At 42.2% G+C, this 72,089-nt stretch overlaps 1 long non-coding RNA gene across 1 annotated transcript; it reads left to right on the top strand.

Annotated features, from left to right (window-relative positions):
- The first annotated feature begins 29,112 nt into the window (after positions 1–29,112).
- On the top strand, positions 29,113–54,790 carry LOC129067869 (uncharacterized). The gene is made up of 3 exons (XR_008528788.1): positions 29,113–29,330; positions 39,463–39,712; positions 54,581–54,790. It is a non-coding gene; the product is annotated as an uncharacterized LOC129067869 (long non-coding RNA).
- The last annotated feature ends 17,299 nt before the right edge of the window (positions 54,791–72,089 follow it).

Below are 72,089 nucleotides of genomic sequence, written 5' to 3'. Positions count from 1 at the left end.
TGCAAGCTCTATACAGATACCCTTGTTACAGCTGGCCTGCCAGCTTGACTGTGTACCAGTTAACCCAAGTTTTACTCTAAGTGCTATGTATTGTGGTGATGCTGATATATTGCAGCACATACCTTGTTGTTTTGGTTATAGAAAATAAGATGCATGAAAAATAAATTAACATGTGTAATAATATAACTAAATCACATTTATGAGATGTTCTTTGTTTTGCAAATTAAAAAGCACAAACAGCTCACTTCTTTTGTCTTTATTAAACAGTTTGCTGGATTGTCTCAACTTGGAGCATGTACATAAATATTCAAATTGAGTTTTTCACTCTGAGGCAGTTTTGACATTCCCATATTGTGTTCCTCAGTGTTTTATCTAAGAAAAATTAACCACATGTGACCAAAATATGATCACTTATATTTGTATTACATTTCTTGCAGTTATATACCTGACAACTGGATGATTTTCCCAAGTTGACCCAAATGAAAGTATTGCAAAGGGTTTCATGTTAACCACTTAAAGAATTAATAATAAAATGTTCATAGGGAGATAAAACTACCATTAGCTCAAATCGTCCCATTGATAGCTCTGTGGCTGGGTGTCGGCTTCCTATTGCTCTGAGATGTTCTCGGGGAGAAGCACTTTTGTTTGAAAGGAGACCGTGCCAGCCCGCTGCTCAGCCTGGTCTCACTCGGGCATGTGAGCAGCGTCAAGAGAGGAGCGGAGCTTCGGGCGTCTGTGGAAGCAGGAGCAGGTCCAGCCTCGTCCGGCCTCCCCTGCAATCCAGAGGAGTTCCTCGGGGACAGCACCTTTCCGTTTCACTAGCAGCTCCGGGCCTTTGCGACTTTGCAGGTGGAAGGAGTCACATGTCCTTGACAAAGTCATATGTCCATGTCCAGGACTCTCCTGTGGACAAGAGAATAGGACCCAAATCCCACATGCAGCAGAGGATCCTGCTTGAGAGGGAAACAGCAGGGGATCCAGTCCTGAGAGTGTGGGTTTCTGAGGGGGCGCCCCCACCTCCTAACTAGCTAGGGAGGACCCAACACCTCCCCTCTAGGGAGAGTGAAACCTAGCACTGTCACAAGGATGTGGCTGCTCAGCGGGCGAGACAGTATCCCCAGCTGTTGAACCTTAGTGCATAATCTTTTTTTTTTTTTTTTTTTAAGATTTTTATGTATTTATTTTTTGAGAGAGGGGAGGGAGGGAGAAAGAGAGGGAGAATAACACCAATGTGTGGTTGCCCCTCATGCGCCCCCATTCAGGGACCTGGCCTGCCCCCAGGCATGTGCCCAGACTGGGAATCAAACCAGCAGCCCTTTGGTTCACAGGCCAGTGCTCAGTCCTCTGCGCTGCACCATCCAGGGCATGGGATACATAGTCTCATTATAATGCTTCACTCCCCACCAGCTTCCCACTTTTCTGGGAAACATCACCCAGATTTATTTCTACCTGGGGTGGGGGGAAGTGGTTGGAGGATCTTGAAGGTATCAGCGCCTACAGAGCCCAACTCAGCCCCTGCCAGGCGGTGGAGGTGGGTTTATTAGTGTAGAAAAACCTCTTTGTCCAGGGAAAACCCCATAAGCTGGGCACTACCAACTTGTTACAACACAAACTGGAGGAAATTCTGCTTTCAGGGATTCTCTCTAAAATGCTAGGTCAAGTTCTTTGCTGACAGCAATTTCCAGGGCAAGACCAAGGGCAGCTTTTAACCACAGGTTATTAACTTGTTGTTATTGAAAGTTTCACTGTACAATGTTAGATGATGGTATCATGAGTTATGGTTATTTAATACATATGTTGTCTCTCCGTGTCCCTTCCTATATATGTATATATCCATGTAGATGTTATGTATGTATGTACACATATATACATATACACAGATACGTATGTTTAAATATACATGCATTAAAAAAGTACATTTTATTATACCAACAATGAGTAAATTTTAAGGCTCCATAGGTTTCTATTTTCTTGGTCTTTGCCTGAATGAGTTATCCCCAGCGTTTGCTTGATTCTGTTCATTAAGATTTCATGAAGTCAGCTCTTGATGAATTCACAAGCCAGAACTGCAACTTTTCACTGCTTTTGCCGCATTCAAAAGCGCAGCACCCGCTCTTCATACTGGTGGATGGTAGAGATAAATTCTCCAATGCCAGCTCATCACCCCAGGATGACACAGCCCCTGCTGAATTTACACAAGTCCTTTATTATGTGAAGTGATTTGAGTGAAACAAATGGGTTATTTACTGTGTAGCAGACTAAGAAGTGACTCCTTTAAAATGGTAAACATCATAGTACATCATATCTGGAAAGGTGTATTTTTTTTCTTCCTGTGTGTCTATCTGAGATTTCCGCAGCTGACGTGAAAGACAAATCCAATCTGAAGCACAAGTGTCTTTGGCGGGAAGCGTAGCGGGGTCGGGCGGGGGGAAACCATCCCTAGGGAATTTTGGAGGACGTGCCCAGCACTGGTCTTATTCCGGCTGAAAAGTTATTTTCAAGCATTTCCTCACTAAGGGTTTTGAAACTACAGAAATCCTACTTGGGGGATCATGGAGGTATTGCTTTGTCTTCAGTATTTAGCTTTTTGAGCTAAGGGAAAGCACATGATTTGAGTGCAGGATGCAGGATATTGTCAAGTAGACTTCTGTGAAGTAATGGATTGGGGGATGGGAAACACCTTACTTAAGTGAGATTAGAAAGCTGGAGTCATGGAGACTCCCCACTCTGACCTGTGAGGACTGGTCTTCAGCATTTGGCATGAAATTTTCAGTGGTGAGAGCTACTCCCCCAGAGCGAGGAAGGAGGGAGAGGGTCCAAGGATTTGGGTGTTCCTCTTTTTCTTTGTCCCTTTCTTTTGTGATATGCTCAAGTGCTATGTCTTCTGGGAGGCATTTGTGTACGCCCAATAAAGTTAATAACAAAGATACCACTTTACTGAGAAAATACAAAGGATCAGACACTATATGCATTTTAAAGTTGTAAACATGTAGCCCCTTGCAAAGCAGATTTTACTATCATGGTTTTACTTTGAGGAAAGAAGACTCAGGAGCACATGGCTGGGGAGTGGTTGCTGTGGGCTCTGAACTTGGCCTTTTGTGACTCCAGACTCTCACCTTTCCACTGCACAATCACACCTTTATAGGGTTTAGAATCCTGGCCAGGTAGCTGTAACAAAGAGATGGGAGAAGGAAGTTCATTCCTCTCTTTTGAAACAGACCAGGGTGAGCCAGAGGATTTTTCTCCACAAGTCATCCGGGGGCCCAGGCTGGCCCGTTGGCTATGCTCTGCTCTAGCCAGAGGGAAGAAGCAAGTCCCCAAGAAGCATGCCCCAGAAGATGACAGAGGATTTGCTTGCATCCCTTCCACTGGAATCCCACTAGATAGCGATCTCTAGCATCAGTGAAGGAAGGCTCGGCAGTCATTGGTAGGTGGCCAGGTGTTGAGGTGAAACCCAGCAGCTTCTCCAATAAAAGGGCAATGAGTATTGGTAGACACTGTCTAAACCTCAACCAAGAAATGTCCGTGGGGCCCCCGCCCTCCACATTCATGGGAAAACGAGGGCAGGGATAACTGGAGCATCACAAGAAAGGTGGTGAAGAAAGCTGAGAGCAGGTCCTAAAAGCCTAGATCTTAAGGTCCTATTTATTATGTTTGTCAGGATCTGAACATGATCTGCCCCAATTCCCTTTCAGCTGAGGCAACTTTCCGTTTCTCACTGCTCACCTGCTGTTCCTAACAATCCAAAACTGGATCCGTTTAAGAGTAATTATTCTTCCAGAGGTAGCAGCAATATTGGGGAGTTTTTTTATAAATTTTTTTTATTGGTTGCTAGTTTATTTGCAATATGGTCAGATGACATGTTTATGTTTAAATCTTTTAAGCTTCATTGAGTTTTATGGTGCTGAATGTGGTCTATCTTGGTGGGTGTTTCATGTACAGCTAAAAAAATGTGTTTTCTGCTGTTGTTGAATGGCGTGCTCTACAAATGTCAATTTGAAAAATGTTTTGAGTTCTTGTGCTAGTACTTTGTAATCATACTAGATTTTTTTAGTTATTCTATCAATTACTAAGCAAATGAGAAACTTCAGGAAAAAAGATGAGAGACTTTGAAGGCATAGCTGTAGCAACAATAAAAAATGAACACACAGAGATAAAAGACCAAATAACATGGAGAAAATGGATAAAGTCAAAAAAAAATTTGAAAGCATGTACCTGAAAAATTTCCCAATTGATGAAAATTAAAAATACACAGATCCATGAAGTTCAGTGGATCCTAAGCAGAAGAAACATAAGGAAAAGCATAAATAGACACACTGCTCTCAAGTTTTCTGAAAACATGTGTCAAAGAGAGGATTTGTAAAGCAGCCAAAGAAGCAGCAGCCACGTTCTGCACAAAGAAACAGAAAAGAATGGAAGAATACTTTTCATCAGAAACCAGACAGGCCATTAGACAATGAAATGACATCCTCGAAGTATTGGGAATAAAATCTGTCAACCCAGAATTTTATATCCAGCAAAATTACCTTTTAAAAATAAGAGCAATATAAAGACTTTGAACCAACAAAAGGTAAGAGAATTCATCACTGAAGACCTACACTGAAAGGAGAGTTAAAAGAATTTTTCCAAACATAAGGGGAATCATGCCAGATGAATATATGAACATAGAAAAAATAATAATTAGTACTCCAAATGATAAACATGTGTGTAAATACAGAAGTCATTTTCCTTATTTTTAAATATATTTAAAAGATAATTGGTTATTTTAAAAAAACAATAACCCTCTCTTTATTGTGGGATTTATAATCTAGGTAAAGGTAAGATATGTAATAACAAGGCACAAAGATGAAGAGACAGAAATATCTTGTTGTAAGATTCTTACACTGTATGAGAAGGGGTATAATGTAATTTAAAGGTAAACTCTGATACATTAGAAATGTGTATTGTAAATTAATCCTGAGTAGCTTTTAGTTCAGATACTTTATCTAGAATGTCATTTCTTGTATATTTTAATTATATCTCCATTTTTCCCCTCCTCATGTTCATGGTTTCTTCTCTGTGCTTGACCATTTTACAGTTCGGGGACTGAGTAATGAAGAGACAGACTCAAGGCTGCCCGTGCAGCTCTCTGCAGCCTTCTCTCTGCGAAGCTGCCTGCTTTCTGGTGCTCAGTCATGCAGTTCTAGCTCCTTGGCCTTCCCTGACTCCGCCTTCATCTCCTCCACCGAGCCACACTGCCAGGCTCTGCTCGATCACTGTTCTCAGTGCTTTACCTGGCCCAGCCTCCAGTCCTTAAAGTTAGGCAGTCACAAGGCTCACCTTGTTTTCCTTGTCTCTGGGCTCATTGTTCAGTGCTGATTGTTGTCCAGTGTCTGAAAACAATTGTCTCTGATATTCTGTCCATTACTATGTTGCAACAGTAGGGCAATGTAAGTGGTGTGTGATCTTTTATAGCAAGTAGCCTCCCCAGAGAGCCTTGTGTCTCCCTCCCCTGCTGGGGCATGTTAATTTCCGTCTCTTTGTGCTCTGAAAACTCTGTGTTTACATCCTACCATTGTACACTGTATTTCAACTTACAATGCACAGGCCCGTCCCTCCTTTCTGATCTCTAAATGTATTGAAAGCAGTTGCTGTCTTATTCATCATTGTGTTTTAGTGCTCAGCATAATATATTCACAGAAATGATTCTTAAAAATGTTTATTCGAGCTTTCTAGTATTGTAGCCCATTTCCTTGGGTCCTTTGAGCATGTTAGGTGGGAAAAAAATCACATGCATGTCAGGGATAGCAGAAATGGGGCACATGTCTTGCCACGTCCCCTATCAAAGACCACGCCATGCATCGGTCGCCAGGGTTCCAAAGTGCAAACACGGCTTTTAATGCCTTCCTAACATGATTTCGCATCACTCCTACCGATAGATATAAGTTTACTGTTAGGCTAAAACTGATTTGCCATCCACAAATTAGTATTATCCTTTATTAGAAATAACATTTTATTTATTTAGTAAACATTTATATAGCACTCAGCACTAGCATCATTCTAAGTACTTTGAAATATTAACTATTTTATCTTTATTACAGTCAGCGGATGTTGGAACTTGTATTAACTTCATTTGTAGGTGAGGAAACTGAGGCACAGAAGGGTTACCTGACTTATGTAAAGCCACGCAGCTGGTCAGGGATATGTGGGGCTGTGACTCCGGGAACATGGCTCAGGGTCCAGGCCCCTTCACTTTATGCTGCACTGTCCCCTCCGTGGCCCAAACCAACCAAAATGCCCCTTTTTAGAAAGACGCTAGGAAAGTACTTAACACCTCTTCTCTGACAAGCAGCAGTGAGCAACAGGCTGGAACAGCTGGGGTGTGGAGTTAAAACTACCTTGGGTCTCTCAGAACACAAGGGAACGATACCAATGTTCCTCTTGATTTATCCATTTAACAAATACCTATTAGACCTTTTCTCCATTCCAGGCACTGCTGGGAAGGGGACGCAAACGTTCAGCCAAGTGAAACACAAAACAATTACTGACTGCCAGGTGTCACCTCTGACACATGAACCATCGAGTTGATGAGAGCTCAACTTAATCCCAGCACCTGCCAGCTCGGACAAAAGCGATACTTTATGCCATGGACAGGATTCCTTTAGAAACTGGAACTGCAAAAGTGTTGGGACTGCAGCTGCAAGGGACTGGGAGAAGCAGGAGGTGACATCTACCATCATTTTCTTATACCACTGGCTGTCATGGGGGCACCCCAGTGTCAGGTGCTATCCCTCCTACAGTTGTTTTCTAGGGCACACAAATTCTGGTCTGTTCCCCACGGACCAGAGCAGAGAAGCAGCAAGAGACCAAGCAGGAAAAGACTCCTATCTTACGCGGCCGAAAAGGCAGGTAATATACAGCAGCGACAGACACCTCTCCTTCTCTTCTGTTTGTTTTCCCCTTGTTTGTTTGCTTCCTGTAGCTGGCTGTCCCAGAGGAATGGAGCACAACGGTTCCAGAAGAATGCCATTCCTTCACACGGAGGATGACACTTTGGGTTTCATGGTGGGAGACTGGAACTCCGGACACAAACAGGTGGGGGTATTTCTGTCACTAGTATTTTGAGGATTGACTAGTCAGCTTGACCTCTGCCTACAGCTACCCCTGGGTGCCCCACAGCATTCAACAGAAATGCTGAATGCAAATTCAGACCACATGTTTAATTATTAACATGGTAATTAACCAGCCTGATTGGGTGTGTGCATTTCATTGTTTGTCATTGCCCAAGGTCATGCATCCTGTGCTCTGGTGGGAAGAGAAAAAACAACTGCTTCATTTGGATACTTTGGAAAAATCTCATTTCACAGGGATTCCACCTCTCACTTCAAAGCCTATTAGATACCATGTTGCTCAGCAGCCCCAAGCAAAATATTGTTAGAACATACATTTTGAATGGGTTGTCATCCTTCTCCTTGTTTACCTGCAGCGCAGACAGTTGCCTGTCAGTGTACCTGTTTTCTGGGGTCCAGGAGACCAGTGGGGAGGGGCGGAGTCTGAAGCAAAAGAGTGCTGGCAACCCTTTCTTCTGCCCCTGGGCCTGGGCCACGGAACATGAGGGAAGTAGAGGAAACATCTGTCAGCCCCATTAAGTAGGAACTACTACTGACTTGGGCTTGGAATAAAACTGATGCTCTGGAACATTTGCTGGATTTGGGGGAAGCCATGTCTTACCCAGGTCTATTTTGTCAGACAAGTGAAAAGTTAGCAGTGAATGTATGTTCACATACGTGTATAGATAGGGTTATTGGCATATAAGTAAGACCAAGATGAGTTTTGTTATTTTTTTAAGGTAAAACATGCATATGGTAGAAACCAACCAAAACAAAAATAAAGTAAAAAAAAAAAAAAAAGAAGTAGAAATTAGGTCCCCTTCAAGAAACCCAGTCCTAATATCTATTTTCAGTTTTGTGTAATTGCTAATTTTTGCGCATACAAGTATATAAATATGCTTATATGACATTTCACTTTTTTACATATGAGTGTGTTTTCCATTTCTTATAAATACATGTGGACCTTGTTGGGGGACATCATGATAGGGCTTTTTAGATAGATCAAAAAGTTGTCCTATTTAGAAGTGAGAGAAAACCTACTAGCTTGAATTTTATAACCATATGCTGGAGGGTAGGAGAGGTTTGTAATAATTAGCTTGTGGCTACTACACAATAGGCAGCGCATAGAGAATTTTATATACACAGGGTCAACTACATAATCAGTGGGGCCCAGTCTGAAATAAAAATACAGGTCTCTTAGTTCAAAAATTAAGTATTTCAAGACAAGACAGCAGAGTATTACACCAAGCGAGGGGTCCACTAGCATAGGGTGCTGAGTGAGTGTGCAGGCCGTATCCCCACGAAGCCAGCCTTGTGCCAACATTTTCAAGTGAATCCATAAAACAGCCCCAGGATAGACATGTCATCACAAAGCTGATATTTTAGCTGTGTCGATCCCCCATGTCCCTCCCAGTGCATTTACCTTTGGGATATTTTGGTTTGAAAATAGCATCCATTCCAAAACAAGATGAGCTCCCCAGAGAAGGAAAATATTGAACCCCAATATTGGTCACCTGGACAGTGTGCATTTTACATGTTAGAGCTGCTCCATCTTGCAGCTACCATATGTCTGTAAAAATTCATAGCAGGCTATTAAATTTAGCAGATCCTGTCTTAATTAGATTAGCTTTTTGCACAGCACGAAGGCAGAATGTCCCTCTGATGGAGAGTTTATAAAGATTTCTGGTGGGAATTCTTTATGGAAGATGGAGTCTTTTATCCAGAGAGACTGACAAATAGAAGGAAAAAAACCCACCTCATGATAGTGTAAAAATGCGGTCACGGTGTGTCAAAGCAGAAACATGGATCTTTATTTCATTCATGTTTCTATTTTATTTGGCTTAAGAACAGGGACGGCTGGGGATACAGATGGGGGAGGGGTGTTCAAAACGGCCAGCGCCGAGCATGGCATGAGGGAGGTGAAAAACTGCAAGCGAATTCTCGTCGTCAAATTCACCCATAAATTCGGCACCAAAGGAGTTCTAAGCGCTCCGTGGCCTGTCAGCGCGGGAGGTATTTTATTTATTTATTTTTTTCTGGACAGAAAACAAAATGGCACAGTTGGTCGTGAGCTGGTCTTGTGTGATGGAACCCAACATCCATTCTCTGTTCCCATTTAAGGTCACTCAGAAAAGCTCACACGACACAAAGCCAACGGCCCGAAGGCCCCTCTCAGTTCTGCCCCTGCACCGAGGCCCTAAGCCGGGGGCCAGGAGACGTGCCTTGCGTGTTGGTGGGGTACGTAAGCGATGGGGTTCTGCAGAGCTGCGGAGCTCTTCTCAGGGCCTGGCTCGTCGGTCCCCCCCAGGAGGAAGGCGGGTGTGAGTCACCGTTCTTGTCATATGATTCACCCGCTGAAAGGTCACGTTCATGCAAAGACCTCCCTTCCTTGGCTGCGGAGTTTGTGGAGAGAGACGAGGACAGGGGAGAAGGCGACAAAAGTGCATTTCTGCCTCACAGCCTCCCTGCGCTTGGGTAGGAGGGGTTGTGGGGTTTCAGACCCCAAAGTGCGTGAAAGCAGGACAGGAGCGCAGGCGGCTGGTGGAAAGAATGGCGCATCCCTTGCTCAGGCGGCAGCCTGATCAGATTCACATCGTATGCAGGCTGGGTTACTAGGCAACTGATTAAATAAACGTGCCGGTCCTACAAGCAAGCTCACAATTAATTAACTTAACCATTTTCATTTCGACTGTTTTCTTCCCTTCTCCACTTCAACAAGCTTTGAGATGCTGAAATGTGAGAAGCATTGGGGAGGAGGAGGCTGACGACCTGTTTTTGCCTTCAGTGGGAAATACCCCACTTTGTGTCAGCTCTTCCCACGCATGGAATGAAAGAACCCGATCCGCAGGTAATTAGGCTTTTAACCAAACAGGAAAACACGTGAAAAGGCCTAGAAGAGTGTCGGCATATATTTATTCAAAGCCTGTTATTTTCCTTGATCAGGGCAGTTGCTGGGTAGAACAAGATGAAGAAGGTAGACTTCAGGAAATCATTGCCCCAGACAGGTCGTTTCCGTAACATGGCCTGGCTGCGGGAGGCTCTGCAGAATCTGGGTGTGCAGCCCCCACATGCCACGGGGGGCGGTTTCAACCAGCCCAGACTGTCAGCGCACCATCCCTGCAGGCCGGGAGGCTTGAAAGACAAGTCGTTCCGGAGAACCACCGATGTGTGGGGGGCAATCCAGGGAAAGGGGGCAGAGTGAACAAAGTCCCGGGTACATTGGTAAAATGATGAGAGACTTGGTTTTGATCTGTAGAACATGAAAGAGCTGGAACAAGCCTGGAGGAGTTGGCAGGGCCAGATCATAAAGACCCATTGCTGCCCATCTAAGGAGTTCAGACTTCATCCTGGGGATCGTAGAAGCCACTGAGGGGGTCTACAAGGAAAGCGGTGTAGGCAGACTGTCACCCTAGCAGGGGCATCCAACCTGCGGCCCGCGGGCCGCACGCAGCCCAGGATGGCTGTGAATACGGCCCAACGCAAAATCGTAAATTTGCTTACGACACGATGAGATTTTTTTATGATTACATGTCACAATGTATTTAATGTGTGGACCAAGACAACTCTTCTTGCAGTGTGGCCCAGAGGCGCCAAAAGGCTGGACACGCCTGTGCACAGTTGACTCTGAGTCATATAGAATTAGGATGTAAGAGGGCACTGGAATGGAGAAAACACTGAGGAAGCTCCTGTGGTTCGGGAGTGAGAAGAGGGCATGAAGCAGGGCTGGGGAGGAGGGCTGGGGCAAAAGGGGCGAGTGTGAGGGCCGTTTGGCTCTTGGAGCTTGATTGGGGGTAGGGTGGGTGGAGGGTTGGGTCTAGGTGACAGCCAGGCTCCTGATTTTAGAGACCGCGTGGGTGGCAGAGGTGTGAACCGAAAGCTGTAGTATAGAAGGAGGGCTCAGGGGCATGGATCTGCCCTGCCCTTGATGAATTGGAGGCTCCCGTGTCCAGCAGGCAACTGGTTAAATGAAGCAATTATTTAACAGTCCCTAAAAGATAGGAATTAGGGCAGATTCCTCATAGAACCTACATTCTAAAAAACACTCCTGTATAGAATTCATTTCCATAGTAATACTTAAAGCAGGATAGAGAATGTATAGATAAAAGGGGCAAATCCATATGCAAAGCCTTTTCTACTTAAATATAGTTTAGTTATTAATTGTCACTACTTGATGCACTCTAATCTCTCCTCATTATGGAGTGCAGTTGTCACATGCAAATGTGAAATAGGCTAGAATTACGCGTGGCAGAGAGATGAGCCCTTGGCTCGGGAACAATCCTGGAAGATCCGCGGTCCCCCGTGCACTTGGTCAAATGCAGCCACCTGTCTCCCAGGCAAGGCGAGACCGCCTCTGGGGGCAGGCAGGGGGGCACCTGGCACTTGGTGCTGAAGGAGAGAAACCACCGTGCACAGTACTGCATAGAAAAGAGTTATTTCCGCAGGTCCTGAGAACGAGATTCAGTGTCCTTTTGTAGCAATCAGAAGACTTAGTTTTGCTTTCACATTTGCCTTTAACTGGCCATGCCTCTGTGTAGCCTCTGTTTCCAGCATTTTTTCAATGAAACATGAAAGATTATTCTGGACACAAAGGTGTGGATTCAGCCAAGCTGGGGGAAGGCCCCAATCCACAAGGCCAGTGGGTTCTAACCTGGAGGCTCTAGCACCAAGAAGTAACCTAGGGCACGCGCCCGTCTTAGTCAGGGTTTTATACTCGTTCCCTAGTTTTAAAAGCATCTTTAAATCTATTTTTTAAATTCATGGACTACTTCATAAGCCATAGTGATTTTATCTGTGGGAGTGGACAGAGATGGTCCAATGCTGGTGAAGGAGTTCAAACATGTGTTTTCTATTACTTGCTGAGCTTGCTGCTCATGACCCTGCTTCTTGGACACTGTCTTTTTCCCAACAGAATTATTATTTTTTCCCTGATTGCTTCTCTTCAGGCACAAATGCTTACCGAAATGGCTCTGAGGGAATCCTTGTTTCCAAGCTGCACCGTCCACTGAAATGGTAGGCAGTTGTGGTCAGTCCTCTGATGCCCCAGCCCTCAGCCCTCTAGCCGTTTGGGCTCACAGTCCTTTACTTCCCGTGTAGGCCGGCTGGCTCGGCCTTGGGCTGTTTGCAGACTTTTGCCCCTACCCTGGTGGAGATCGGGAGTAGGGGATGGGTCAGTTTTTCCTTTTCCATGGACATGAAGCTGCAAGGGAGGCCAAATATCCCTGGAAGTGGAACAAGCTGAAGAAATTATTGTTACTTGTTTTTAAATTTTATATTAAAAGTGTCGCAGTTTATGTTAATTTAATTTGAATTTTTCCTCCATAGCATTGAGTTTGAGATTTATCCGCATTGATATATATTGTTCTAGTTCATTGATTTCAGTGATTTTATAGTATTCCAATACATAAATTCATCACCGTTTGTCTTATTGATGAGCAATTGGGTTATTATAAATAGAGCTGCTAAAACATTTCAATAAACACAACTTTTCTCTATTTCAAAAGCTTTGGGGCTCTGAAACCCTTAGCCTCCCAGATGTCATATGGTATTTTTGAGGTGAGATGAATTGGGCACCATGCCATCACGGGATTCTCATTTACTCTAAGAATAAACATTTAAGCCACAGTGTAAGAAAAAAAATAGAAGCATGAGTTCTTGAGGATACCTATGAAAGTATTATTTTGATCATCATCATTATTATTTCTAACATCATTATTAATTCTGCCATGTTTCTACATACTTGATTATGCATGTATACCCATGATTGGTGTCAAATGTTTTTAATGTTATTTTCTTTCTATTCCCCAATGATTTTATTCCTTCCAACAAAAACATAAGAAAATCTTCCTTGTTCTTGCATCCTCCCTTCTTTCAGCTACTTTCATAACTCTTCTTTCTCAGCTGTGCTTAGATAAGGGCTGGCTATTTGTGTTCCCAGCAGGGAGGTAGGTGAAGAAGGCCAAGTCTAATGGGAGAATGGAGAGCAGGCTGCGAGAGGAAAAGGAGGAGGAAGGCAGGGGACCCGCAGACTGAGGGAAAGAGCCCAGAGGAGAGGACATGGAAAACTTTCTCACCTATTGCGGGCAGTAGGCGTTGGGAAAATATTATTCAAGGAATATGCACAAGTGAAAAGAAGCAGAAAATAACACCCATGTGTCATTTCTTTTTACTGTGACAAAAAGCTACATAAAAGCCTATTGTATAAGCATAGGTACATTGACAAAAGGTAAGTTAATTATGAGTTATCATCGTTAAATTAAAATGTTTATACTTTTTCATCCCCCACTTCTCATCCCCACTTCGTCTTGTGGCTGGAATGGTTCTGGCCACAGCTGTCCATGTAGAACTTAATATACCACCCCTAAACCTGGACACTCAACCGAGGGCGAAGGTGTGGCTTCATACCCACACACTCACTGCTGAAAGTCTTGGCATTTGTCTGGGTGGGTGGGAAGGCAGCAGAGACTGGTGCAGTGGCCTCCTCATCTAAGCTTTTCTTTAAATTCCCCTGTTTTTTGTTATCTCTACACATCACCTCACTCACTCCTTAAAAGTTTCTTCTCCCTAGATTTCCAAATTATTCCCTTACCTTCCGTGGTAGGCTGAAAAATGGCCCTGAAAGTTAGCCATTTCCCAATTCCTGGAACCCGGGACAGTTACCTTACATGTCAAAAAATCATAATATGAAGTAAAAACAAAAAATGTAAGGGTTTTTATAGGTGAGATTAAGTCAGGACCTTGAGATGGAGAGATTTTCCTGGATTATCCTAGTGAGTCTGAAAACATAATCACAGTGTCCTTCTCAGAGAGGCAGGGGGGCCTCGGACAGAGACACATGGAGGAGAAGGTGCTGTGAGGACAGAGAAGAGAGAGAACTGCAGACACTGGCCGTGAGATTGGAGGGACGCACCCCCGAGTGAAGGGTGCCACATGCTGAAAGGGGTGAGAAAATCATTCCCAGCCTTCAGAAGGAATGTGTCCCTGCTGGCACCTTGACTTCAGTCCAGTGACACCGGTTTGGGGCTTCTGGCCTTTGGAAGTGTGAGAGAATCCATTTCTGCAGTTTCCAACTGCCCGTCTGGGGTGATTTGTTACAGCAGCCACACAAAACTAATACGCTCTGACAGTTCCTTCTCTGCCTCCCCACCCTCTTCCTTCTCTCTCTCTAGGATATCCAAATAACCTAAGAAATTATGTTAAAAGCTCCTGAGCCTATCTGATGTGCCTTCTACATTCTTTCCTTGAATGTTCTTACGTCCTTCTGTGAAACCTGTGCGTTCCTACCTCAGCATCTCTGGTCTCAGCTTTCCAGTTGCCCTTACTGAGCATGTGGCTTCTCCACCTTCTAAACTCTCTGTTCACGGTTTCCACTGAGTTAACAGGACACGAGGGGCCTTCACACCTATGGCACAGAAGAAGGTTTTTGGTTAAATTACTTTGGGAACTGCTGGGTTAAAGAAAGTTAAAGAAGGCTGGTCCCTTACGAGAAGGCTTCTCCTTTATCGTGTTCCGGGGGTACTCCTTGGGAAATGGCTGCGAGGGTGGCGATTTAATTATAGATTAAATCCCAATTCTTGTTCTGTACCCACAGGCTTTCCTAGAGAAGGTCTGCCCTTCTGGCCTTTTAACCATGCTGCCCGCAGAAACTGCTGGCCCATGACAGTCACCTGCAGGATAAGTCCTCACTCTTGTTTATGTCACACTCTGCACTTCAATTAGAGTCCAATTTGTGAAGCCATTGTGGGGTTGAATGACATAGAAATTTTTCTCTTTTTCTTTCCCTTTGTAGTATACAGGGTATAATTGATTCTGGAGTAGGAACACAGAGGGTCCAAATTTGAAAGCCATAATGGCAATCTTATCACACACACTTTAGGTCTCCAGAAAAATGCTGATAAGTGACTGTTCCTTTAAAACAGATACAAGCAATGCATTCTCAAAAACACTATTAGCTTGCACGCACCCGGAAAGGTAAGGAAAGATAGATTTGTAGATCGACTGGGAAATGAAACCCGGGTATAAATGGGGAGGCCACCTGCCCCTCCAGGGACTCTCTCAGCCTCCTCGCCATTGGCCAACGGTGCCTGGCGCCTGTGGTGTTGTCCAGGGGACTCATGAGCATGTTCCCTGGGCAAGTGTGACCCGTTCAAGTCCAGCTGCCTCCCGGCTGAGTCTGTCCTTCGTGCCCTTTGGTGTTTTGGGCTCCTCTAGAACGTACCACACTGGTTTTTAACCTGGACTCCCTGTGCCCCTCAGTGTTCTGAGCTAGGAACTGGACTAGAGCTATTTTCAATATTTCAAAAAAGTAATGGTTTTCTGCAGTGAAGCTGTGAAGGCTAATAATGAAGTCATCATTTGGGGAGGGAAGGAATCATTTTAAATCACTTGTACCAAAATAAGTTCATTTGTGATGATTAAAAGCTCTGATTGGCAATTCTGCATGTTGTCAGTGAACACAAATGATGAAGCCAATTAATCAGCAAGCAATAACTATTGTGTGATTAGTAGACAAAAGTTTGTGAAAACGTGCATCCTACTGCGAAGAAGAATACAGGTGGCCCTCAGTGGTACAGAGATTGGGGATTCTACTGTAAAGCTTCCCGGGACTGTCTACACACATCCTTTCTCAAACTAGCGACTCACTTTCTGTTTTACTTATTTTTCCCTCTTTCATAGAGAGATTTATGCCACCTCCTTTCCCCTCCCTCTCCATCCTTAGCATACAATAGTGCTCAGAAATGATTAACAGCACTGTTCTGCAGTCCTTCTTAAACATGACGACCTAGAGAGAATGGTTCTTAAGTTACAAAAGTGACCCGGTTTACACAGGCGTAATCTGGGAAAGGAGTACTTGTATCACTTTGCTCACTTCCTTTGACTCCTGTATGACTACGCTTCCCCACACCCAACTATGAACCTCTCTAGTTGATACTGCTAAGGGCAGGGATCTTTTTCTTTTTATTTCTTTTGAGTCCCCTGTAGTTCTTGGTGACATTCTAAACACATGGTAAAATATCCAGGAATAATTTGAACTAATTTAAAATTGTCTGTGTAGAACTTAACATACTATTAAATAGACCTGGGCAATTATGGTGAAGGTCTGGCTTGATCCACACACACTCACTTGTGAAAGTCTCAGCATTTGTGTGGGTGGATTGAAAAGGCAGCAGAAGACAAATGCCTTTGTTCTGGTATTGATTTTGGGATAAGGTAATGTGGCCATCTTATCCCTTCGATTGTAGAGATGCTTACACAGCCCTTTGCGTGGCCAGATGGGACAGTATGAATGAATGACAGAGGGGAGAGGGTTTCACATCAGTTATTGCTGGCGCCAGAGTGGCAGGGCTGGTGCTGCGGTGATGAGCTGGTTGTACATTCATCATATGTGTAGGTTTGAGGACATTGAACTACAAGTTCAGCTTACAAGTGCTAACTTTAGGATGCAGGTTGGCACGATCAGACGTTTCATTTATTTTCCATGTCACGCAAACAACATAATATGTTAAAAACTGAAATGAAAGAAGCACTTTCACTGTGATTCACCATCGCAATAAATGACCATTTCTTCGTGTTCTATGTTCTCTTACCAAATGAATACATTTTTTATGTGCTTATAACTATAATGTAGACATGGTTCCATATTCTGTTTTCCATTTAACGTTTTATCACAACCATTTTTCTATGTCATTACTGTAGCTCAGGGCTTTGCAGCCTGGGGCATATGTTTCACCCAGCTCTGTCATTTCCCTGGAGGAGGGTCACATCGAGCTAGGAGAGCTCTGTTCTGGGGCTGGGCAGGGCCCTCCCACTGCCTCCCATGGCTGGGTGCCTGTGGGGGCTCATTTTATCGAGAGGGCTTAGGGTTGGGGGAAGATGGCCCTTGAGATCACAAGATCATTTTTATTTCATTTCATTTTATTTTATTTTATTTCATTTTATTTTATTTTTTATTGTATTTTCTTCCATTACCATGCATCCCCCTTATACCCTCTTTCACCTGCACCTCCTCCCTCCCCCAACAGCCACCACACTGCTGTCCATGTCTGTGAGTCCTTTTTCTTTTTCGCTCGATCCCTTGACCCTCCCGCTGCCCCGTGGCTGTCAGCCTGCTCTCCATCTGTGAGTCTGTCTCTTGTTTGCTTGTGAGTTCAGTTTGCTCATTAGATTTCACGTACAGGTATTTTCATTTTATTTCCAAAATAAGCCCAGAAAGGGGCGTGTGGGGATTGTGGTCCAGAGGACTGGTGAGGAAGTGAAGAATGGGAAGCTCAGAACTTGGAGTTGCTCTGTGCATCACCAGCCTTGGGGCTCAGGAGCGAAACAACCTCGCCGCCATAGAGCCAAGAAGAATGCTTGAGCCAGGCGCAGGACTGTGGGTTAGATTCTGGATAACTCTGGTCGACAGAGAAGCCCAGAGGGCGGCTGTGCAGGACTCATAGAAGTGATGACAGCTTAGGAATCACTCTAATGTTTACTTATTTATCCTAATTTCAGTTTACACCGCATCTGCTGTTTGATTTACTTATTCTGGATCCTTGCTTTATCTTCTTCCATAAAAGGTTTGAGATGTCTTGCCCAAGACACCACAGATTCCGTAACCTAGCGTGTCTATTAACATTCATATCCCTTTTATTTGGACCAGTGTTGTGTGGACTGCATAGGAAGATGAGGAAGGGCCAGAGAAAGACAAGCCAAGCTTAAGGAGGGTTGTAAAATACACAGAAGTAAACAGGTGAGCTTGGTCATTATTTCTTAGACAGGACATAGACACACCAGGAATAAAAAATACACCGCCTCTTATTCCTCTGAGGAAATGATGCATGAAATAAATGTTATTAGAGGCCCAGGGGGAGGCTTTTTCTTATTTGTTAATGTACCTTGTGCTGAAAATAAGCCAAGGGCTGTCAGCACCAGGCTGCAGAAATGTAAGAAGTCTCTCCCGCTGAATCTTCTGGCGAGTGGAGGGCCGCTCACTTCTGTCCTGCAGAGCCCACGCCGCTACGACCACCTGCATTCTTTCCTCCCTTTCTGTCTCTGCTGATTCCTCTCCTTCCTGGCTGACACATGGCAATGGAATGCCCTCCCAGGATGAATAGGACATTTCCCGGACAACCCTGAACACCTCCAATGCACCCCAGAGCACCTTTCCTGCCCTGAATGATGAAGCATCATTCTCTTGCTCTCAAGAGTGAAGTTCTTTTGTAGGAAGAAATGATTGCAGCCAAGGCCACCAAGGTGGTGAGGACTGAACGTGGGCACTTCTGATCTTTGCTCTGACAGCGTGGAAGCTTTCATACAATGTGTGTCTGTCAGTGAAGGGAAGCAACCCCACCCAAAGACATTCTTATCAATCTAGCAGAGAGAGGGAGAGAAAGGGAGGGAGAGATTGAGAAGCGCAGGACACCGGGAGGTGGTTTGTGTAGCTGACAGGTTGCAGCCCACTGTTCTCCCTCTGTCTGCTTACACTTTGGTTTTATGCTCTCTAATTGTGCTCGCACTTCTCTCTTCTTTTCATCTCTGAAGGTTTGTGCCCAAATAAGGCTTTATTTCAGCCCTTATTTTCCATTTGGCACTTGAGATACTCAGTCCTGTGGGTTGGGCAGAAAAGACAGTTTGCCAAGTCAAGAACAGGCAGGACATCTGTGTAGGGGAGTCAGTTAGCCCCCTCTTGGTGTGAACGTGTGTGAGAGAAAGTGGGGGGAGAGAAGGGGTGGGAGAGAGAGAGAAGAGATGAGATCTCTGGAGCTTTCTTCTTCCACAATGGTAGTTGTAATTCCATCATAGAGCTCTGTTAATACTCTGGTAAACTAAAGGCTCAAAGGTCACAATATTTACTTCGGCATTCACTCATTTATTCACCCTTTAATTCATCAAATGTTCAATGATCACAGCTCTTCAGTGTGCAATTTGCTTGATTATCACTTCTTTTTTCTTGGATTTGCTCTGTTCTTGCCTAGGACTTAATACTGTGCTATCATCACAGTGAATAGTTATTAGGTACTGGTTGGTTGTTCTGGAACCATCTAGCTTCCTTTGCAGCACAGGAAAGAGAGCCATTGTACTTCCATGCCCTGAAGTGGGGTTCTCATGAAGAATGTGCTCCAGCCCCTAGAACAGGGCAAACTTTAATTGCTTAGGTATAAACACTCATTTGGGGATTGACTCATTTGGATTCAAATCCTTGATCTGACACATTTTTGTGTTCTGTTCCCTTTAAGTATTTGTTTTAAAATTTATTCAAATGTTTTTTAAAAATAAATACTTTACTAAACATTATTTTTCTAAATGACAAATTATTTTCTTAAAAAGAAAACAAAAATTATTTTTATGGAGAACAGGGAATATTTGGAAGATCAAAAGTTGTTTCTGGTAGGTGTAACACTGTAAGTGTTATTTTGATATTTCCTTTAGTACTGTGTGTATTGTCTTTGGGTCAAACCTATAGGAAAACTCATGGCTGTCTGTCTTTTCACAAGTAGCCAATTGTTTGAAATTAATATCTTCACCACAATTTTAAAGAAATTCACTGACTTAAGCGTTTTTGAGTGTGGATTCTTCCAATTTATTCTTTGTGCACTCTTCAATTTATTTTTTCTTACATTCTTACATATCATGGGTTGCCAAAATCTGGCCTATCACCTAATATTGTAAATAAAGTTTTATTGAAAAATGGCCATGCCCATTCATTTATGAATGGTTTATGTCTGCTTTTTCAACTACTCAAAACTGAGTAGTTGAGGCAGAGACCACATGACCTACAAAGCCCTTTACAAAAACAGCTTGCCAACTCCTGGAATTTCACACAATCTCCTAGTGATAAATATTTAGGTTGTTTCCAATATGAAACCTATATGAACAATACTTCCTTGAACATTGCAAGCTGCTCACTTCTACGTGTATAAGGCTTTCTCCACATTATTGTTTAGGAATGGGTTCAAAAAGGTTGAAGAGTGGGAACATTTTAAACTTGACTTGATTTTGCTGAATTGTATTCCAATTTTCTGTTAGCTTTTTTCAAAGTGTTATAGGTATTACAGTCTCCATTTGACTTTCTTTTTAAGTAATAATATAATGAGACATAAATTCTTGGGTCATGCTTTCTTTCCCTGTGAACTTATATGCCTTGTTCTGAATGTTTCAGTTAAGAAGGTTAAAGCTATCTAACTTTTATTTTTTGTTTTTCATCCCTCATGGGTTCCTGATCATTTGATCTATTTATTTAGCTTGGGTACACTAGAGAGAGATTCTTCTTTCCTTTGAAGCCTATAACTCAATGGTTTTGATCTGTATCAATTGTTACTGGAAAGTGGCTCTTTTTTCAATGTGAGTAATAATATAAAACATGGGCTAATATTTTCCTCCATTTTTCTATTGTTTTTTCCCAGAAGCCCAAGGGTACCTGGCATATTGGTCATGGTATTAGGTTGAATAGTGTTCACCCCAAATTCATGTCCTCCCTAGAACCTCAGCATGTGACATTACTTGGAAATAGGGTCATTGCAATGTAATTAAAGATGGGGTCATGGTAGAATAGGGTGGGTCTTTATCCCAATATGACTGGTATTCTTTTAAGGTGAAGAGAAAAGACTCAGAGACAAACACACCCACAGGGGAATACCATGTGAATATACAGGTAGAGATTGGAGTGATGCATCTATAAGCCAAGAAACTCCCAGGATTGTCAACGACCACTAGAAGCTAGAACAGAGGTGTGGGACAGATCCTTCCCTAGCACCTTCAGGAGGGACCGCTCTGCTGCCAGCTTTATCTTGGGCTTAGAGCCTCTTGAACAGTGAGATGATACATCTCTGCTGTTCAAGCCATCAGCCAGGGCTCCTTTGTTAGGGCAGCCTGAGCAAACTCATGCAGTCAGGTTACTCAGATTTCAGAGATTGGGATTTCCTGGGCCAGGCAGTGATTTCAAGTCCATGCAAGGGCCTGCCCCTTCTGCTTCCTCCACACTCCTGCTCTCGCACATCAGGCCCCAACCCCAAGTGCGGGCCATTTCTTAGGACTCCCACCCTTGGCTGCCCCTGGACAACTGCTTTTGAAGACTAATTTAGAAACGTCCTTTTAGATTTTCAGGAGTGGGAGTCCTCTTTATGTGTCCTCCCTCACTCTGGTGCAATTTTCATGGCAAGTGACGAATATTTTTTCAATATATATTTTGTCTTAGGTTCTAGGTGATTCTATTTTCATGGAAAATTGTATTTCTTTTGGTCTTCCCTCACCTCCTTATTTTTTATTTACACAAGGAAATAGAAAAAGACCACATTAGCTTTACTTTGTGATCTTATAACTGCCTCCCCACAACACACAGATTTTTTTTTTTAGTGAAAAATTGCTTTGTGAAAGTCTTTCAAGAAGATCGAGAAGATGGATAGGTATCTTAGGATAACTATTTGCTTTGTGGCACCTTATTCTCTTTGTCATACTTGAATTAGATTTACTGTATTCCCATAATGCACATCCTCTGACTGGTTGGGAACAGAGAAAGAGTTCACAAATATACCTCTGGCAGGGGACACCATCCTGTAATCCTGTTTCTGTGGCTGGATTGTCTAAAGTCCGCAGACTCTGTGAATGACTACAGAGGCCCTACAAATATATTGCAAAGTCTCCACCCAAAGGTATATTATATTATATTATATTATATTATATTATATTATATTATATTATATCTGTAGCCTGTTTTCTCTCTCTCATTTTAAAAACAAAAACACAGAACAGTCCCCTTAATTGAAAAGTCAGAGCATCAAAAAGTCAACGTTAGATGCCCATCAGTAGATGATTGGATCAAAAAATTATGGTACATATACACAATGGAATATTACGCAGCAGAAAGAAAAAAAGAACTACTAAACTTCGCGACAGCATGGATGGAACTGGAGAGCATTATGCTAAGTGAAATAAGCCAGGGGGCAAAAGACAAATACCATATGATCTCACCTATAAGTGGAACCTAACCAACAATACAAAGATGCAAGGAAAATAAGACCAGCAACACTGAAAGGAAAAGAAATTAACAGAGACAAGAGGGAAGGGGGGGGGAGGCGGGGAAAAGGAAGGGAAGGGGAAAGTCAAGGAACATATAGCAAGGACTCGTGGACAAAACCAAAGGGGAAGAGCTCAGGGAAGGAAGGTAGCAGGGGGCAAGGGAAAGTGGTGGGGGGTAGACAGAGACAAATGTATTTGAAAAAGTAAATTAAAATAAAATTAAAAAAAAACTCAACGTTAGAGACTGAACAATATTTGGACAGTAGGAAAACTAAGCACTTGAACTTGGTCCTTTATGGCAGACCCTGTGAATCACCGGAAGTGTGTAAGCTGAGGAAAGATGAGGTGAGAAGACAGGGCGAAATGTGCATTGGTTAGTTTTTAACACTCTCCTCTTCTGTTGATGCCTAGTTACGAATAAATTTGAGTCTTTTACCAATTGTTAACTGACTTAATGGACCTATTTTTGAGGACACCAGTTAGGGAGATAATATTTCACTATAGCTATACTTAGGATGACTCATGAATTGTCCAAGGCACAGCCAAGATATAGCAATTGTTTCCAATTACTCACTCCAGTTCCTGGAGTCAAGGGAGACCATGTTGAACTTATTATGTGTTAACATCTCTCCCTGGAACTGCATGTGCAGGCTTTTTTTCTGTTATTACCTGGGTCATCCCTTTCAGGCTAATTCGGAATTCTGCTGTGTCTTGCTTAAACTGACCTGGCTAAAACTGAACTAGGTTCTTAGAATCAAGAAGGACTGAGCTTCTGCTACACGTAATGACATCTCTCTAACATCTCATGTTCACTTTAAGGGATTTCGGGAAGATTATTGGAAATGATTTTCAGGGCAGCCTCACTTTTCCTTATCTAAGCTGAATTTCTTCCCTTGGCTATATTTGTGACTTATTTCTGCCTTCCTCACACGAATTTCTCCTAGCCTTGACAGGTTGTGTAATTATTTTTTATCAGCACATTTGGCACTTCTGTGTTGTTAACAATGATATTGAAGGAAATTAGCACCAGAGGATTAACTATAAGCAGAGTCTTAAGGAAGTAACTATTAGCTTTGTGTGAGGCTAAGGAATGACCAGTGATTTCTGTTCTTTAGTTTCTGTCTCTGCACCAGTTATAAAAATCCATCATGGGGTTCCGCATTTTGTCTTACATTTTCACCATGTTTCCCATGCAAAAGTCACTGAATTCTTTTGGAAGCCCAAGTTTATTTTATGCACTCATTTTTCCTGTATTTTCCTCATTTTAAAGGCCCTTTTACAAAATTCTCTAAGCTGAACAGACACAATCTCCCTAATACAGAAATAAGTATGCCTTTTTATTAAAAAAAAAAAGCAACTTATTTTTGCAGGCACATTGCAGTATGATAGTTACTAGTCCCACATGCCTAGCCCACCCCCTGTTGCTGAAGAAACTCCAGGCAGAGGGAAGGTCTGTCTTGTCATGAACTTCCAAGCGAGTAGTTTATGTATTCTTCAACCCCAGCTAAGGGGTTGTAATAGACATCACATTTTTATACTTAGAGATGAACTGAGCCTAGGGCATTTAGAAAGCTGAACTTACTATACCTTAAAAAAAAGAGTTTCTGGAAAAATCATGTTTGCATAATTTTAAATTATACAGCCCAGGTCTGTATTTTTAAAAATCTTTGTTATTTTTTAATATAGAGATATCCCTAACATGGGTCCCCAGGTTTAGGAAAAGAAGTGTTTAGGCTGGAAACAATTTTGGCATGGCTTTAGAACAAGTAATATCTCTTTCTAGGCACCTAAGTGAATTTGAATTGGAGCCAAAAGACATTTCCAGTGTGAGAGCAACACATGAACAGATACACATGTATGGTCTGCTGATCGTAGTAAATAGCAGGAATGGGAACATTGGTTTAGATGAAATAAGAACCCCTTCGACCTTCTATCAGGACTTTCCCTTGAATCCTGCTTTGCCCTAGTTTCTGATATAATTGGACAATAGGAGCTTTCCACACCTCTTATTCAGGGGCAGGCCAAGGACACCGACCCTCTCAGATTCCCATCATCCGTAAGTCAGGGAGCCCTACCATGTTCCTGATAAAAGCAGTTCTTTCATGTGTCAGTTTGTGTGATGGCCCTGAATCTTTACCTTGGTTTTACTACAGAGCATTAAAGTGCCAATTCGTGCCCCCTTTCTCGGAGCCTGCAGCTCAGGAGTGGGCTTGGCTCTCAGTACTCCAGGCTCGAGCAGATGGGACAACAAAAGCCGCCGATGCTGTGCCCTCATCCTCATCCACCCACCCATCTTCATCCCTTCTGACCTACTAAAACCTCCTTACAAAATTGTTTTGTATATGCTCATGACTTTGCAGCAGAAATATGAGAATCATTAATTTTACTTTATTAAAAAAAAAGCAGGTTTAGGAACATCAAAGCATTTATTCTACAAACTGCTTTAGAAAAATAGTGAAGAGTAGTAGAACCATGCTCTCTAAGTTGAGGTCCAGGAATCTAGCACATGAGTTTTCTTGGGTTTCCTTCAAAAACTGTTTGTTGTAAGTATACCTCTTTTCCGTGTAAGTTCTAGAACTGGAATGATTCAACATTGGGAGAACATAAACATTCAGTCCACAGCAATCTCTATTAGTTATCAATGTACCCCCAAAGTTCAATGTTGAAGACTAAATTCCCATTGTGATGATATTTGGAGGTGGGGCCTTTGAGAGGTCATTAGGCTTTGAAGGTGGAGCCCTCATGAATGAGATGAGTGGCCAATATAAGGGGGTTAAAAGCCCAGAGTTATTTCTCTTTGCCATGGGAAAATATAAGAAGACAGCTCTCTGCAAACCAGGAAGGATGCCCTCACTGGGCCCCAGACCTTCCTGAGCTCTGGTGCTGGACTTCCCAGCCTCCACGACTGTGAGAACTAAATGCTTGTTGTCTACCGTCTACACAACCCAATTCGTGTTCTGTTGCAACAGTCTGTGCTAAGACAGGGATCTTCAGTAAGATTTATACCACTCCCATTTCTGGAAAAGTAGGTGGTGAGGTCTTAATACTCACTTTATTTCTTTTCTTTTGTGTACGATTTCCAACAAAAAGATTTTTTTTTAAGGTTCTTATCTGAGCTTTAACCATTCAGCCCTCCCTTATGATGGTATCATGGGATGCACATGTTCATTTTTAATAATCAGATATGTTCTTAGGGACTCGGGGATACATATTGGAGATTAATAACTGTTGCTACCATGGCTTCAAGATCCTTAAATAGAAAGTTATCTCTCTCTCTAATTATACAACTAAATGGACAGCAATTCAGTATATGTAGTTAATAAATACACTAAACTAATTCAAGTTATGAATAATCCTGTAAGCATCTTTCATCTGTTATGATAATTTTTGTTAGATAAGTTTAGGAATTTGAAAAATAGAGATGATTTCTGGCATATAGCTAACAATAAATATTTTTAACTCAATAAAAAAGACACATATTTTAGATTGCTTAATAAGTATATATTGAATTTTCTGATTTCTTTTTTTCTGCTTATTCTCTATACCTCCTTTTCTTAAAATACTTTGAGAGTACTCATTTTGCAAGCACTGTTTTAAGGACAACAAAATTAAAGAAGAGAAATTTACATTATTTTATTGCCTCAAACATTGCAAAATTTATATTATTATTTACATTTTAAATAGTAAAAGTGTGGAAACTGCTTTAAAAATTATGGATCAGAAGTCACAGAAATAAGATTCCAACCTAGATTGGTCTCATTTGAGAGTGTGAGTTCTTCCTATTTTCGCAGCTCTTTTTCCATTTGTCAAATCCCAACATCTTAGCGGGGGTGTGTGTGTGTGTGTGTGTGTGTGTGTGTGTGTGTGTGTGTGTGTATTTCTGTGTTTTTATGGTAATGGTGGAAAAGGGGAAGATTGAAAGAAAGAGAGAATAGGTCTCCCTGCTCTTCTCTGACTCTATGGTTTTCCCACAACATGGCCCATGACATGGAGGAATCGATGACAGGATACTCATTGTGTCCTTTGTCCTTATCTATTACACTCCCAACCAATTATCGTGTGTATTTCTTTGGTGTTTGTTTACTGTGCTTCATGAAGATTCACTAGGGCGCCTTCCCTTGAATGAAGGTCTGAGTAGACATGTAAGGGATGATAGATCTCTAGTTTTAATTCTTCTACTTGCTGCCATATGGTACTTCAGCTGATGCATTTGTGTATGGTTTTATATATTTACATTTAGAAAGTTTTTGTTTGATGGTATTTCTCTCCCTGTGGTTATAGCAAGATCTGTCATGTCTTTCTGAGCCATTGGTGATTTATTGTGTCTGTACTATTTGGAATTTTCTAAAAATGTTCAGACAACCTTACCAGGGTTGCAGTGTTATTTCTGCTGCTTATTTTTTGCTGTCACTCTCTTTTCTCAAGGGGGAGGTACAGAGTTGTGTATGTGACAAGATGCGGGTCGGGGAGGTAGACTTCCTCTCTGTAAAGTTTCAGTTCATGAGAAGGGAGAATTGCTTTAATTAATATGTCTCCTAGGAAATCTGCGCTAGAGTGGGACAATCTCATCACAATCAGAGCTGTCCCCTACCTAATTAGGGAAATATTAAAGCAGAATTGCTTAAGTCAACCAATCTCACGTTCATAATCAAATGTGCACCCCCAATTTGCATGCATTCTGACCCAGCCCTTCTACTCTTAATTTATTCCAGGGTCTGGGGTGAAAATTATTTCAGAAGCTTTGTCCTCTTCAAGAAACATGTGAGCAGACCTGGTGCCACATTGGTGAGCTAAGCAGATCTGCACTATCTTGGACATTATCTTTCCTCCAACTTCGACCCAAGATAATTTTTATCAAGGTTAATTCATTTAGTTTTTTTTTTTAAGGCAAAAGCTAACCCCTTATAAATTTAATAAACAATGTTTAACATACTAATCTGACATAGAAGATATGAATAATTATTATTATTAATTTTCTTACCCTTAGCAATCATTTATTAAATGACTTTCGTTCATAATAGACATCTGTAGCTTTGAATAAAGCCTTAGCATTTTCATGTGTACACACTGAACTGTTTGGGGTAGGAAGGCAAACATCTTATGATAGTAGAGCCCAGTGAGATTTTGAAGGACTGGCTTTCTTCCATGCTGTGGGGCTGTTTAAATTATGCCAAATTGCAATTTGACATTTCCACTTATGGTTTGGGACAAAAAAAGGGGGCATGGAGCATGGACAAAAAAAGGTGGCGGGATTAGCCAAAGAACATGTGTGCCTGACGCACGGCCACAGACAGCACAGCGGTGCGGCGGCGGCCGGCCTGAGGCAGCGGGGGCCGGGTGGAGGGGGGCCCAGCGGGGCAAAGTGAGGGCAACTGCGGCAGCACACCATAGAAAATCAGATATGTAATTTTATGTCATCGTGTCTCAAATACACATTCTAGTCTAATGGAGAGTGAACTTTGGTATTCTTTATTTCACAGCTATTCATGAGAGCTAGTGCCTGTTCTCCAAAGTGTCCTTTACATTCTAACCGGGGTGGAGGAACCCAGAGAATAAAGGAAGTGTGTCCTGTATAAGGTGGTAGTAAGCAGAGGAGTCAAAATAAAGCAGAATAAGAAACCTGGGGAATAATGGGGGTTCCTATTTTATAAAGGTGATTAGGGGTACTTGAGACATGTCAAACGGATATGGAATGTTCTTCATTTATAGTTACTCAGTTCATAAATTAGAGGCACATATGCTCAGCAGCTTCTACCAGTCCACTGGCATAAGTGGCCCTCCGTTCTGTTTTTACCGAAGGACCAACCGGCCCCTCCCCTTGGCACCTTCCTGGCCCCTGAATGCTGGGGTCATCTTTCTATATGTTCTACATCTACGCGTTTCTGGGAATCTATTCCCCTTCCATCTGAATCTGCATCTTTCGCAGGATTCTGTTGGATTCCCAACACGGGACTTCGGCCCTAGAAGATCAGAGCTCAGATAAAAATTGTTTACCATTCAATCACAGAGAGTCAGACTTTCTGCTAAATTTCTGCTTCTCTTGGAGTTGCTTGTTTTACATTTGTTTCGTTTGTTTTTCTATAAACTTCTCATTAATTAATCACATATCTATACGCTCTTCTCAATACATCAGGGAATCTCTCTGTTCGACAATTAATCTCTGGACATCTTCCTGTCCCAGCGTGGACTGATGTGCACTGTCCTCCTGAGCCCCCCTTGGCCTTTCCTCAGGACAGTCTGTGTGCTTCTGACACTGTGACATTGTTCACTGAACCCTGTCTTCCTAGTTTTTGGCTTATTTCTTGGTTTTGTGAAGCACAGCTCCTATGAATGTATTTGTATCACTTGAAACTATCTTTATGCTATAGTCACTTTTGAATAATAATGTAGCTAAATGAGAATTTTAAGTTAAAAATAATTTTCCACAAAACTTTGAAGAAATTTCTTCATTGTCTTCTACCTTCCAGGGTTGCTTTTGAGTTGTCAAGTGCTGTTTATATTTCTTGTCCCTTTATATGTGGCCTATTTTTTCCCTGGAGATTGCTATTATTTTTTCCCTAGTGCCTATTTCCAAATAATTTCAAAATTATATGATTTAGTGAAGATATTTTTATTTAATGGACTGGATACTTGATAGTTGGTGGAAATTAAGATTCACAAAATTTTATACTATTTTTCATCATATTTCTCCTTTCTGAATTCCTAATATTTGGATATTGGAAACTAGATCCATCTTCTAACTTTTTGCCCCTTTATGTAGACTATCTCAGATCTTTTTTTCCTAAATTCTGGGAAAATTTCTAAGCTAACTGTTCATACCTTCTATTGATATGTTTTCTAAACTCCTGCTATTATAATTCAATTTCTATGGCCCCTTCTTTATTCACTGAGTATTATTTTTATAACTTGCTGTTCTTATTTCATGAATAACATCTCCTCTTACGTCGCTGAGACTATTTTTGGAAATAGTTTTTCCGACTGCATTCATCGCGTCTATTTATACTAGATCCCTTTCGGCTTATTTGTTGTTGTCTATCTTTGTCTTTCACGCTCCAGCTCTGCTGCAATGTTTGGTGATCCTGTGCATCCACTCACAGAGAAAGAGGGAGCACAGGAAACCGTGGAATCGCTGAGCAGTGGCCCTCACCCGAGGGAGATGGGGCCCAGTCTAGATGTTAAGTTCTGTCTCCTTTTCTAGGCTCATCGGACCCTTGCAAGAGGACTCCTCTAGTTTTCTGCCTGTGGAATGTAAGTTTCCCTACCAGTGTCCTGGGAGCGACCTGGGCATGGGGCCAGGAACACTCGCTGTTTGTGTATGCAGGCTGCCCCTCAGACCCATTTCTGAGATGGCTCCCAAGCTTAGCCCACGAGGTGCCTGGTGTCCCTGTGTCCCTACATCTAGAGAACTGAGACGTGTCTCATCAGCCTTTGGGTAGGGTAAAGGTTGACTGCCTGGGCATAGGATTCTGTTATATATAAATCCTTTTAGTACATTACAGGCTGAACTCCATTATATTGTTGTACACAGTTTTCTTGATGAGACAGCACATATGACCTGGTTCCCGTCTCTGTGACCCGCTTTTCCCCCCTGGAAGTTCTTGGATTGGTTCCTTCTTTTATGGTGTTCTGATGAAACTTCGTGGGAATGTCTTCACAATCACGGTGTTGGAAGTTCTCAGTGGGTCTTTTTATCTTAGTGACTCTTGTTTTTCTACAGCTCGGAGACCTCTTTATTCTATCCCTTGTTAATATGCTCCCTTTTGCTTTCTCTGTTCTCTTCCCGAAATCTCTCTTAGTCAGATACTTTTCCTTCTGAAGTCATCAGCTGTCACTTACCTTCTATCTTATATTTCTTCATTTATTTTTAAATTTTTGTAGGTGTGAAAATGATTTTATCTTTTTAACCATTCTATGAAATTCTTTTGATCATTAAACTGTTTTTCTTGACAGGAGATCACTCTTGTTTTCCTGCCATATATTTTTTCTGTTTTTTTTCCTAATGTTGTCGTGTTCTTGTTTTGCAAATTAGTATCTTAATCCCATTGAGGATACTAACGAGGGGCTATTGTTCCTTTAAAGTTCCTTTATGTCATGGCCTGTGTTGCTTGGTCATCCTTTCTCCCTCATGTTCAGTTCGTTCAGTTCCGTTCTTTCCCTGAGTTGCCTGTTCATGTAACCACACTCCTTGTCCTGAGCGTGGGCCAGCAGCTTTAGATGAAATGGGGGTGGCGATTAAGTTTTGAGCTCACTAACATTAGCGTGGATTTTGCTTTGAAATCAACACCCATGCATTTTCTTCTTTTTATTTAATAAAGAATGATCATTTTATAAAGGGATGGTGGCTTTCAATATCTGGCTGCCAGCCATTCTCATGGGGCTAAAAAAATTCATTGTATATTCTGGCTTTCAATTCATCTCCCTGTTCAAGTTGTATGGTTCAGTTCCCAACTTCTGATGCTGGGTTTGGAATGGTGAGACTGTGCAGTGTTTTGCAAGGAAGCTCTCCCTGTGTTCTAGCCTACTTCCATTTCTTCTTATTTTTCTGGTATTTTTAATTTCATTGTGAAGATGAGTGAAGTGCTTGGTTTAAAAGCATATTTTCTCATTATCTTACTGTTTCTTATCAATCTTTGATGAATTATTTTGGATTTCTAGGCATAGTCATATAAGTTAAAAATAACATCTATTATTAATGCTTACACACATTTGGTGGCTTTCTTTCTTTTTTCTCTTTTTTTTCCTGTAACATTTCCTTAGTCAGTATTTCCAAAGCAATAATGACTAATTAGGTAGAATGAACACCTTTTCTTATTCCTGATTTAGCTATAGCATTACTAATGTTTCACTTATAAGCTTGCATTGATTTCAAATAAGTATTGCTTATCTAGCTAATATCTGTATTGTATTCATTATGATCTCTGTGATAACATTTTCTTGGGAAAAATTATTATTAATTTAGTCACAGAGTCAGTAGAAAAAAGCAGCTTCAATTAAGTTCTAGAAACTTATGTTGACTAAATTGGAGATCTAGGAAAGGAGAAGAAAAGGAAACTCTCCCATTGATGGACCACTTGGCGTTTATCCATGGAGAGATATGCATCTGGTACAATTATGCTGACTTGTTGATTCATCTATGGAATCCACATTTTCACTGATCTCCTGGGGCTGACAAGCATAACTTGAAAATTAGGGCACCATGTTTTGATCAGTTACAGAATAAATAAGGAACTAAAATCAGTTGTTTGAAAGAAATGACTACAGGGCTCGCGTTTGATCAGCGATCTTCAAATTTTTAGGTGAATGCAAGTTACCTGCGTAACATTCCTTCCTTGTTCTTTGTACTTTTCTTTTTCTTAAAGAGTGGCAATATTCTTTAAATCAGAACATCAAACCTTAATTCATTAGTTTAACCCCTGCTTATCCAGATGAGCTGGTTGTTTCAAGGGGTTGCTACGGTTTCCTTCCTGGGAACCTTCAAGGAACCAAATGATGCTGTGTGGGTCAGTCAGGGCCCTCTGTTCAGCACCACTTACATTTTGTATTTCCAGGCAGAGTTATTGGAAATCCAGGGTGAAGAACCAAATATACTTCTTCCCCACTTCCTTAAACTTTGTTATATTCCTCCTTGGTTTCCTGCTATAATATTTCCTTATTCCTTCTGCCATCAGAATCAAGTGACCGGCTGTGACTGCCGTTTATAATCCAAATCAAAGTCATGTTGGCCCCAGACTAGAAAAGAAACACTAGTTGTGATGCTAAGACAAAACATGGAAAGATGTTACGAAGTCTAGTGTTCTGGGCTCTGGTGAAACTGGTTTTATTGGGTTTCCCCAAACAACAATCTGGCGTGGAATAGGATGGACAGTGTTTTCAGACTAAGGGAAGAGGAACGAAAACCAAATAGAACAAAACAAACCTTTCTACGTTGAGTCCCATGTGGAGCCTAAGCCCTTTAGCTGGATGTGGACTAGCCTGCGGACACATCTTCTTCTGGGACCTGGTAAAATATTTCCATGGGAACCCGGCTCTCCTGGGATGGTGTCTTGTCAGATTCCGTGCCCACCAGTGTTACTATGAGCATCTCATTTTCAGGGATTTCCGCGGGAACCGCCTGCCTCCTTGGGTGCCCTGGTGTGGCGTGTGCTGAGAGGCAAAGCGGTGTGTCTAGTTCCCCGGGAGTGGTCAGAGCGCCAGGCCGTCACCAGCCTGGTTTTCCCTGGAGAAGCAGCAGGAGATGAGACAGCACTTGTCAGTCAGATCCCATGCAGCCTCTGCCTCCGCCCTGCCCTACACTGAGGCAGAAGAGCCAGGCGCCAACTCTGCACGCCACTGGAATTTTTCTCCTTATCACTTTCCTTAGGGTACAAAATGCTGATGCAGTTGAGATCTTGAAAAAAGTGATTTATAACGAAAATGGCCTTCTGCAGTGGAAAGGTCCATGAGAGATGGGAGAATTTATTTGCTGAGTTACTATGCAAATTTCACAATTAAATCTTCACTCAGCTCCTGAGGGAATATCAGGATTACTGAAGGAAAGGGGCTTTGACACAATTTTTAAAAAGGAAAGAGAGCAAAGAAATAGCAGACTACCCTACAGATTCTCAGCTCTGCTCCTCCAAGTCAGTCTCTCAGTGGGAATCACTACAGAGAAAAATCAGGTAGAATAGGGAACACACAAGGTATAATCAGGGGAAAGGCAAAGAAACCCACTTTCTTATTTGTAAACTGAATTAATGAATTTTTAGAAAACACTCATTGCTGCAGCGTGCTGTCCAGGGGGAGATGCACTCAGAGACACACAACCACCCAGCTAGTCCCTTATTCTTTCCCATGTACCTTAATGCCCCTTCCTCCTTTCTGCATGTTGCCCCGGCTCAGCTGACTCTCTCTCTGTCTCCACTTCCTCCACCTCCAGCCCCTCCTGACTCCCCACACTTTCAAAGCAACATAGTTTTAGCAGGAGACCTCTGCTTTGACAGGTAGTCTCTTGGGTCTCTGCACTGAAAAGGCCGAAGCTCCCAGTGGAGCTAAAATATTTGTCTTTAAACGGTGCCCTCCTTCCCTGAACTGCATGCAGATAGGGGTGGTCTCCGAGCCCCGTCGCTCTCCCAGGCTCCCCGTGATCCTCCCGGCCCTGGAAAACCATCACTCCGTGGAAGGCTTTTGAAGGACACTCATTCCTCAGAACCGGGCCCACTGGCGCCCTTCAGGCGGTCCTCAGGGCCCAGCTCACGTGGCTTTTTTGCAAGCCTCCATCTTCTGTTTTTGTAGAAGGGAAGGCCTTTCCTACTTACTCCTTGTTCGTGATGACACCCAGCTCATTAGCTCAGTCTTATTTCTAAGAAGGAAGTGTCTTCCCCGTTCCTGGGAAGACCAAGGGTAGCAGCCGCCCCCGCACACAGGATGGCTATTTAACAGCCTGCAGACGGACACAGTGCGACGTGCGTTTGCCTTAGAAAACGAGGAAAGTGAGGTTGAAAATCCCCCTACTCTCAAGTACCTGTTTTTATCAAGCCCTTTCCCTGATGGAAATCCACCCCAATGAAGTCATTCGGAAGCAGCTGAAGGGCTGGGGGCTTTCCTGTGACTGTGGCCAGGTCACATGTATCTAGGAGAGCTGAGAGTGGACAGGAAAGGCTATAAAGCAGCAAAAACAATGGAAAATGGCAAAAGGGTTTTCCCTTAATTACCCTGCAGGCTGAGAGAAAGGAGAGTCAACAATCCCAGGCTCTCATTTCAGGGTTATCCCGATTTGGGCACGTTCGATTCTGCCTCTCAGAATTGTATCTGTTGTGTTTCCCTAAAGTTTATTTCTTTAGGGAACATATGTACACTTTCTTCTTGGGATGGAGAAAAGTTTGCAAATCTTGATAAAGGTTATGATGATATATATTCATAGTCTATGGGTATTGATCTTAATATATGAGGGGGACCCCCCACAAAATGGAATTATATTCTGGAGGGTGGCCCTTTGTAGTACAGGCTTCCCTCACTCGCTGAGTGTTCTAGGAACCCATCTGTATCTGTGTACCAGCTGGCAGTGCACATATGTGGTGGAGTGCACTTTTCATTATAACGTAACCTCCTTTCTCTACTCCTAAGTGGTTAAGAGTAAAAGGAGATCACGCCAGCCTTTTCTGAGACAGGAGTGCTGATGTCAGGGAATTCCCACACAAATCACAAGAGTCATAGATGTTCATTAAAGGAACGGACCTCAGGTATCACTTTTTCTCAGGTACTATGTAAGGTACCGATCCCCTCGGCGTACTGTCCATTCAGAGAGCGCCAGACCCCAGGGATACATCTAGTAACAGAGGACTCTGCAGTCTTGACAAACACAAGAGATAGTTGAAATATGATTCCTTAGATTGAATCTCTTTGTTATTTCTGCCATTGGTTCTCATTGCCCCTCTGTTTACCTTATACAGAGAGATTGATCCCTTATTTCATTTACTCATCAAATATTTATGAAGCATATACCATGTACCAGGCATTGTTCTAGGAGCTAGGGAAACAGCAGTGAATAAAGCAGACAAAACCCCTGTCTTCGGGGGATTATATTCCAGTAGAAGAAAATGGTAAACAAGACATTTATGTAGGAAGATGGACATGACAGTGACATCGAGAAAATTAAAACAGGGAAGGGAGAGTGGCAGCATGAGAGGAAGAGGAGGTTCAAGTTGCGAGAGTGTGCTGAGAAGGTGATCTTCGAGCAAAGACCTTAAGGTGGAGCGCACGAGCCAACCACCTCCGTACCCGAGTGAAGCCCCTTTGAGACAGGGCACGGCCAGAGCACAGTCTTTGGGGAAGGAGCGGCCAGCACGGGGCGGAATGGCAAGCGTGCCGGCCTCAGAGTGGGCAGTGGAGCCAGAGGAAGAGTGGGGAGTGGGGGGAAGATGCCAGGGGGGACCCCGCCTGTGGGACAGGGGGTCAGGTTGGTTCTTTGCCCCTCTGGCTTCTACTCACAGCGAGGTGGGAAGCCACTGGAGGGTGGCGAGAACTGGGTTATCTGACTTAGGTCTAAGGAGCACTTTGGCTCTTGGGTGAGAATAGGCTTGGGTGAAGGATGTGGGTGGATAAAGGAGAAAAATTTAGAGGCTGTTAGAGTAATCCAGTGACTTGGGAGCAGTGGGGATGTTGACAAGTGATACATTCTGAAGATAGAGCCGTTGCGATGTGCAGCCCAGTGGAGGATTTGGGGATAACTGCTGAGTTTTTAAACAGGACCAGTGAAAGATGGAACCCCCTGTGAACTTAGATGGAAGGGACTGTGGGTAAAGCAGAATATGGAGAAATAATCAGGGATTTATTTCTGGGCATGCGAGGCTTTGAATCCCTCACCCATGATATATCAAATATCTCAAGACAATTGCCATGTCCAGATAATAAACAAGAATAGTCCGCTATACTTGTTCTGCTATAATGCACATAAGTGTCCTTAAAAAAATCACTGGGCCATGCAAAATTGCACAATAAAAATTGTAGAGCTTATGGAAAATAATGATCTTGGGTCACAATAGTCAAAAACTTTTCTGGTTAGGCAGATATAAGTGGACACAGTTTCCCATGTATTAAATGCCTATGAAATGGCACTTCCAGGTTTGGCATTGGCATTAACATCACAGTTGAGCAATCTTTTCCAGCCTTAAATCCTGGGGCATATTTTTCTGTCTTTAAGATGAAGCTTCTTCAAGGAAAGTATTTATTACAGATACCTGTTTCCTCAAAACTGAAAATTTGATACAGTGTAGCTCCTTCTTTTTAAGTTATATTCCTCTTTTTTAAGAGTTAGGAAACTGGATATGGACCGGAAGTTGCAGCAATGTTTGAAACTACTAAACCAGTCACTACTAGTATCGAAAGCAGCTATTTATGCAGGATTGAACAATTTCCATTGAATACAGGTATTGCCTACCTTTCTGCTTGCCCTGCTGGGCATTTTGAACCAGGAAGGGTGGGTGTTGAATGAGTTTGTGTTTTTGTTTTGTTTTATGTTAATAGCAAAGTTGACAAATGTAAAGGAAGAATAAAACAGAGCATCGTGAAATAACACACGTGTTGAATCAGAGTGGCTGGATGATGTTTGAGTATGTTCTAGAGTGGCTGGTAGATGATGTTCCAGAGGGGGTGTGTGTGTGTGTGTGTGTGTGTGTGTGTGTGTGTGTGTGTTCTGTGGCAGCTCAGTTCAGCTGGATACAGTTTTCTGTTTTTCGAAGCAAAATAGAGAATCAGCAAAATACAAAATTCACATTATGCTTAAAATGTTTCCTAGTACATCAATTGCACTGGAACAAATACATAATTTTGGAGCAAGTGTTATGGAACAATTAGCTGCACTAATATTAACACAGGAAGATTTTAAAGTTCTAGAAATGTAAATTTTGTAGAAGCAAATTTAAGAATGCTCTTAATCACTGTGTAGGCTGGATGTAGAAGGGCGGCATCGGGGTGTAAGCACAAAGGTTGCTTAAGTGGGACTTCGGTTTACAGAAAGGAAGATTAGGGGAAATTTGCACCAGACCTCGCAGAGTGGGAGGGTTCCAGCAACTCCCACTCTCCAACCTGCTCCGGGACTGAGCCAGGGGCAGCTGAGCAACCTCCCCTTCCGGTGGAATCTCCGTGGCCTTCCCACCCCAGCCGGGCCGAGGAGTGAGGATTGCTTCGTAATTGCTTGCCCTGTGCAGAGCTTTACCCTGACCCTAAGCGGGCACATTAGCACGGGCCCAGAGGCCCCGCACCTAAATGAAATGTAGCCGGACGCACACGGAGCTGAGACTCAGCAAATAAGAACCACATATAAAAATGAAAACTTGGTCCCATATGTCTTTAAACCCATGACGGTTACTGCTGATATGATACTGCAGGGAAAATGACTTAGATTTTTGTTGGGTAGATGGATTTTGGGGGTCTCTCTGTGCAATTTTCTTTAACATAGTGGGGTCTTTGTCACTGTAATGAAAACTGCCTTCAGCTGGAAGGAAAAAAAAAGAAGAAGAAAGAGAAACAATAGCAGCCTAGAAGCAGAATTTTCCAAGTAAATTAAACACTTTTGAGACACAGATTTATATTAGAAACACTGATAAAACCTTATCCTTGAAGGTGTGAAGATCTAGACACTTAAAATTACTGTAAATAGCAGTATTATTGCCGCGGGCATCGATGACGATCTGAGTGTGTGAAAAGGCATGCATGGGAAAAGGGACAACAAAGGAAAAGGTCACATCCAATAAAGCTTGTTTGCAAAATCAGGGGGAAATTGGTGCGGCTTTGAATAACAACACCTTTCACTTTTCCTTCTTCATAGATATTATATAAAAGGAAGCAGCAAGAAAATAACACATGGAAGATCTTGCACATGCTTCATTTACATGAACAAATGCAGATTTTGCAGTGTATTTTCTATTCTCTGTGTGTGCAGAATTCTGCAATTCAGCCCAAGCCCAGGACCCCTAACCAGGAGGTTTGAGAGCTATTCTTAGCCAACCGCAGATGCGACCTTCCATGCGTCTCCTGCCTATAAATATAAAACCACTCACCTCTCAGGTTTATTGGTAAGACTGGATGAGTCGATGCATATGAAAATATTTTTCCAGTAATCTGCTGATGGAAGATTAAGTATTATTAATGTGGGAACATAGAGGGCGAAAAAATGGTCCAGAAAAGAGGAAGATTGCTTTCGTTCCCCTAGCTCCCATGGGCAATGCGTGTTTTGCTGGTGGGGGAACTAGGGCAGCTGGGTATGGTAAAGACAAGCGTGCACATGTTCAAGCGTTTGCAAATGCAAGGGGGACAGCCCTTTATCAGGCAACAGATATGCTGAGTTTCAGGTTTGCGTTACCAGGAGACTTGGAAAAGTTGAAACTCAGCCTAACTAGGGCTGCCAATGGCCTCTAATGAAAATTTCCATTTGGAGAGACTAGATGTTGACTTGGCATGACACCAAACAAGCAGCCTGCTGCAAAATTTTACACCAATTGTATTTCTCCTAATTAAACCCTGTCTGACCTCAGCATTAAGAAACAATTTGTTTCAGGATATAACCAGCACACATAAGCAATTACATTCTGTTTGCCCCATTAGCATTATTTGGCTCCTTTGCTATCCAGGGCTGCTTCTGCAGCAAATGCTGCCCCTGAGCCAGAGCTATAAAAAGGCTGGCTGGTGCGGAGGCTTTTCCCCATACCAGGAACTAAGAATATCATCATATTTTAGCCAAGCCAAAGATTCTGGGAACAGTGTGCTTCTGTGTTTATTATAAGGGAGTGTCTATATATATGAATATTTCTTAGGAGTTAAAAAAGGCTCCACTTATAAAAAACCCGAGGAAGCTATAATAGTCTAAGTGTATAACCATCCAAGCTCAGCTGGTATGCTAGCTCTCGTTTTCCCGTTCACTGTGACCCTGGTACTTTCACTTTTTCGTGGCTGTCAGACTTGGTGGATTTTGGATTTTGAAACCAAAAATCATTGGGTTCTGCAAAACTTTCGGTGGGGTCGGGGGGTGGGGGGCAAATGTTCTTTTTATAAAAGAAGCATTGCCCTGGCTGGTGTGGCTCAGTGGGTGGAGTCCCGGGCTGCGGACCGAAGGGTCACCAGTTTGATTCCCAGTCAGGGCACATGCCTGGGTTGCAGGCCAGGCCCCAGTAGAAGGTGGCAACCACCCATCGATGTTTTTCTCCTTCTCTCTCCCTCCCTTCCCCTCTCTGTAAAAATAAATAAATAAATAAATAAATAAATAAATAAATAATAAAGGAAGCATTCAATCTATACAACAGAAGTGAAATGCAGAAAGACCTTCAAACCTGAGAACTCTGAGCAGACGCACCTCGGAAGCTTGTTTCTGGGGCAGGAGCTCTGGGGCTGGGATGGGGAGGAGGTCAGCCCTCTGGGCTGTGCCACTTGCTGCATCTCCAGCACATCACTCACCTCTCTGAGTCTCCTTTTCTCCTTTTATACAACAGGGCCACAGGAACCCGAGGTGTTTCTTCTGGAAGGTAATTGCATAGGTGTGTGGAATTACGGGTTGTGTTACTACTTGGTCTTGAAAGCTGGAGAGCACTGAGTAGATAGGAGGACGTTCTTCATTCTGATCCATTCTGACGGCTCAAGATGCAGTCTTCCACTCTTTGGCCGTCCTTGCTCCGGGAGCTGCGGTGAGGAGGTAGGAAGGGGATGAGATGTATTCCATGTCAGAAGGAGACAGGTAGAAACGAAGGAATTCTGGATGCTCTGCTGGAGTGAGCAACCAGGGGGGTGTTAAGCCTCAGTGTCGTCTCATTTGTACCTCTGCCGCCTCAGAACGAGATTTACCATTGGTTTCTCTACTTCAGTTTTTCTGCCTGTGAAATGGGAAGAAATCCAAATCCCCATTATCTTTCAGGGGTCCCGTGGGGAGAAACACGCCCTGCCAGCTAGGCCGTGGGACTGTCAAGACCCAGGTGTTACTGAGTGCGGCCTGACTTCCTCTCTGCATGAGGTGTGTCGTGCCAGCTCTGTGACACTTTCTCTTCAGAGAAGAGCATCTCTCTGTGAATCAAGAGCACCTTCTGTTGGCAACTGGGTCTCATGAGCCCTAAAAACAAAGGTGCACTTCAGCATTGCAGCAAACTTAGAGGAGACCAAGAATACAGGTAAGTGCTTACGGACCTCAAGAAGCTGTTAAGATGAATCCCCGCCCCCCACCCCACTGACCCCCACTCCTGGCAAGGTCGAAGCCCATTGTCATGCTGTTGCCTCACATGCGGCAGGCAGACACGTAGCAGCAGGACTCACCTTTCGAGGCCCAGGGTCTGGCCTGCAGTGTGGTCCAGTGGAGAAAGGGCTACATTCTGAAAGAGAAAACTTCAACATGAATCTCATCTCAGACATTTACGAGTCATGTGGTTTGAGCAAATCCTTTAAATTCACCAGGTACCAGCCTAACCCCATTTAATTTTCCAAGTATTGCTATCCACATTTTGTTTTTCGTCTACATATTTCTCACAAGTCAAAGACGCGGACACATCTTTTATATTAAGTGGTTAGTTGATCAGTAAATAAAAAAAAATTACCTAAAATCATGAAAATTCAGCTTCCTACACTCCCTTACAGGTCCTTCTAGCGGGTGGGGTGGGGGGCAGGAATCTGCAGTTTAAAGACACAGCCCTGTTGAATTTTATGCAACTGGCCTGCCTCTAAATTAGACTTCACAAACACACCTGGCACCCAGAACGCTGCCCGGTGGATAGTAGGCATTTGATATACTCCTGTTAAATTCATGGAGCAATGGCAGCCTAGCTCCACATAGGAAGGAAAACTGCCTGCCCAGTGGGAAGTCTAACAGTGAGAGCTGAGTTAACTCTCTAATATTAAGGTGTCAGTTTCCTGTTAGGAGGAGCGGGAAGGTGAGAACTGCTAAGAATCAGGGTAGGAAGCCTTGGAGCTTTCAAAAGAAGGCCCTGACAACAAGACCCCTCTGAACTACCTCTTTTCACTTTTTGATAAGCGTTCTTTACTGTCTGTGTTCCTTTACTGGCTCTGGATTTCGATTGAATTCATAACTGTGATGTTGGTTATCTGTTCCATCTTGCTCTTGGCATCTCCAGCCATAACTGATCTTGCTTTCCTCCTTTTCTTGACAATTCCCTGCCAAGCCACTGCCTTTTGAGCATTTCATTGATACTGATCTGATTTTGCCATGAGCTACCTAATGCCTAGTGAATTTAAAATTTCTCTGCATAGGGCTAAGAGTAAAATGCAGGATGCCAATTAAATTTGAAAGTCAGAGAAACCACACATATCTTTTTTAGTATAAGTTAGGCCCAAACATTGCACAGAACATATTTATGATAAAAATTACTTTGGTATATCAGAAATTCAAATTTAACTGGACCTCCTGTACCTTTATTTGGTGAATCTGGCAACCCAATCTCTGGATGCCCTTGTTTTGCACCTTCGGTTCTTGTTAATTTGATTCTTGATTGTCAAATTTAGTCTAGCCTTTGGTGACTGACTTTGCCTTGCCTTTTCATATCTGTACCTACTAGACGTTTTCATATTTCCATCTTCCTAGGCTTTCGATTTGCATCTTCTTGGTTTTTGTTACCATTTTGGTTTTAATCTATCATTCCTCTTCAACTAGCATTGCCTGGTGTGGAGAATGTTCAGATCCCAATTTTAACAGTCTCTGAGCTACACTGGGCTGCTCTGTGTCTCCTACGTAGCTTCTAGTCCTAAAAAAAATAGAAAGAGGTTGGAAGGAGTAGTTAAATATCAAGGGAGGACTGAGCTACAGTGGCATAGACTTAATACTACCATGGATTAGTCATGGCTGTACTTGACCATGACCATATTTCTGTTTTAAATAGAAACAGATACCAATCCTTCGGTTCTGTCTCTCCGGCTTGGAAATCAGGACAGGAGAAACTGGCCATATTGGAAGATCTTTTTCAACATTTGAATGACTCTCTTTTTTTGTCCTCATTCTCCTGACCCTCCCTGTCTGTCATATTTCTTTCATTTCATCACGGCTTAATTATCATTTTATCTTTTCTATCTACTTTTAATGTCATATGTATGTAATTTACACAAGACTTGCTGATTCTCTAAGAGATGTCCAACCTTTTGGTGTCTCTGGGCCACACTGGAAAAAGAGATATCTTGGGCCACACATTAAATACATTGTGATGCATAATAGCAAAAAAAAAATCATAATGTTTTAAGTAAATTTATGATTTTCTGTTGGGCCATGTTCTCAGCCATCCTGAGCTGCATGCAGCCTTTGGGATATGATATTTTCTCACTGTCAGAGACCATTTGGTTTTTTCTTCATCACCATCATCATCATCATCAGTATTGATTTATTCAATATCTTTTAAGTGGAACCACTGTGCTAAGTATTATTTTATATACATCATCTCACTTTAGTCTCATATCATTCTTATTCCCCTTATACAGAAAAGAGAAAAACAGATGCATAAATGTTAAATTACTTGTGCTAATATATATCATTTGGAGAAGCCAAAATGCCAATCCAACTCTTACTGATATCACAGCCCCACTTTAAATATTATACTATACTTCCCTCCATGCGACTTGTACCAGCTATGTAAGCTATTATAATTCAGTGTTATAAATAGTCTCCTGTGACATCCTCTGCACCTAGAGTTCTGCCACGAACCTTTTCCTGCTGTACTTTTCTTACCCCATGACCTTGACCTAGCACCTTCCTAGAATCTCTCACTCACCCTGAGAGCATCTAACTGTGGTCCGCAGAGTGGGTGGGTAATTTTTACCATGTGTGACTAAACTGGGCCCCTTCCATCCCTGCAAAAAAAGATATTTTTCTCCAGCTACAGGATTTGTAAGATTTTTGAGGATCAAATCCAAATTTTAAGCAGTGAGCCTGCTGAGTTAGTTTATTTAAGTCTGGGATGTTCCTAAAGTAAATAGGATTCTGTTGTAATTCTACCAAAGTCCAAAGGAAAATGCTTTTCTCTTTCCCCATTACTACGTCTGGAAGAAACTGACCTTGATGTACCCTGGTAGAGAGCATGTTAGTGGCGGGGGTCCTCTGGAGTTACGTTTACCAATGTATCAGCCAAACCCAAATCTGTTAGCATTTGCCCCGCCTCTGCTCAGAGGGTCTTCCTGCTTCCAAGAAGCACTATCATTTGTTGACTTTGCCCAAAACAAAGAAGGGTGAGGAACATCTAAAGTCACAGGGTGTTTTTGTTTTTACTATTAAAAATGTTTCAGTAGAAAATGCAGCTGTGGTCTTAAAATGTTGCATAGTTTCCAGAGAATCCCTGTTTCTCTGGGTTCCTTACTCTCTAAAAGCTAAGCGACTTACTGCTCTCAAAGGATGGTACAGTGTGTACTTTTTAAATTCTACTTTGAACGCGGCCTTTCTGGTTAGCTTCAACTTGAGACACTGCAGCCCAACATGAAGGGCATAAATAATTTGTGAAACCCTGGATGTGACAACTTATAAAGCAGTAGTAGTGTCTGCTGACTAAACATATATGCATGAAGGCCTACGCACACACACACACATTCTTAAGAGCTGGTATTCTGGGTTGTCTTGTGGGCAACACACCCTGAGGTCCAGTCTGCACTTTGAAGGCCATGTTCCTAATATCTCATCTACCATGTGGGCCTATGATCTGAATGTTGCTGGAATGTGCCAGGATGCCCACATCCTTGTGCTGAGGTCCTCCCTGCAAGACGGCAGGAGGTGAAAGTTGGGCTTTGAGAGATACACGGGTTTGTATGTTACTTCCCAGTGATGTTGCTTCTCACCAAAACACTTCTACTTCTTTTCTAGTTCATTGAGGGCAAAGTTCTTGGGGGCCAAGGGACAAGGCAAGAGTTCATCTGCAAAAGGCCATGATCTAATTAGGTCATCAGAAGAAAGACAGAACACCCCCAGTTAGACGTGGGAAGGAGAAAGGGCCTGGTATTGAAGTCATTGGTTGGAACATGACATGTGGTGGCAACTTAAGGAAGCAGAGACCTATATTGTGTAAGAGCCCTAGCTGCCTGCATTTGAATTACGGTTCTGCAATTTATTATATGTAAGTCCAGACTCCACCCTCCACCATGCTAAAGGCCTTTGTGGCCTATAAAATAAAAATTTTTGTATTATTCAAGTAGTGATTGATACTGGATTAGATTACATAAAGTGCTTAGCAAAGGGACTGAGACCTAAGGGATGAAAATTATGGTGATTGCGTTAGTTGTCTATTGTTGTGTCATAAACTACCACAAATGCAACAGCTTAGGCCATATTAACTCATCTCTCAGAGTTCTATGGGTCACAAATCTGGCACGGCTCCAATGGGCTCTCTGCCATCTCAGGGTCTCACCAGGTGAAAGCAGGGATTTGGCTGGGGTGGGGCTCTTTTTTAAATTAATATGGGAAGAATCTGCTTTTAAGCTCCTTCGGGTTGTTGGCCAAATTTGGTTCCCTGTGGGTGAAGGACGGAGGACCTCTGTTTTCTTGCCTGCTGTCCCCTGGAGGCCTCCCTCTGCTTAAGGCCATGTGCACACCTCCGATGGGTGACTCCATCTTCAAGCCAGCAGCTATGGGTCAAGTCTCCCTACATACCGACTCTCTCTGACTACCTGTCTTGCTCTTAGTCAGAGAAAACTTGCTGATTTCAAAGGGCTCACCTGATTGGGTTGGACCCACCTAGATAGTCTTGTATTTTCAGAGCAATTGACTGGGGGCTTCAACTATCTGTGCAATCTCTCCCCAGCAGTACCTTGATCTGTGCCTGATTGAAAAACCAGAGGACAGGAATCTCGGAGAGGGCATCTATAGAATTCCACCTGCCCTGGTGGTGATAAGCAATGTCAATTGATGGCTCAACCTTTTGCCTAGTCTTTGCATATCAAAGAGAGGGCAGAAGCTAAGTTTGGAGGTTAACTAAGTTTGAAGCTAAGTTAAGTAGAAACTGCTTAACTGTTCTGCATCAGAAAGCAAATTTCATTTCTTTGCTCTTGAGAGGGCAAGAAAGAGTTGTAAAATGGGAAATGAATAGAGAGGAGAGAGAGAAAAGAGAGAGGAGAAAAGCCACATGGCAGGGAAACTGAGGAGTTTTAAGAATCCAGGTATTTATACTTGAGGGGTTTTGTTTGTTTGTTTGTTTTGCCTGTTTGTCTTCTCAAATCTCCTGCAATGCTGCCTGCAAGCAGCTTTCTGTGAAAATTTGGGGCAATTGAATTCCAGGGCTGAGTAGATGCAGTGCTGGAGAGAACGTCATAGATTATTTTTGCACAATTTCTGAGGAAGAAGAAGGTCAGAGCCAGAGGTGACCGTGGGCCTGGTGGAGCCTTACAATAGGTATTGTTCTCTACCCAAGTTTAGAGTGAGGGTTTGTTGGATTCTTCATTGACCTTGTGAGGCACAGCGGTATTCCTGTTACACATAAAACACAGAGCAGGCAGGACAGCTGGATGTCGTCAGGCCTAGACCCCTGTGTTCTGGGATGAGACGGTGCAGGTGTTTCTTCCTCCACCTAACAAGTGTATCCATTCACCTCTCCTTTCATTCAGCCATTCGATGACCGTCCTTGAAGTAGCTAGTGTACAATATAAGGCACGGTTTTAGCTATTGGGGGATTCAGTGATGAACGGAACCAAAGTTTCTGGCCTCCTGGAGCTTATGTTTTCAGGGAAGACATGGAAAAGAGATAAGCAAGTAGAGAATAATGTAATTTTAGTCAGTTATAAGTACTAGGAAAAATAAAGCAAGGTAAAAGAATAGATGCTTGTGATATACGCTATTTTAGACGGAGTGGTCAGGGAAGGTCAAAGTCAAGTGACATAGAAACAAATTCTGAAAAACAGGAAAGATGGAGATGTTGGCTGTCTAACCTTACCTGAATGGCTCAATGCATAGTGAGCCCAGGGTGGGGGAAAGTGCCAGACAGTTCTGTGACTTGTATTGTTTCCTTTCTTGCTAAGCCTGCTTTGAAATCACATAGGTTAATGCTTCAAAAACTCTTTGTTATTAATGAAAATGTGCTCTTAAAAGCTGCATGAAGAAAACCACAGCCTTCACGATTTCCAAGGGTCCCCAGCATTCCCCGGGAGCTCAAAGCGAGCTGTGTGTGAGTCGTGCTCGGAGTGACATAGTCTGAAAGTTCGCTCCCCAACATTGTTTGGGGCTGAGTTTATGCTCCTGCACTGATACTACGTTGTAGAAAGGGGGTTGATTGAACCCATCGGTTGAGTTTAGCATCCCTCACCCACGCTCCTTCCCGCTCCTCCCCTAGTATTTCAGAGCAACATGGGATGGGTTTTCGTTGACCTGAACCAAGTCGTAGGCAATGGGATGTTCTGTGAGTGCTGGATTAGGCTGGAGCATGGAGAGGGTGACAGTGGGACAGAGTGTGAAGACCTGGGTTCATTTTGAGGAGCACATGTCAATGGCATCGTGATAAGAGGTGTCCTCGGGGTGAATGGGTGGAGGCTGTCTTATTTAGAAAGGAAAGAATGAGGTGAGGTGTGTTGTATTGAGAGAAGTAAATGAAGGGAAAGGTGGCTCTGGGCAGAATTGTAATTCTCCTCACTGGATTCTCAGTCCTGTGAGGATAGGGACACCATTGTGTCCCCCGCACCTAGCCCAGACCTGGCGTATCGAGGTGCCCAGTAAACATTACGGGATACATGAATGGTGAATAAGAATAAAAAAAGTATTTTTCTAAGTGGAAGAGATCTTTTTGTGAGAATAGGGGTAAATCATTGTTTGTTGCTCTAAAAGAGCCACTGAAACCATGATAATCCCAGAAATGAATGCAGTTCCAGGAAGGTAGAATTGTATAATTATTTGGATTGTTAAACTCAGGACACCATTGCTTTAAGAAAAGGGGATGTTCTAGACATTGAAACTTTTCAAACGGAGGATGGATGATCTATTTGTTGTGCAAGGCAGGACATTCCTCCATTGGACCAAAAGGTTTTTAGGAGACATTTAGGGTCGCTTTAACTACTGTAATGTAAAATGTGGGAAATGGGCAACATGCATTCTGGGAAGTGTCAAATTCCCCACGGTTGCACAGAGGGTATCACTACTGCAGAGTTGAGAAGATACTCTAGCTAAGTCAGGATATCAAGTAGCCACCTGACACCCACCTAATTCATGCTCTCCCATTCCTTTCCTGAATCCCTTAATCTCGCTCTCAGAGTGCACACGCTAACATCAGGAAGTGGCAGAATTTGGCGTTCAGCAGCGGTTGGAATCTACCATCCTGTGGCAGGATAGAGGGCGGTTCCCCCCACTCTTCCTGCTCATGGCCTATGAATGAAGAATCAATGAAAGGAGTTTGGGGGCAGATGAATACCCCTGAGGCACGGTGGCCTGAGCCTCCCCTGGAGACCCTGTGCTTTCAACTGTCTCTTGAGCAACTGCTCAGTAAAGTTAACAGCCACAAGCTCTTCAGGGGAAGGTTTGTTAAAATCATGTCCAAGAAAATAAATATAACGAATGAATAATCTCTGGAGAAAGCTTTGACATTAAAAAAAAAAAAGTCCCATGAGACTCTGCTATGGAAGAGGCAAAGTGCATTAGTACAAATGAGATGTTTTCACAGTGATTATAGGAGCCATCTCCTGGGGACCACACCTGAACTCCTAAAAGCTGAACCAAAACTCAGTTGTGTACCCAGGAATCTAGCGTGACAGATTTGAATGTATTCCACTAATAACTCTCCTCACCCCATGCCTGCATTTCAGTGCACGCTTCCCCTGTTGTTCAATGAGCTTTGATACAAGGATGCTGGAGCATGGCTTTGAACTCCTCTGAACCCAATTAGATGCAGCCATTTGGAAGTGCCGTGGTGGGATGATGGTAGAACAGTGCTCTCTGAACTAGCACACAGAGAGTTCAAGAAGGAGCTGCCTGCTGCAGCTCTGGCAGCCGGTTCATACCTGGAACAGTGCTGCCAATGGCACGGCGTCTGCCGGCCTGAAACGACAAAGGAGGGTATGAGAGGGGGAATGCAATTAGTTAGCCAAACATGGAGGGAACGAAGCTCAGGGGCAGCCGGGAGCAGCGTTTGTTCTTTGATTTGCACGGCACGTGCCTTGCTCCGGCACACGTCCCTTGCGCGGGGTGAGCATGTTAAAGGCGAGCTATTCCCCGCAGTGAGGGGGAGGCACTGCCCCTCCCCAAAGCGTTTCCCGGCTCTTCAATCGTAATGGAAGTCAGTCCTCCAGGTGAGAATCCCAGCCTTTTTCTCTCCAAATCAGCTTGAGACCAATTAAGATGACCTCAGTAGAAGAAAGAAGAGCCAGCAGGCAGGCTACTGCTCCTCTCCCATTGGGTAGGAGGTTGACACGTTTTCCTTTCAGACAAAGGGCATGGCCCCCAAAAGTATAGTACCTGGGATTAAAAAAAAAAAAAAAAAAAAAAAAAAGAAAAAAGGGAAAGAGGGCTTTTGTGACCAAGCTCTAAAAAAGGAGCTGTATTTTATTTATATCATAAATCTGTTTTGTTTTATGATCTGGCCATACAACCTTAAAATGACATTTTAAATCCGGACTCCTTAACTCTGGGTCTGTTTGAGATGATTGAAGGAGACCTGACCGGCGAGCCTCTGAAGCCGCCAGCCGTTCCCATTTGTCCTCTCCGAAGTTTGGAAGGGTCACAAGGTGAGGGGCTAGAATGGTTAGCTTCTCAATTTTGATGGAGGTAGGAAATCATAGAACCTTTAGAGCGAACGCAGCATTCCCTTTTGACAGTCGCCTGGACCCTTCAGACAGTGGGTAGATGCAAAATGGGTTGATCTCAGCACCCAACATGCAGGGTCTGGCCCAAATAACGCCCCCTTTTTTAAATTATAAACTCTTTTATTAAAAAATCACAAGCATGTAACTCTGTAACATATCAATATCACTCTCCAGCACACCACATGACCTTTTCGGTGAAATGTCCAAATTCACGCCGGAACTTACTACACCCATATCATTGCCCTACCAACCACACTCAAGCAGGCGTTACTGCTGCCAGACGCTGTGTGTTGTGGGAGGTGGTGTCTCCATCTTCAGGCTCAATGAGGTGACGAGGCGAGTCTGCCGGTGCAGTGAACCCTCCCGGGGTCCGGCTGGGCAGACGCGGTGGCGCCAGGAGACTTAGGTCCTGCCCCGGTCGCCATCCCCTGGGCCCTGCCACCTGGGGTCCCCCGGCCCCATGGCTCCTCGGCTCTCCCCCTTTATACCTGCTGGCTCACCTCTGTGTGCTCCACGTCACACCCACTAGTTTTGGCAGTGACTGTCACCCCAGTTTTGTCTCGACCCCAAAAGAAAGCCCTTCAGCTTTTGAGTGTTGGAGGACGATGCAGGTGCCCATCCCCCCTCAAACCACCAGCACTGGCTTCACTAGCTGGTCTAGGGAAACAAAGGCAGCCTTTTTCTCCCTGTTGGTCATCTTTTTGGCCCCTTCCACTCCAGGTCAGCTTTCGTGAAGTCCCCAGATTACAGCCTGAGTGGGAGATTGTCCTATGGTGTTTTCAGTGTCTGTTTTTAGCTCTGTAATGAAAAGGTGTTCACTACCTCCTTAGTTCAGAGAGCCCAGGCTCAGAACATGAAAAATTCTTGTTATGGGAGTGGAAGAAATACCTCTCACTTGTTTGTGCACAAACTAATATATTAATAAAATTTTCTGCCCTACTGATATCAGCATTTCTTTACTGCATGGATCAAAAGAAAGATCTTTGATTTTTTTTTTCTTCCCCCTCCCTTTCAATACAGTCATGTACTGAGTAATAGCATTTGGTCAATGACTGACTGTATATAGCATGGTGGTCCCATAAGGTTATAATGGAGCTAAAATATTCTAATTGCCTAATGATGGCATAGCCTTTTTAATGTTGTAGCCTAACACATTATTCATGTGTTTGTGGTGATGCTGCTGTCAACAAGCCAAGTATGCCATCAATGGGATAAAAGTATAGCGCATACAATTACAGCACTGGGCTATGCCATTCAAGTTTGTGCAATGCTCACACAGGTGTGTAGTAGGCTGTACCTCTAGGCTCATGTGAGTGAGCGCTATGATGTTTGCACAGGTGTGTAATAGGCTGTACCATCTAGGCTGTGTGAGTGTGCACTATGATGTTTGCACTGGTGTGTAGTAGGCTGTACCACCTAGGTTTGTGTGCATGCACGCTGTGATGCTCACACAAGGACGAAATCACCTAACAACTCATTTCTCAGAACATATCCTTGTTGTTGAGCAGCACATGACTGTGTATGCCAAACAGCCACATTCTTTATTTTTCCAGTGGCTCTTGTATGCTTGCTGTAAGATGATGAAAACTTTCTTTCATCCCTACTCCTTCCGGCTCTCTTTTCCTCTCTTTGTGCTCTGGTAAAAGCTGCCTAATTGGGCTTCCTCCCTGTGGTCCTTCTGCCTTTTAGTGCATCATAGGATAATGGTCTTAGCTCCTATGTGCCAGGAGCTGGACTAAGCACTATGCAGAAATTATCTCAGTGTGTCTTTCCTTGTGCCCTGAGGCTTAAGAATTGTTACTGTGCAACAAACTATTGATTTTCCTTTAATTTTCTTGAATTTGCAGTGGTGTTAGTTTACCTACAGCACAAAGACCAAACACCTTTAACACCCTCATGGTCTGAATCAACCAGCTTCTAGAGTTGGCTGACAATCACTAGCCCTAGGACAGAGCCACAGGAATAATAGAGACTTCTCTAACTAGCCCCATCTTTCCTTTGATTACCTATGCTTCTTTTTTACTTCTTATTCTTCTCCTTCACCTTCTCTTCCTCCTCTTTTTCTCTTCTTCTCCTTGTCCTTCCCTTTCCTCTTCTCCCCCTCCCTTCATCCTCCCTCTCCTCCCCCTCTTCCCTCTTCTCCCCCTCCCCCTCCTCTTCCTCCACCTCCACCTTTCACCCTTGACTTCTCTACTCTTTTCTATTGAATGGCCTTTTCACCTGCCATTCCATCCTCACCTGTGTAAATCCTACCCATCAATTTGCAGACTCTGCCCGTTGCCCAAGAAATATCAATTTTCTCTTCTTTATTACCAATGGAGCCTCAACTCTATGATAGAAATGAGTCTCATCAAAAATACTCCCACCCCCAAAGTTTTGTCTTCCTGGGTTGATCAGGTTATCCAGTTCAGGCCAACACAGCAAGAATGAAAGCTTGCCAGGGGCCACTGCAAACATTTTGTTTTCTTGACATAATAGGCAATGCTCCCTCCTCCTGGGTGTTCCTTCTTTCTGCCTGGAATGCGGTTGCTGTGCCTGGAGGGGAAGCCACCATTTTGCAACCAAGAGGATAAGAGGCTATGTTAGGGATACAGAACTAGGAAGCTAAAAAGAGCCTGTGTTCTTTTTGGTGACTTTCTTGAGCAGCTGCACTTGTTCTAGACTGCATATCTCCAGGCTAATTATTTTATAGAAAAATGATTGAATTCCCTATGTGGTTAAATCATTACAAAAGGACTTCTACATTCAGATGAATATCATCCTGACACACTATTCTTCTAAGCTAAATCCAAATGCTACATAATTGATGAAGGCAATCACCCTAGCCTAAATCATGCTCCTCTCTAACGTGGAATCTAGAAGTAGCTTCTAAATTTCTCCTGCTTCAGCTCTTCTCTCCAACATCCTACTATAAATTATCACTCTGCAGCCAGAGTGATACTTTTAAAATATGCACAAGATCTTGACTTTCTCCAGATAGCAGTCACGTCCCTCAATAGCCTCCCATAATCATGCTTTAAATGAAAACCACATCCTATGTACAACAATGTCCCCTGTAAACTGAGTTTTTCTTATACCACCCTCTATCCCTCGCCCCATTCCCAGCTCCTTCAGCATTCTTGTAGTTTCCTGAAGAACCCAAGTTCATTCTAATGTCCCATGTTTCCTCTTGCCAAATATTGGAATCTTCACTTCACTCCCTCAGTTCCTTCACGCCTTGACTTAAATATCAATTCTTAGATAGACTTCCTTGATTATCCCTTCTAAAATAGCACACTAACCTACATCTCTGCTTGTACAATATTATTCTTTCATAGCACTTAAAATATATTATATTTTTGTTCACTTGTATTTATTACCCATCTTCCTTATTAGAAGGTAAGCTTCACAAACCAGGGATTTTGTCTTCTTTAGCCACCACAGTATCTCCATCATTTAGAATAGTGTCCAATGCCTAGTAGATGGTCAAGGATTAGTTATGAAATTAACAATTGGAAGAAAAGAAGGAGCCAAGGAAGGAAGGGAACAAAGAAAAGAGGAAAGAAGGTCATAGATCTTGGAGAGGGAATTGAAACAGTCATAGTACTTCTTAAGTAAGAGAAAATGAAGGACTGATTTAGAAGCTACTGTACTTTTGAGGCCGTTATCCCAAGAATGACAATTACTTGACATAACATCTGCCTGGATTCCACCCTCTATCAGAAGATGGTAAAATCACTAAAGCATGTTATGTCAACACCTTGCTCTTGCAGTTGCTGGAGGGACTGGTGTTAATGTTGCTACTGAAATGGTACATCTTATGTGAAATCTCCAACTAGCTACAGATGTGGTAGCCCATTTAAAGTTTTCTTGGAAATTCAAAAACACATGCTCCCTTCTAATTTTTCTTAACCAATTTTTATGGTTAATAACAAACTATATAGATTAGTGGTAAAACTGCTTTTGAACTCTGTCCTTCCAGAGGAAGACTAAAGAACACTGCCATTTATGTGGGGCAATGTTGCAAATGTACATAGATGTTGTAAGTTCCTGTGCCATCAATCTAAGGCTGGGAAGACTGGATCTCTATGACTTTGTCTCTACCAATGTGGTGCTTTCTTGCCCTGGCTTCCTATGGTCCCCACACATCAGGAGTCTTTCTATTTTCCCAACACACAATACTGCCTCTCTCTCTCTCTGGGGTCTTTAAACTTTCTCTTTCCGTCATTGAGGTACAATCAGATATTTTCACAGCTTGCTCCTCTTCCTTCGTGCATCTGCTTGAATGGCCCTTATTCAGGAGGTCTTCTGTGACCATCCACCCTAAAATGCCTGAAAATAGCAACTCTTTAATTTCTGTCTATGATCATCTTTTTTTATTTTTTATTTTTTTTGTACTACTGTTTACAACCTGTTGCTCTTCATACATATTTATTTGATGACTTGTCTCCCTCATGAGAACCTAAACTCCATGACAGTAGTTTGGACACCTTTTTGTTGACTGTTTATGAATGATATTCTGTTGTATAAATGCATGTATATAATCCTGTATTTAGCCATTCAAGAGTTGCCAGACATCTGGGTTTTTCAATTTTGGATTTCTATTACAACACTGCTAAAAACACTTACATAGAAGTCTTTGAGTAGCTATGCTTTTATCTCTCTTGGGTAAATACACAAGAATGGAATTGATCTGTCTTACAGTAGGGTATTTGAATTTATAAGAAACTGCCAAGCTGTTTTTCAAAATTATTCTATCATTTTGAAGTCCCACTCTCCATGTAGAAGTGGTTAAGTTGCTCCACATGCTTGCCAACCCTCAGAATTTTAATCTTCTTAAGTTTAATCATTCTAAAAGGTATGCAGCAGTATTTCATTGTGGTTTTGACTAGCATTTCCTTGATGACTAATGAATGATGTTGAACATCTCTTCACATACCTACTATTCCTATATATCCAATACTACTATATATCCAAAGATATATATCTTTGATGAAATGTGTGCTTATCTGTTTTGCCTATTTTTCTTGGGTTGTTTCTTTTTATTTGCAATGTTTATTAAGAGTCAATGTAAAATCAAGTACATGAAAAACATTTCTACACATTTCATAAAATTGTTGTTGAAATTACATTCTTTACACTCTTCATAGTTCCTTTTATTTTCATTGTTCAAATACATTTGTCTCCATTTTCCCACCCCCTCCTCCCCCTGCCCCACCCACCCCCACCCTCAATCCTTCCCCACTTCGGCTTTGTCCGTGGGTCCTTTATACTTGTTCCTTGAATTGGCTGCTCCCCTTCTTTTCCCCATTACCCCATCCCCTCCTTCGCAGTCGTAACTGTCGGTTTGTTTCTTCTTTCAATGTTGCTGGTTATATTTTTCTTGCTTGTTTGTTTTGTTGATTATAGTTTCTCATGTAAAGAAAATGTACCTCTTGTATATGACTAGTATGAGCTTTTTGTCAATCAAATAGAATGGTAGTCTCGTAATATTTCCAATTTTGCTTTGGACAGAAGAATTTCATTGCTGAATTTAATGCTTAATTATAAAAATTATGTTATTCTAGGTTTTTGATATATGTGTTCGCTCTTCTCTATGCTTTACTCTTTTTCTATTGTTTATGGTTTTATTGGGTACCAACTTTTAATTTAGCGGCTTCAAATTTCTCTTTAAAGTTAATGGCACATATCTCAGTTTCTTCATATCTGAATGTGAATAATGCTCCTGACCCAACACAAGGGAATGCTAAAAACTTTATTAGTGTCCTGACATTGTTTTTGGTTTTCTTGGATTGATAATAGTCCAAAATGCCCTTCATATTAAACATGGGCACTAATTGTATGCTTATGTTTCTCTAAATAATTACTTTTTGCCTTGAATATATATAATTTTTTTATACTTAGGAGAGCATTTCTCAATATGACATACAGTTTTATGCTATTTGATGAAAACATGGCATTGTTTTCTAAAACACAGTACCTATATTTGTTCTTTTGGAACTCATATCTGTCTTTACAGATACGATTTTGATGTCAGGAACCATGTCTTGGACATTTTTATATTTCTCATAACCCTAAAAGGACTCCCAGTGCACAGTAAAGTATTTAATAAATGTTTGTTAACTCAATGTTGGATAAAGGAGTGGCAGTACTCACTGGCTTGTGTACACCAGTCATTCGTGATTCAGATACTCATCCATCTACTCAGTGTAGACACGTGTGAACTGCCTTCAGGGGCTGGAAGGTACAACCATAGCGTTCTCCAAATGCAGTTTACTTCTTCAAATATCATGTCCTGTTTTTAGAAGCATCACGTTCACGCAGCATTCAAACAGATGAAATTAATAAGAGAAAGAAATGGTGAGGAGCTCAAGCTGCTTGATGGGGAGCCGGAGATGGAGCGGAGCAAGAGGCGACGGGGGGAGTAGAGGGCCCTGGCGTCTGCGGCTGCGTCGAGCTTTCCCGAGCTGAAGACCAAGGGTTAATTCGCCATAATAAAATCAGCACGAACACTGCCAAAGAGACCTGAGCAGACCCTCAAGTAAGTAATTAATTCTGGCTGCTTTCCGCTCTCTAGCTTTCATCATTCTTAATGTTATCTAATTGTAAAATTATTCTCCAAACCTTCCTCGTCGAAGGGAAAAAAGTGCCCAGCTCCAGCCCGCTTTCCTGGAGGGCACGCTTGCCTCCTGCCTGTTGGTGCAAGTGCCCAAGATGCTGCTAATGAAGGATGTGTGGACCCTTGAAAACTTTTGATCCACTTTCATAAAGCCGACCACAACAGAGTCCTAGAAAAGACCTTTCTGTGTGCACAGAGCTGCCATTCAGAGGCAAGCATCAAGTTGTCTCCACGGTCCCTCTGGCCTTTGGACCTCACAGTGACCTTGACGGACCCTGGTATGGGGGTGCACAGAAAAGACGCCTGTGTAAGGAGGAGAAGCAGTTCCTAGCCTGGCTGTCGTTACTGCTGCTGTCAGGGGTGATAAGGAAAACCTCAGGGACCATTCCACTTCACAGTATCCAGGCTTCCAAAGCCAAGGGGTTTGAATTCCTCTCAGTACAGCCAGATAACTAAAAGCTTCACCTTTAAAGGATCCTCTCTCATTCTCTGTGTCTCCTTTCTTCCAACTTGAAGCCTCTCCTGCAGACAAAGTCATTTTTCTCTCCATGGCCACGCGAGAGAGTCCAAGATGTCCTTCCCTCCATCATTAACCGCCTGTGCTGTAGGCCTTGGGGTCTCTAGGTAGTGTTGGCAACATAAATGCAATGTACTATTAAAATAATGACCATTTTCTCCAGTCTAGTTAAAAAATAGAATGGACAGCCCTGGATGGCATCCTGGTCAGGAGGGAAATATCTCATGTGTCTCTGGGGTGAGATATAAAACTGAGGGCCTGACCTCTTTTGGCCATTACAGACCTTTGGGTCCTCTCCTGTCTCTTTGTTTTCTGCAGGAATAGTGGTGGTATGAATTCCGTGGCGGGCTAAATTCTAACTGGGGTAATTATACTGTCACCCTGTGTTCCCCCGGAGATTCGGTTAGAAAAGTTACTCTTTGATCATGCTCTTAAATCCTACTGCGCTGGGCTCTGTAACATGGCAGGTGAAGAATGGCTATGGATTCAGCATGCCTCCCCGCACGGCGTGAGCGATGCTAATTCTATGTATGTATTCTGCTGAGTGCTTGAGGATCCTGGTAGGGGAAGCTGCTGCAGTAAGCACGAGCTATTATTAGTTGAGTCTCAAAAAAAAAAAAAGAAAAGAAAAGAAAAGAAAAGAAAAGAAATTGTTGTGCCGCGCTATATTTCTTTGATACATTTTAGTTAAAGTTATCAATAAACAATTATCAAAAGAATGGGGAAGACGGCGAGAAGGTTAGGATTTCCTGATACACACACACATACACACACATATAGGGCAAAAGTAGGTTTACAGTTGTTCATATAGAAAATATATAATATAAATACATACACTATATATACTATATATAATGCAGCATATATACACTGTAAATAGTAAAGTATATCTATATGTACACATATATATGTATGTATGTGTGTATATTTTTTGGAATAGCTAGAAATAAGTTTTTTACACATGCAACACTTTTCATCATAAAAAAACCCAGGGGACCTATTTGGTCACAGTTGTTTGTTACTGGCTAACAGCCTGTCATGCTGCCATGGCCGGTGAAATGCGGGTGTCGGGATGGCCCCCGAGCTGGGGACCTTCAGGTGGTTTTGATTTAGAGCCAAGAATTATGCTTTAAAGTTTTGGTGAGGGATTCATAAAGACAGTAATTATGAACTTCAGTAAAACTTCTCAAAGGCTACATTATGAAACTTGTAAAAAGAATAACTAGCTACAAAGAGTTTACAGAATGGAGGGGCTTGATGAGCACTGAGGGCTTAAATAAAATGTTTTTAACTCCAGTGCAACTTGCCCTATATAGCAATAAACACATTTTAGGGGCAAACCTAGATATAAGTGTGTATGTTTTATATTCTATTCCTTGGCATCTCCTTTTCTTTCTTTATATATTTTTGGTAACTAAATTGAAAAAAGCAATTTGGTGGTCTTTATAATCCTATATAATGGAAAAATATCTAAATATATATCAATAAGGGATTTGTTTTGTAAATCACAGTGTATAACAAAAAAAAATGATAATGCAGAACCCTGTTTGTGATCATGGAAAGATCAAGTTACAAAATCACATGTTTATATAAGTATATACTTGTGAAAGCACACATTGCCAACTGTGTGTAGCATAAGAAATGAGCCTGGACATCTACATCAGACTTCAGCTGTGATTACCTCCCAGTGGCTCAGTCCTTTTTCATCTGAACATCGGGAGTTATATTTTTTGCTGAATATTGTGAGTTATATTTTATTATGAATATCAAGTCCTGTGTGGAATAAATTTAAAACAAGACTACAGAGAAAATATAACCCCTACCACATGGTATGCTAGTAAAAGAGCTTAGGAAAGAAGAATTCATTTTATTGGATTGTATGAATTATGTGTTATAAAAGTCAGTAGAGGATTGGCTCATTCTGAATGTGGTGTTTTGCTGGTTTGCAGGGGGAAAGGTGCTGGAGAACTGCTCTGAGGTAACACTTGTCAAGTGAACTTGAATTCTGAGGCCCCGATTAGAAATTTCAACAAAGCTCTCCAATGTGACTTACTCTTTGATGTTCTTATGACAAGTGATCCTTGTACGGAGAGCTGGGTTGTGCTGCAGCTGCAGGTGATTTGTCCTACTTGGGCTTAGGGACCTTGAGAAGGAATTGGGGGGTTGGGGCAAAAACATTAGGGGCCAAGTGGAGATGAGTTTTGGGGGTCCCTGAAATTCCTTGTGCTGCTGGAAGTAAATAATAAATGAAATATCAAAGACATAATAAAATGTTAATCAAAAATTTACTATGAGAGACCAAAAATATTTTCAGATGTTACCACTTATTTATTTATATTAAGTTAAACTTATTGGGGTAATATTGGTTAATAAGATTTTATAGCTTTCAAGTGCACAATTCTATAACACATCATGTGTGTTGTATTGTGCCCACCACCCAAAGTCAAGTCTCCTGTACACTTGACCCCCTGTATTCTTTACTACTCCCCCCTTTGCCTCTGGTTACCACCATGTTCTTGTATGTGCCTGTGAGTGTTTGTTTGTTTCATTAATTTTTTGTATATTAAAATTTTTTTTAATTTTTAAAAAAATTCTTTGCTCTCAGTTGCATATCCCACATAGGAGTGAAATCATATGGTTCATGACTTTTCTGTCTGACTTATTTCACTTAGCATGATATTCTCAAGGTCCATCCATGCTGTCGCAAATGACAGTGTTTCATTTTTTCTTATAGTTGAGTAGTGTTCCATTGTGTATATGTACCACATCTTCTTTATCCAGTCATCTGTTAAAGGATACTCCAGTTATTTCCATATCTTGGCCACTGTGAGTAATGCTGCAATGAACATAGAGGTGTATGTGTCTTTGCAAATCATTGTTCTCAAATTTTGAGGGCAGATATCCAGAAGAGGGGTTACTGGGTCATATGATAATGCTGTTCTTAATTTCTTTTTGAGGAACTTCTACACTGGTTTCCACAGTGGCTGTACCAGTATACAGTCCCCCTTTTTAAAATGTTCCTTTAATCTTAGTCTAAAAATAGATAAAATAGATAGGTTTTAGCTTATCATGACAGGTATTCTTCTGGGAGCTTTAAATATATTAACTCATTGAAAACTCACAATGAGTCTAGGAGGTAGGTGCTGTTATTGTTCTCCACATGCAAACACTGGAGCACAGGGAAGGTCAGTAATTTGTCCAAACTTAAACGATTTATATACATGCCTTTACCTTTTCACTCCATAGCCTGTGTGTTCCACTGTTATTCTAGAAATTCTCGAGAATGAGAATGGCTTTTGGAAATTTTCCTGAAATTCAGCATCTCCATGTGTGAAACAAGTACAGTAATGTCAACCCTAGAACTGTGAAGACTGCATGAGAAGGCTTACAGCATTTGAAGCAGTATTTTCTCTTTATTCTTTTGAGAAAGGTAGGCTTATAGACACTGAGCAGGCCATGGCTGCTGGCTGTGGAAACACCACATCCATGTCTTTATAGTTTTTTGAAAAATTGACATGGCTATAAGTAATGGTAAGTAGGCTTCCAATCCATTTTTCTCCCCACCTTTTCAAGCCATGGTTACCACCAAGTCCATGACCATGTTTTTCAAATAACAAAAACTAAGCATGTGCTATGATAGGTTATTTTTCAAGTTTTTACATTTATGTATATGTTTATAATTATAGAATGTTCTAGAGAGGTATAATAATTATTTTTCCATACATAGAATGAATCATTAATTGAAAATCATACTGTGTGAAATTTAATATTGTACTGGAAAAATCTCAAGGATCACCAGCCTTTAAACAGATATTATTCATTATGTAATAGATTTGGGGAAGTTCATTAATAGCTGTCATCAGACTTTCTCTTACAGAGTTATCTTTATTGGGAAGCTATCAGGATAAACTCCTGCTTGGGAAAGTGAGAACTAGTTGAGACCTAAGAGGAGGGCTCCCTGTGTGAGACCGGAGAAGATGCAGATTGGTTTTGCATCTCAGATGGAGGGGGGACGATGATGACTAGCCCTGAGAATGGGGAAGAAGATACTGAAGTGAAGAAGATAAATCCTGAGAGTGCTGGTGGGAAAAAATCCATCCTCCCTCTTGCCTTGCCATGGGAATCATAATTCCTACACATTTTACATGGTTTGAGATAGTTGAGAAACTTCAAGTGGCTGAAGGAGATGCTGGCATCAAACAGCAGAACAGAGAACAGACATGAAGAAACAGAGGGGCAGAAGTTAGAAAAATCCATGGAGACTTTGCCTTCCCTCTCTCTTTGTCTTGGGGGAGGGGGTTTCTTGGAAACATGAGGGAAGGCATCAGGTTGTGAGGCTAAGTATGTGCCAAGGTGGGTGAGCTGGAAGCACCCAGAACCTAAAGGTCAGGGAGGGGCCCATGTGATATTTGGGTTCCATTTGTCAACATATCTTGTTTGGGTCTTTGCAACATTTCATATAAAACAAGATAAAGAAAGAATCTTTATTCCCTGGCCTCGGGCTTAACTTTGTGTGATTTTATGATTTCTGTATAAAGTAAAACAAAAGGACTTCATTTAGGAATTATGGTCCCAGTTGGAATGACTCTTTAGGTAATTGGAATTTTACTTTATAAAAGATGCTGGAACCCAGCAAAATGTTTTCCTTATGTCCCCAACCTGACATTTAACAGGTTTCTAAACTGATCGTTGTACGGTAATGGTCAACTTAGATTTCAGCTATAAATGGCAAGCAGATCAACCCACCAGTAATTTCCGTAATCCCTCTGTTTTTGACATTGCCCTTGCTTTTCTCTTTGAAAAACTTCAGCCTCTGTATCTCTCTCACTGAACTATAGCTGCTTAGATTATTCCAAGTAGCATCTTGTGACAAGAGATATAATCAGTGTAAGAACTTAACTCTTCAGCTATGGCATGTTTGTGGACACGTGGGCATATGACCTTTGGACTACATCCGAAGCAGCTGGACACACCTGGTAGATAGACAGGTAGGTAGCTCTACCACAGTGTTCACAAAACACATGGACAGGACTAACAGCCCCCAGAGGCTGCAAGGGTCAGAGGATTTTAGAAAAGGTCAAAACAAATTTGGTGTCTCCTCTTTTCTACATCCCATTCATTCCAATTTACTGCTCATCATCCCCCAGTACTCAACTCTCAGCCCCAAGGGATAGCATTGGCCTGCTAATTGCCAATGACAATGAAAACTTTGCATCTTTAACTTGACCTCAAAGTTGACGATATTGGTCACTCTCTTGACTTTATCCTGAGTTCCCCAATGAGACTATTCTTTTGGTTTGTATGTTTCTAAGCATTCACATAAATCTCTCTTAATGACACTCTTTTCTTTTTTTTTTTCTTTTCCATAATCTATTTCTCAGGCTTTAGCTATCATTTCCAAAACACTATCTTTTTAAAATTTCCCCAGACTGATATGCACAACTCTCTTATTCTCAATCTCTTCTCTCCCTATTCCTAACCCCTTACAAAAAATACATCAACTGGTTCTATTTATTCCGTTTTAATTATGGTTCCTGTCCTAATTTTATTATTTTTGTTTGACTATAGTTTGTTTACCTTTAGCTTGGAATATAATAATAGCTTTTAAATTATATCCCTTTTCACTCTTCTACACTGTCCTTCATTCTGTGAGAAGATATCGCCCTCACATTTGTACTGGACTGTCACATAGGTGGCTTCCCAAGAAGCATGTCTCCCAGGATCCATGCCCTTAAGTAGTCACAACTTACATTGACTGTGGGGTTGGTCATGTGACTTGTTTTGACCAATCATGTATTAGCAAACGTGATGCAATTGCAGGGTTGCTAAATGCTGGTGCATCAGGGCTTGTCCTCCAGAAATCTTCCCTTTTGGACCCCAGTCCCCATGCAGTGAGGAGGATGGTCTAGAACTGGCTACTGGAGGAAGAGGGCCCACGTGTGGAGAGCAAAGTCCTGCAGACTACAGTCAGCACCAGAGTCTGAGGCATGCGTGAGGTGTCTTGGACTTCCAGCCGCGGCTGAGCTCCCAGCTGAATGCAGCTGCGTGAGAGACACCAGCTGAACCCACATGGAGAACTGACCCACTGGCCCGCAGCATCATCACACATCATAAACTGCTGTTATTTTTAGCCACAAAATTTTGAAGAGCTTTGTTTTGAAGTAATAGAAAACTGAAACATCACGTGCAAGCTTAAAATCCTTTGCGGGTTTCTAATTTCCTTGAGGCAAAGTAAAAAGTCTTTTTAATATCTTGTTAGACTTTGAAATCAGGATCCAACCTGACTTCACAGCCTCATCTCCCATCTTTCCTTGTACTGTGGGCTTCACTGATTGCTCGTTGTGGCATTTGATGAAATATAATCCACTTCTTTTTCATGTGGTCAACTCCTCAAGCTTCAAAACTTTATTTTCATCTCACCTCCTTTGTGACTTTTTCCAGGTAGTTAGCCACTAAGTACATGTATCTTCTCTATTGCACTTGACCTGTTTGTTTATGTTAGTTTTTGTTACATATTTGTCTATTTATTTGTTTCTCCAATTGAACATAGAGATTAAGTGATCTGGTCCCCACTAACCTCTGGGCTGACTTGGCTCTCAGACTCTGGGCGCTGTAGCCGTGTTGAGTCCTGTTCGCCTCCCTGGGTCCCTCGTCCACCGCCATCCCTTCACAGCCCTTGGTCCACCCTGCAAGGCTGTAGTAGATGCATGTTTTATGAACTTCATTTTTAGCAACTCTCCCAACCCCCTTAAACAGCCCTTATTTCACGTGTTCCTAAGCGCCTCTCTGTCTGCCTCTCGCAGGAGAACAAAAGCTCTTAGAATCAAAGACTGATTCTTCATTATCCTTGTATCTAGAACCAAGCCTAACACAGAGCGTGCAGTTTGCTCCAACAAAGAAGAAATGAATGACAATAAATGACTGCTCTTCTTGTATACTAGGCACACACCCTGGACTTTTTAAGGATAGTTGTGCTTTCAAGTGTTCAATGCCAGAGTTTCTATATGTACAATTGTACTCGCCAAATTTTGGTTTGGAAAAATAAGATTCGTGTATCCGTAAGAGTATAGTATAGCAGGGAGATTGCCTTTCTTTATTTGAACGATTCACTTAATGTAGCCTAAACTTGCATTAACTTTTATTAGCAGCCATATCATACTGTTAGCTTATAATGAAATTGTGGTCAAATAAAATCCCCAGGTCTCTTTCACATGAACAATTGTCAGAATGTATAAACAAACTGGTTGAATTAATAGCTGGAAACCGCTAATCGGGAAACCCTATTGCTTAAAATGCAATTCTTTCCAGGCCAAATGTTTGCCCATCTTAACAGTAATTGCACCGTGCATTTGCAGCTAAGGTCTCATTAAAACTTCATGCTCACCTGTGCTCCAACCGCACCGAGGGTGCGTGTGGGTTAGGGCAATGGCCAGGTGCCTGCCTCCGGGGCTTGCCCAATTGTGAATTTCAGTTAGAGCCACAAAAGTCTGTGCCTTTGTGCCATGATTTATTATAGGGCGCCTGTGTCCCAGGAGAGTTTAAGCAATTCAGAAGCAGCGGGAAGAGACAGGGAGGCAGGTGAGCAAAGAATTGAGTGACTGTTAGAGGTATTGTGATACCTTGTTAATTATTAACTCTGGCAGCAGGCTGTCAAGTTAACCGGAAGGGGAGGGTGGACCTAATTAGGTATCCAAACAGCATATCTAAGGAGCAGAGACAGTTCAGAAACAGGCAGTTTCCGTGGGGTTGGGCACAAAAAAGTTGTACACCTTCAGTTTTCAAAAAGCTGGATGCATCCTAGAGGTCCCTGCGGTCTAAGTCTTTTTTACTGGTACTCGCTGGGGCTGGTTTGCGAGTGGCCTGTACCTCAAGCTGCCTGCATTAGAAGAGACACTGCAGGTCTGATGGCCAATTTTTAACCCAACGTGAGATGAATGGTACACAGAAGAGGAGGAAGAAATAAACATTCAGGCTGCATTAGAGCACCCGTGTAAGTGACCATTTTGTTCAGCGTGAAGTCACTGAGAGAGAACCCGGCGATATGATTGATATTGCAATGACTCAAATATAAAGTGACTCTTTTCTGCAGAATAATTTTGGGAAAATGATACATAGAAGATAGAGGGCCTGAAGAGATCAAGGGGTTAAATCTCTAGAGACTGCGCAAGAAGAGGAATGCAACTCCTTGGAGGGGGCAGAGGAGAAGGGGGTCCCCTGAGGAACACGAGGACCTGCCTGAGCAGGTCTGCCTTTTGCACTGTCAGGAGCTGGGGCTGCTTTGTACTGTCTTCCACAGGCTTCCCCCCACACCCACACGTGTAGAAAGGAGAAGGTCTACGTCACAGGGTTGTCATGACAACGAAGGGGGATAGCACCCATTAATTTCCCAGGACAGCCCTTCTGTCCATGGTAGAAGCTTGATCAACAGCAGGCACCTTACGCATACCCACCATTGAGCCAGGAAGTTTCCAGAACAAGTGACATCAGAGTTCTGGAGACCACTTCCTGAAAGGATTGGAAAATTTTATACTGTCTAGCACACTTCCCCATGGCCTGTGCTACCTTCTCACACTGTCTGCAAGGTGTTCTTAACAACCAGAGTGGGCCCTTCACATAGGCTCTGGTGGGAAGGGCGCCTACTAGTGTTGTACAACATGCAGTCTGCATAACAGACCATATGCTTGGGCTGCCCCTCATAAATTACTTTAAGTGTTTGTAGTTTTTTGTTTTCTTTCCATGAAAGTGACATGTTCTCATTATAGAAAACTCAGGAAGTACAGAAAAGCCAAATGGCAACACAATTCAATGACTCAGACACAATCCCTCTTCCAACTTTAACATGTTGGGACATTTCCTTCCAGATTTTTTTCTTTACATATTTATCTCTGGCTCTTGATGAGTTATGTATTTTGTTCTCCCTCTCTAGTCCTCAGTTTAACAAAAATGGAACTGGCTCTTCAATCAATTTAAGAATGAATGAGGATCTTTTGTGACTCCCTATATAGGATGATAAATTCTGGAACATTTCTTCCCCCTGATTCTCACTTTTCCCTCATCTTTTTGACATACTGGTAATATGAAATGTTAGTTATTAACAGGCTTTTACATTTTATACCTTTTAAAAATATTTATTTTGATATTTAATGTCATAAAATGAAATTAAACTCAAAAAAAGCACACAGAAACGAAAGAACCACTGCTGTACTAGGTCTAGAACCCACAAGAAGAGTTGTCGAATTGATGAAACATTACAAAAAAAGGTTTGATGACAAAGTGAAGAACAATTGATAACGTTGAAGCCATGCATGTCTTTGTTCGATAGAGAGTATTCAAAATTATGCAATGTGAGATAAAACTCAAGATTTATGTTTGCACCAAATCCTTCCTTCACATTCCACATCATCAATAGATAACTGACTAGGTGTTGCCTTGTGGGGCTCAGCTGTGAACAGTCTTAAAAATTAAAGGGTTAGCGTGCTTTATAGTTTGTAATGTATATTTACTTAATGCATTATGGCGACTCTCCATATTAACCTTTAAAATTAGGAATCACTGTATTCATTTTCACACAAGGACCCTGAGGCCCAGAATGGCCCAGTTACCCTCCTAGGGATGCCCAGCTAGGAAGTAGCAGAGCCCCGATTTCAAGCCTGAGACTTCTCCAAACCTGGATGCTTCCTGCACGAACACCAGGCTTGTCTGAAAGAACAAGAATGTCAGCGACTCCAGTATGGGGTCAAGGTCATGAATGATTTTCTGTATGTGGGACAAATCATGGTTTTCAGTTGGAGAGATCCCATGCTTTATCATATTCTTCCTCTTTAAAGATAAAAAAGTCTACATGATTGCTGTCCAGAGCAAATTTATATTCTTTTCTCACTAGTGTTACTTTTGAACTGCATTGAACACACCTACATACAATTTACTTATCTTGCATAAAACAGCACAATAATACAGTATTTTCATTTTTGGCACCTACATTGTTAAATCAGAAGAATAAGAGGAATCATTTCCTAAATTTATAGTTTGGCCCTATAAGAATATAGTTACTTCAAGGTTTGGTATGATGCCAAAGGGTTTAAAACCAATTTGAAAAATATCTGGTTCTATCACTACAATTTTCTTTCTTTTATTCTGTACATTGAATATATGTTTTTATATATTAATATAGTATATATGTATAGTACATATATTTTGCATTTTGGCTGTCACTAAAGTGGATTGAATCACTCAGATTAACACAGATGTGGTTTATCAAGGCTTTTAGAGCTCTCTGCATGTACAGTAATGATATACCGATCTGTCTCTTCTAAGGAATGAGAAATAGAAACTTCAGAAATGTGTGTTTTCTTAACTATCCCTTTATTAAAGAATTAGAATCAAAAGAAAACAACTTCTCTGTGGAAATAATATAGGTAATGATATTCTAATTCAAACAAGAAATTTAAAATTAGGACACAGGTAACTTTGAGAAATCTGTTATCATCTTCTATGTTTTATGACAAATAATCTACCTTAACTTAAGGTTATAGCTGAAGTTCAGTTTTTCTATTATATTAACTGATTTCCAGATCTATTTTTCATTGATCCTGTCATTGTGGCTCTAATGTGAGGAACAGAAAGTGGAAATTTAGGTCTCCGTGCCTTTCCACATTATTTTCTGATCTTCTGATATTACAGGTGCTGAAAGTCACCTGGAATCATTGCTTTTTTCAGTAGGAGGTAAAATTTAATGTATAATGGGAAGGGTTTACAGAAACTGAAGATATTGTTAGGTTAGGAAATGGTTATTGCTTAGAATTGTTACAGTTTGAAGGAACTGACCTATTATAAAATAATGTACATATTGATTTGGAATACAAAAGTAGGAAGCTTTTAAATAAACTAGTGTGCATGTTTTACCATTGCCTACATAAACTATAACTGGAATTTTATGATTAATATGAGTGTAAAAGTATTTATGTATTTTCTTTATGTTAGTTGTTATTAAACACTAGTTATAAGAACTGATAACTAATTTATTTGTATATTTCTCCCCTCTCCTCTTCCCATTCCTGGGAGATGTAAGAATATTTTCAGAGATACTATAAACCTGCTAAATTCCTCTCTTGATTTCTTCCTAAATATTAAGAAATTTCCACCTTTTATTATGCCTTCACTTCATGTCAAGCAAAGAGCTAACTGCTTTTTGTAAGTTACTCCATGTAAATTCCACCACTTCTCTGTAAAGCAAACACAATACTTGTCATTTTGCAGATGAAAACACTGAGCCTCAGACCAGTCTAATAATGGACTTTAAGTCATGCAACTTATTAATGCCAGGGCTGGGATTTGAATCCAGTTTTGAGTGATTCCAAAATTTGCCCCTCTTTCTTTTTTCTAAATTATATTGTTTCTAAATTCCCCTAAAGTTGAGTCAATTTTATGAAAGCCTTTAGTTTTAAGAATTCAGCTAAGTACTATCTTTTTAATTATCATGCCCCCAGTGGAAGTTTTTATCTAGTTCTCAGGGAGCCCATGGAGAGACATCAGAGGGTGTTAGCATGCACTGAATAGAAGTACCACATTTACGAAGCTACTGATTGCATTTACATTTCCTTACCTGGTAATTTCAGCCTCTATCCAATCAGTGGCAAGTAGAGAAAACACCTAAGCAGAGGAGAACGTATAAAAGATTCTACCCACTTCCAGTCAAGATGGCGTCATAGGTAAACACGTCTCGCTTCCTCACACAATCACCTCAAAATTACAACTGAATTACAAAACAACCGTCACTCAGAACCATCAGAAATCAAGTTGAATGGAAGTCTGACAACTACAGAATTAAAGAAACCACATCCAGTCAGATTGGTAAGAGGTGCGGAGATGCAGAATGAACTGGTACCACATCCACATGGATAAATATTTGAAAGGAGGATCTCTGGAACGAACAGTCCCAGCTCCATATCAGGACCCCCAAGCCCAGGGTTCCAGAGCCAAGAAGGTAAGTCCCCATAACTTCTGGCTGCAACAACCAGTGTACAGATTGTGCAGTGGAGATTGAGTTGGTAGAAGAAACTTCTGGAGTTCTAAGCAGTTCTCCTTAGAGAACCCACACATGGACTTTCTCAGACCCACTCTCTCTGAGCTCCAGCACCACGGTAGCAGTTTGAAAGGCATCAGTGGCCTACAGGGAGGAACTGAAGTGTCACATCAAGGTGAGAGCTGGGAGACAGATTTCACCCAGACAGAAAGGTGGGCAGAGGCCATTGTCCTTTTTTCAAACCCTTCCCCACAGAGCGACAGGGCCAGCAGGTGGGTGCCATACCTGAGACTCCATCAACCTGGCTAACACTATTTGCCCCACCCTGGAGGTCCCCTGAGGCTCTATCCCACTCAACTTACAGCTTTTAACAGTGGCTTTTCTGTATGAGTGGCTGGTGTTGGGTTTATGCTTCACAACTTTTTAAATCTTTTCAAACAAGCAATAGCCAGTCTCAGTGAGCCCCAAGTCCCCATACTTCTTGCTAAGTGGCCCCAGACCTGGCACTAGCAGTAGCCAGCCTAGATTCACAGCTTGGCTTTGCCTGGAAATCTCCAAGCCCAACACAAGTAGCAGCCATCTCAGATTGCTTTATAGCTCAGGGTGGCCCTGGGCAAAACACAGGTGGGGGCTCACCTTGGCCTACACCATCTGGAAAACCTTGCCTCCACACAGCTGATCTTCCACTGAGGGTGGAGACTGGTGGTTAGTGGTCACAGCCAGTCCTTGCAGCTGGCCTGGATAAATCCCTCCCATTGACCTGCCAACAGTAATCAAGGCTCAAATGCGAGAGGGTGTACTCAGCCCACACAAAGAGTGTACCTTGAGTACCCAGCTTGGGTAATAGGGGAGGCTGTGCCTCTGGACCCTACAGGACATCTACTACATAAGGCCATGCTACCAAGACAGGAAGTCATAGCAATTTTACTTAACATGAAGAAACACACACAGGGAGGCTGCCAAAATGAGGAGACAAAGAAACATGGCCCAAATGAAAGAACAGATCAAAACTCCAGGAAAAGAACTAAACAAAATGGAGATAGACAATCTATCAGATGCAGATACTGAATACAGGGAGGGTTTTGGTGGTTGCAGGTGGGAGGGGGGTGTGGGGGAATAAGTGAAGAGGTATGGATATTAAGAAGTACAAATAGGTAGTTACAGAATAGCCATGGGGATGTAGAGTACAGTACAGGAAATGGAGTAGCCAAATAACTTATATGCATGTCCCATGGACATGAACAATGGTGGGGGAACTGCCTGAGGGAGTGGGGTTTGCAGGGTGGAGGAGGCCAAGGGAAAAAAATTGGAACAACTATAATAGCATAATCAGCAAAATATAATTTAAAAAAGGTTCCACCCATTTTTTTGTCTTTTACTATAAATCTTCTTTTGTAACTTGATAAAAAGAAAAAAAGTAGGATAGGAGTCCTCCATTCTGTCATTATTTCTTTCTTTGAAATCTGTGGGCTCTGTGGGCGACAAAACTATAATTTTGTCTGCATTAGTCAATAAAGTCAAATGGCTAGAAATAGGTTATGCTTTTGATATGTGCTCAAAAAAACATAAACCAGTGTGCCACAGCACGCAAAATGGAACCCTTTATCTTTGTAAAGGGGCTGGGATGGGGTACTCAAATGGAACGAATGCGCACACGGCCATGTAATAGGCTTGGGGTAGAACCACAGCCCTGGCCACTTTGGGCAAATTATAGATGTCGATAGTCTCAGTTTTCTATCCCTAAAGTCCTATGAGTAATACCCTGTAGACTAGGAAATGACTAATAGTGTAATGGGCCCAGCATGGAGACTACAGTTGAAAAACTGCCAGTCACCCAGGGGAGCAGAGTCCTTTCCGGCCAAGGTGCGCTGTGACAGCGGCTGGCTTTTATGTCCTTGCTCTCACAGTGCCCTCATTTTCTGATGATTGGGATCAGGCTCTTTAGTATTTATCTCCCTGTTAATTGAATGACTAGGTCTGGATAATGGATAATTCTCAATTTTCTATTTTTAGAAAGTGTATAAATACCTAAATTAGATTTAGGCAAAGTGAGCTGCAGTACTTGATATGCCTAGGACATAATTAGGTTGCTTCGTTTACCTACACAGTTGCAAGCAAACTTTAACTCATTAATCTGTGAAGAACTTTGATGAACCTTTGAACTAGATAAAAATATGCCAGTCAAGGCAAAGTTCTACTCTATTCTTTGAGAAATTTCAAAGGACTAGAAGTGACTAATATATTTGGTTTTATAATATCATCTGCAAGCTCTGATCATGCCACTCTGAAATCTTCAGAGGATTCTAACTGCCTCAGAGTGAAATAAAAGACAATAGGTTGAGTTAAAAAAAAAAAAATGTGCAGGAGTCCAAAGACCTGTGCTCTGGTTCTGATTCTTCCCTTTACCCTCACTGATCTTTGGCAAGATGTGTAGCTTTCCATGCCTGTTTCCTCATCTGTGATGTAAGGATAAAAATCATAGGGTCAGAGAAAGGTTTGTATGCCATTGTGTTGGTGAAAATGCATTTGAGGACGCCAAGTGTAGCTTTGGCTGCTGGGCATGGCTACAGAAACCCTTGGAAGGTCCAGGCCTGACATGCATGCCCTGTGTTCCCTCCCTCTGTCCCCCTCATGCCAAATGCCACCTTTAGAACCCCTATTTTCCATTCTCCTGATCCTCCCTGCCCTGCTTTACTGTATCAGGGCCTTTATTGACATTCGTTCCAGTACAAGGATGTCCCACACCCTGCAGGAATTCACTGGTCAAGACACAGCTCTCATGTTACACCTTCCATAACTCCTTCGCCCACACTCCCTGCCAGTAGGAGCCTCTGCCCAGTCTGGCTCCTATAGCATAGTATGTTCAACTTAGTGGACTTCCACACGCTGCCTTGTTTTATATCATCACAGGCAACATGGACCTATTTAACTGAAGCATCAGTACCATTCTCTCAATGTTCACCTTTTGTCTCTTTTTCTGCTGCTTCAGAGAACTAAACCCTCCACGTGTGGCTCTGTTGCTGGTGAATTTCAGGCTTTTCCAAGGGATCATGTGGAAAGCATGCTGAGGACCCAGGCACACGGGATTGTGGTGTGGCAAGATGGTTTATTTGGAAAGAAATCAGCCCCTGGGTTTCCAATATCCCATTATGGAAAACGGTCAACCTTGTCCTCAGCAAGGCCAAAACAAAAGCCCTTTCCAGTATGTGGCTAGCTAGTATATTTTCCAGCTTGTGCTCCCAAATACAATCTATTGCTGTGCTGAGGTATTCAGGCTGCTGCGTGGAGCTTGTGTGTGGAGTCCACATGGCCATTGGTCACACGGCTGCTAAGGCCGCATGCTATGGAGAGAGGATGCATGACTTCGCAGAGTAAGTGCAGGTTATGAGCGAGCAAGAGAGAGAAAGAGAGAAAGAGAGAGCGAGAGAGAGAACGCGAGTGCTTCTTTGTTCCCTTGGATTATATTAGCATGGGTTTGGGATGAACCAGGTGCTTTTTCAAAATAACCAATCAATTTCCCAAGCTTTTGTAGGCTTTTTCATGGGTCCACCCCTAGTTAGACTGATAGGCCTCTATAGTCAACCACCTCACCCCCCGCCGCCCCCAACAATCTGGTACTTGAGGGGGAAAGGAAGAGTGTTTATCTCCTTGGCAAAGCATTATTATAATCCCCTGCAGTGTGAAGCTGTGGCTTCCCAGTGATGCAAACAGGCTTATGTTCCCCAGTTTATTAAACTCAATGTCTAATTCCCTTTGCTCTTTTTCCTTTATTAATATCTAGCTAACTACCTACAGTAACCGCTCCAGCACTTTTTTTTATCACCTCCTCTGAGGTCCTACTCTTCACACAGGCTCCTTGCATCCAACCAACTTCAGATCAAAAATATTTTTTAAAATGTTATGTTGTTGCTGACGTGTTCTATGTGGTTAGGCCCACAATCATTGAGTTTTTATTTTCTAAGCAATATAGTATAACAACTGTTTACATAGCATTTACATTGTAGTAGGTATAATAAGTCATCTATAGATGATTTACAATATATGAGAGGATGTAAGTAGGTTATGTGCAACTAGTAAGCCATTTTATATAAGGGACTGAGCATCCACACATTTTGGGGGGTCTTAGAACGAATGCCCTGTGGATTCTGAGGGACGTCTGCATTTCCCTCTCCCTCGCACTCATCTGAGCAAACCCAGAGTCCTCAACACTAATACGAATTCCAGTCATCTTTCTTTTCCTGGTGAATGTTAGGAAGAAGTAGGGCGATGCTGCCTTAATTCCTCACCTTCTCACTTCTCCAAGCTTCCTTCACTACCTGGGGCCCACGGTACTCTGGAAATGGTTCTCTGCCATTTCCAGAGCTAAGCCCTCTATTACTTTTGCCTGATTGTTCTATCTTTAACTCATTCCTTGTCCTCCTACTAATTACTTCTTTTCAAGTACACTTCTTACTACGTTATTTCTCTCCCTCATAGAAAACTTTTGTCTACAAAAAACAAGAATTCTTAAAAGAAATCCAACAAATGGACACTAAACATGAAAAATATTCAACCTTGCTAGAAATCAAATAAAAATAACTTACACTGAGATCATTTTCACCTTTATTATTGATAAAATAAAAAACATACCCAATGCAATGTAATTGAGTTTGGGCT

Source organism: Pteronotus mesoamericanus, unplaced genomic scaffold (genome assembly GCF_021234165.1).
Source record: "Pteronotus mesoamericanus isolate MK-2021 breed Mesoamerican mustached bat unplaced genomic scaffold, CSHL_Meso_final contig_20, whole genome shotgun sequence".
In the NCBI taxonomy this organism is placed as follows: domain Eukaryota; kingdom Metazoa; phylum Chordata; class Mammalia; order Chiroptera; family Mormoopidae; genus Pteronotus; species Pteronotus mesoamericanus.
Note: the sequence above shows the minus strand (reverse complement) of the source record. Positions and strands in the feature narration are given on the sequence as shown.